The sequence below is a fragment of the Schistocerca nitens genome, chromosome 1 (assembly GCF_023898315.1).
Source record: "Schistocerca nitens isolate TAMUIC-IGC-003100 chromosome 1, iqSchNite1.1, whole genome shotgun sequence".
Taxonomy (NCBI): Eukaryota; Metazoa; Arthropoda; class Insecta; order Orthoptera; family Acrididae; genus Schistocerca; species Schistocerca nitens.
Genome location: NC_064614.1, coordinates 54,458,783 through 54,530,871, shown reverse-complemented (window position 1 = coordinate 54,530,871; position 72,089 = coordinate 54,458,783). Strand labels below are relative to the sequence as shown.

Sequence of the window (72,089 nt, the reverse complement as noted above, 5' to 3'; positions counted from 1 at the left end):
ACAGGCAGGGCTAAGATCATATAGAACAATTGCATTTGCCAGTCGGATACTCCCAAAAAGCGAGAAAAACTATTCAGTCACGGAGCTGGAAGCATTGGCCATTGTATGTGGCTTTCAACGTTTTCGATACTTCCTATTCGGAAGAAAAACAAAACTATACACTGACCACAAAGCATTAGAAGTTCTGTTATCCGCCAAACTAACTCATGGGAGGTTAGCCAGATGGATGTTAATACTACAAGAATTTGACTTCACTATTACACACATACCAGGACCAGCGAATGAATTAGCAGATGCTTTATCACGGTGTCCACAGGGTGCATCCAATAACATATGTTTGGAAGTAGCAGAAGACCAGTTTACAATGTACTATATGAAACAAGTACCTTTAGAAAACTACATTACGACAGCATTGAAAAACATAGGCAAAGAACAGGACAAGGGTCCCGAAATACTAGGAATCAAACACAAGTGGAGAAGTAGGATTTTCCAGACATTCGACAGCACTATCTCGTAAAAAACAATGTTTTATTTTTTAGACGAAATGTTGCAATGAATGAATGGTTAATTCATATCCCAGATGAACTAATTAATAAGTACATATGGTATACACATTTAAGTAATGGCCACTTTGGACCAAAGAAATGCTTTTTAAAAGTAAAACAAACAAGCCATTTTCCTAATATGGAAAGACGAATTAGAACAGTATTAGTCAAATGCAAAAAAATGTATGAGGGCTAAACACGTCACTTTCCAAACCAAACCACCTATGTTTCCAATAATCCCTAAAAAATTAAAACAAATAGCTGCAACAGATTTGATGGGGCCCCTCCCACGCACAAAAAATGGATATACTTTCATATTTGTCGTTTTGGAACTTACTTCTAAATATGTTACCTTGACACCATTAAAACGGGCAACAGGTCTTACTATAAGTAAGGCATTTAGACAAGATTTTCTCAGACAAGTAGGTCGAGTGGAACGAATAATTTCGGATAATGGCCCACAATACAAATCAGTGCAATGGCAGAGCACGTTAAAACAACACAAAATAAAAGCCATCTACATATCTAAGTACAAACCTAGCGTAAATCCAGGAGAACGATCTATGAAGGACATAGGCACTTTATGCCGATCATATGCAGGCAAAAGACACAACACTTGGGATATATACCTTAAAGATTTTCAAGAAGTAATAAATGAAATGCCACACAGCACTACACTACTACCTCCAGTTACTGTACTTAAAAATATTGAACCCCCAAACATAACCAGAGAAAATGTTAGATTTCCTATTGTACCACGTAGACAGCACAAACAAGTCATAGCAACAGCACTCTCCAACATCAGAAAGGCAGCCATTAAAAGAAAAGAAAGAGGAGATAGAACAGCAATTAAAAGAACATTCTCAGTAGGCCAGAAAGTATTTGTAAAAACACACCATCTCTCCAGCAAACAGAAACACAAAATACATAAGTTTTACACTGGATACAAAGGACCTGTCATAATTAGCCGAATTGCTCATGATAATGCTGTGGAACTAATGAACCCAAAAACAGGCAAAACCTTAGGACTTCACCATGTGAGCCATATCAAAAAGTTTGAAGATTAATTTTATTACTGGTAAATAATCAGCACAATATTTCAAGATTATGTTGCAGATAAGATCGTCAGGAGAAAGAAGAATAAAGAGCGAGGAAGGTGGGAAAAAGAAAGTAGTTTCAATAAAAACAAAAAGAAAAATAACACCAATAGTACCATAGATTAAGGTGAAGGGATAAAGCATAGATAGTCTAACAGCATAAAATACTAAAATGCTATACACCACGACACTACACAAAAATAAAAAACGAATTTGAGGATTCTTGTAGAAGTTAAGACTCAAAATATCTTAGAATTGTAACATGGAAAGGGCGCCGAAATTTGTAAAGCTTTTTAAGAAGGCGTAAAACAATGTAGGTACTAGACATATGTTAGATGATTATAAGTAAACCTTTTTGTAAGAACCATTGTAAAAACTCCAGCAAAGACCAGATGCAACGATCCACAAGTTGCAACACGAGAAGTATCAAGAAAGAAAAGGACGTAATTAGCGAGACACGATTCCTACAAGGCAGAAGCGTCTAGAGAAGGGAAAGAACAGCGAGATCAACAGAGGGCTCTTGTAGCAGAAGTGGGCAGTACATCTGCTGAACCACAGGGTGGCGGAACCCTGCTGGGACAGAACACGGAACCACAGAGTGGCGGAACACAGAAGGCCAAGAGGGTCTTGGAACGCCCCAACTCAGCGGAGCGAGCAAAAAACGGCCCAACGAGAAGACCGCTTGGGCACGCCACCACTGGCAAAAAAAAAAAATGTGTAAAAGTCACAATACTGCTATTAAACAGCACGCTGATGCACGAAACTGAAGAAAACTTCCACAAAGTAAAAATGACACGCCCAAACAATTTATCAAACTGTTACTAAGAGGAGAACTTCAAAGCGACTAGTTATCAATAAATATTTCCATATCCTGCCCAGAGAAGAACCAAGAATCAAGTAAGAAGCAGAGCAAAAGCAGGAAGAACAGAAGTTGAAGTTTCGCAAGATTGAGACCAAGAAGATGGGTGAAGAATAGACGACATACCTTCCCAAATCCCTATCCTATTGTAAACAAGTCGTCTGCGAAGTATTACAATGAAAAACGACCGCTTTCAGCGACACATAACGATGACTTTCACGCATACAAAGCCAGTAAACCACGAGATTCTGCACACACAGCTCCATTCCATTATGGGACCTCCACAACAGCAACACACACTTGCAAAGCCAACAAGGAACGACGAACGAAGCTGTACATCAAATACTTGCCCACATCCATCTCGCTCAAGTCCATCACCTTCGTGCAAAAACATTCGCCAACCTCATGCTTAAACATTCATAGGATTGTGTGTATGTGTGAAATCAAATTATGTGATGTAGGAATTGTGCAAAAGAAACGTGTGAAAAACTAAATAAGTTAAGCATGCCAGACAGCTAATAAACTACAAAATAACAGTCATTGACTATGGACTTAAGTAAAAAATAGACTATCGATAAAAATAAGTCATTAGTTCTGAAATGGACAGTATATGAAGAACAAAAGTAAGGCATAATACACACTAAAACTATATGCCACTTATTTTGTCCTCATAAAAATAAAAGAATAACTATATTTTACTTATTTTCTCCTTATAAAAACAAAGAGTAAAAAATTATCTTGTTGGATGTTTTCCCTTTTTTTTAACATTTGTACCATTTCTTAGGATAATATCTCAATACTTGTGTATGTATACTTCTTTGTCAAAGCAATTCTTGGAAATAATTCTTATTTGTTAGTGTAACAATGTTGAAATGAGTGTCTAGAAACAAAAACATTTTACTTGTACATGATATTTAGAAAATGTGTTAGGAATAGATTTTACTTAATTACTACATTTATAAAAAAATATTTCTAAGAAAATCGATGTGAAAGACTCCTCATTTTGGATAGCAACTTCTTGAAAAACAAACTTCACACTTAAATAAAGAAATAAAATAATTAAAAATTAATAATAGCATAAGAATATTCTTCTCTTGTCAATATAAACATATTTTTGAGAATAATGTGGAAGAATATAAAAATATAAATTAGTAATACAAACTAGCATAGAACCGGAATAACGTGGCTGAACAGAAGGCAACAAAATTTAGATAAAGGAATAATTTTTTACTGACTTAGACAACGATTCAATCATTGCCTAACTTCAGTGCAAAAATTAAGTTCGAAGGGTGGTGATATGTAAGGTGTCAGACAAATCCAACACCTTCCATGAAAACCCTGACATGATAAGAAAATCCAATAGTATGTCACATAGCTCCGAATAAATCGTGACATTAAATTAACCAAAGTAATATGTAAATGCATGTCATACCTTCCCACCGTGAGACAGACGCAGTTCCGAGGGGAGAAACGAGAACAGAAGCCGAGAGCAGAACCGTGTTAAGCTAGAAGGCCCTACGATAAGGGACGACACCCACGTCGCCAGCTAACAACCAGGACCACCCCCCCCCCAACCCATGTCAAACGTTAGAGCCCTCCAGAAGACCAGTATAGATCTTACAATAACACTAGAAGGGCCACTACAGCTGCAAGTTTTAGCGTGAAACTTTTTTGCGTCTCTGATACGTTGCAAACTTTAAAAACATTGCCCCACCACGAAAAGTATAACGTTTCTCATTGGATGGACAGAATTTTTGTAGACGGAGCTTAAGGTTAACATTGAGACCCTGATTGGTCAGATGAAAACACAGCCAGATAGTTTTTTTTTAAAACCAACACCGACAAGGTAATGAATGCACGTGGTGCCGCATTTTTCAGCGCATAAGGCTTCACTCAGAACTACAGAAGTCTCATCTGTTACATCCCCTTTTTACGTAATACTAGTGTTGATCGTCAATTGAAGCTCATGGTATTCACATTTGCTACGTAAGTTAAAATCTGAAACGCGATGATTTTTCTGTTATATAATTATTGAGAAGCCACATCAGACACTGTAATTTACGACAAGTTAGATAAGTAATTAAAGATAATTGAGGGTCACTGTAGACCATTTTGATAGTTTTCTCTTTTGTGAAATTTAATTTAAACCTAGATTATAGATGTGATATGGCATAGGTCATCCTTCGATCCATTGTAGAACTTGGAAACTCATTCAGGGAATATTCGTTCACATTTTTGTTGAACACAGTTGGTTTTTATCATCCTGTATTAAAACATTTCCTTTTATCAATAGTGCAATTCATAAACAATGTTTTGTGAGAAGAATAAAATTTCCAATGGTAAACTTAACTGCTTTTTCGACGTTATTTTACCAACTAACTAAAAATAGGAAAGCCTTGAACCCCTTCCACTAAATTTAGTTAGCATTAAGATTCTTTTACAGGGAGTGCAGTGGAGCTGACACAGAAATCATTAAGTATTTGGTTATATCATCGCTAGTCTCACTGAACTCTTTTGAACTCTACATGTCATGTGTGGTCTGGCGTCTTCTTACCAGCAACAAGTCCCAGGTTCAAACTAGTCAATTCCCTAAAAAACACGGTCAGAGCGTCGTTGCGCGAAAGTGGTAGGGAGACACGACATTGAACGACAGACACCACACAGAATGTTAGACGATGTGGATCATGAGGATAGATTTGATTAATTACAGAACACACAGAGGCATTCAAACAATCATTTTCCCACAATCCTTATGTGACTGGAATGGGAGAAAGCCCTAATAACTGATACAAAGCGGTCTCTCTGCCATACACTTCACAGTGGTTCACAGAGTACAGATGTAGATGTAGATGTAGATGAAAATGGAATTCAGTTTTTAATTTTCCTTTGATGCTAATGCGTCTTAACACAGAAGTGGTCTTCAACCCTCCTGCACTGAGATATATTTGTCACTGTAACAATGTATGAAAAAAATTCTCATTAGTACTAAATATCTGTTCATTAAGCTACTCATTACAGCATGAACATCCTTCTTCTGCATTTTGAGGTGTTTCAAAAGCAGATCTGAATTGTAATGGCACTTAGTAGACCTGATGATACACTGGAATTTATAACGCCACTAGCTGTACCTTTTAAACATCTATAACTATGTATCACATTAAAGACAAAATTGAGCTGTAGGCTATATTGTGATAAATAGTTAATCCTGTAAATAAGTATTACAATGTGCTGAGCAATACAGAGGAAGAAAATTTCCGCTGCACTGAATATTGTCCCAACAATGTGTGTGAATGTCATACTAGTTTACGAACTTGTTTCTTGTACTTTTGAAGTACATGAGAATATAACCTTTGTCAGTATGCCAGTAACAAACACTTTTAAACTAGAAAGACAGTTATGTGCTGTGCTGAATATTTCCAGTCGAAAGAAAGAAAGAGAACAAAAATACTCAAGACATTACAATTACAGAACAACTCAGAGGCAACAAGTAATAATATTCAATAAATTCCATTTTGGCTCACACAGTCCAGTGTAATGTCAAATAGAGCATTCTTCCTTACAAATGTTAAAAATTAAACAATAGTTATCTGAACATACTCACAATTTATTAACAGGCACAATAAATTGTAGTAGAGATCAATGCACTAGAACAATCCTCTCACTCCAATGATAGTTTCACAGCAAATAACACACAAGTCTCATATTTTCATCACTGAATGTACTATATTGTTCTTTATAATCAGAGTTTAGTAAATAGAAGAATTCTGTACTGTGGTAATCCATCCACATTACATCATACAATCATGTGCACTTTATGTAGGATAGTTTTGCTATGGTACTTAATAATTGATGGCACAAAAACTGCTTTTCTCTAACTAAGATTACAAAGCATACTCAGTGACAAGAAGCAACACCACACAACGTAAAATTATATACTCATTCCATTGCAAGATTAACAAAGTTGAATAGCAGGCAGGTCAAAAAAGCTGCTAACATGAAATACGAGAAAGACAGGAATCTCAAGAGTCCATCTTAATTTTCATTAAAAACCAAGACTCACACTTGTCTCTTCGTTGCCATGTATAAGAATCTTCGATTCATTTGCTGCCGCTAGCCATGATTGTATGGAAAAACGATTACCATAATTGTCATTGCTGAAAGGACGCTGACATCTGAACATGTGTCATCTAAATACATGAGTTCATAGTACCTGTCTTAGACATAAAGTCGGTGTGATATGGAGATAATGTGAATTCGGAAATGGTTGCATGTCCACCTCGAGACACATACACCATCAATGCTAGGTTTCACATGGTTCTGGCTTAATGGAGCACTATCATCATCACATGTCAGATTACCTAAGCGTTGTCGACTGGAGCGACCAACCATGCCTAAGTCAGGTTTCTGAACCCATTTGGCTAAGGACATGGCTGATTACATTTCCTTGCCAGCTGCTGAAGCATGCAAGATACCAGCACACTTTCCCTTGCCTACTGTCAACTCGTGTTCTGCGTCGTCTATTTAGGTTGCGTTCGATGGAAGTATTTGGGACTGCACGTATTTGCTGCTGGAGAGCATCGAAGTTGCATTGTAGGGTCCTCACATAGTTCTCTAACGGGAGTTGTTGATTTTTATCCTCAAAATCTGCCTCTCTACTCCCTGCGCTGCGCTATTCAATTTGTGTCTGAGAGCTCCAGCGAGTGGTAAAGTAGGTCTGTGATTAAAAGCTGCGAGTTGAGCAAAGACGACGTGCCAGGAATCACTGCACTATTGACTATGAAAGGTAACTGGCCCATCCAAACTTGCCTAAGTGTAGCCTCAGAAACCTCAGTTGCAGAAACAAGTGATCGTAAGTGCTGCCAAAAGACCAAAGGAATCTTGTCTCCCATTGTTTCTCTTGCAAGCACTTGTTAAATGCGAATGTCCACTGGTTTGGGCACTCATTGGAGTACATCAGTTTTGATGTGAGTATATTTCCTTTTCAGAGGAGTGTTGTGCACCTTGTCCAAGAGTAAGAATAGTGTTTGCAAGTCCAATGCTCATGTAGTGATGACAATGTACATGGTATCGTCTACCATTCTGTAGTCTTCGAAAGAGAGGTTGAGAAGTCGATACCAAAGATCTGGCTGCTGTGGCATATACAGGAGCGCAGCGAATTTACTATGCGCTGCTGAACATATGTTGTGACTGTGACTTGGTCTGACGTTAACATTGGTTGCAAAACAGTCTAACATTCTTCATCTGGTCCTGCGTTTCAGAAGTATAAAGCCCGTCCCAATAGGCAAACTGATTTTACTGTTAACTGACGTATCTTCTACCATAGTCGGTCACCACTTGTGGGCACTACACTTCACAATCGATTAAAGATTCTGTAACTTTATTTTCTTTATTTTTATCACTTTCGACATCTTGATAACTCCGAGAAACCAACACACATTAAAAATTTCAAGGAAATTACATACAATCACTGGGTAACACAGTAAGAACATAGACTCTTTTTTGTCTGTCATCTAGGTCAAGACTAATTCTATCACAATACTTGTTTTACATGCAACAGAATGATGAAGGATGTAAACTAGAAATTCCTGTAAGCCCTTGTTTAAGTGTTTAGGTATTCTAAGTTTCGAGTATACTTGTATCATGTAGGCTCTCGATTTCTAAAACTAACGTAATGGACAAGAAACAGCAGACTATTTAAACACTGATAGTTATCATCATAACGCTGTTGTTATCTTCAAACTGAAGACTGGTTTGATGCACCTCTCTGCACAACACTACTGCAATCTATATTATTTTGAACCTGCTTACTGATTTCATTTCTTTAATAGCATAAACTATATAAAAATACAAAAAATTCCAGCAGCAAATATAAAACGAGAAATAAGAAAGAAAGAAAACGAAATGAAAATGAGCAAGTGATAATCGAGGAGGCAAGCGCAGCTACACCTTAGGAGTAACTTTCAGAAAGGTAGAACATGCACAGTGGGGTGTTCTGTGAAACCAGGTGGGTATGGTGACTAGATGGCAGTTTCCCATCCAAAACCTCAGTGCAGCCAGGCGTTTTACTGTCGTGAGACATTCTCTATTCCATATGACTTTTTTCTTTGTCTGTAATCATCTACAAACTTCCTTTGGTGTCAACAGGCATTATTGCACATAAATCGCTCCTCAGTATGACCTCAACACACTACACAATCACACACACATATGCCCCATCTGCCTGTTGTCTGCTAAAAGACGCAAATATTATAACTGAAGGTGCACTTTACACACAGCCCTCGTTTCCAGGAATTTCGCATGCACAAATGTGTTTGTGCGGTTGTGCTACTGGAAATTTATGCTTATGTACAAAGCTGAACACAAAAAAAGCATCGCATGGACGCATCTATTTCATAGGTGCTGTGGATTTGATATAGGCCTTTTGCATTTAATACCAGGAATAAGCTGGGCACATTGTTTTGAGGAGCAAACTAAATGGGCATCAACTAGCAACACAGTCACGTCAGTGTGTATTCACACTATCTGGCACATTATGTCATGTCAGTTCGCTTAGCCCTGTACCAAAGGGTGAAAGTGGGGTTATGTTCTACCATCTGTGATACAATATGTCAGATAATAGTATCGGAATGGAGGAACAAACAACGAAAAAGGCTACAAATAGCCAAACCGAACTTCATAACGTATGTTGTTGATCTAAGATGTTCTGTTAAGTCCTGAGAAGTGAAACGACATTTCAAAACATGAAATTTATATGCTACAGGAAATATATACATACAAACATCAAAAAATACTTATCAAGGAATAAATGGAGCCTGTTTACCTTATCCATTACATTACTCCATACATAACTAATAACGTCATAAACTACACTTTTCCTGAAACTTCCTGGCAGATTAAAACTGTGTGCCCGACCGAGACTCGAACTCAGGACCTTTGCCTTTCGCGGGTAAGTGCTCTACCATGTGAGCTACCGAAGCACGACTCACGCCCGGTCCTCACAGCTTCACTTCTGCCAGTATCTCGTCTCCTACCTTCCAAACTTTACAGAAGCTCTCCTGCGAACCTTGCAGAACTAGCACTCCTGAAAGAATGCGGAGACATGGCTTAGCCACAGCCTGGGGGATGTTTCCAGAATGAGATTTTTCACTCTGCAGCGGAGTGTGCGCTGATATGAAACTTCCTGGCAGATTAAAACTGTGTGCCCGACCTAAACTCGAACTCGGGACCTTTGCCTTTCGCAGGTAAGTGCTCTACCATCTGAGCCACCGAAGCACGACTCACGCCCGGTCCTCACAGCTTCACTTCTGCCAATATCTCGTCTCCTACCTTCCAAACTTTACAGAAGCTCTCCTGTAAACCTTGTGTTTCATTTATGTTGCAAGATATTGTTCCAATTAAACGGCGTCTTGGCATATATAAAGGTTCCTGGGGACTAATGACCTCAGCAGTTGAGTCCCATAGTGCTCAGAGCCATAAAGGTTCCATGGTCCAGCACTAACCAAATATTTGCAATTATTCAATCTACAAAGTCCGATAGAGAATTATTTTCAGAAAAATCACTCACAGGAAAACTTACAATGAACGGGCCTTACGGAAGTAGCCATTATCAAGAGCCCAAAGTTCGTATAAACCGATCACATATTATTATCATTATCTACTATTATTTGTCTGTCCTATGGTATTCTCTAACCAGACAGGAAAAGGCACGATAAATCAAAAACGATCACGTAAGTTCGGTCACGGGTAAAGCTGATGGTAGACATTGCTTTATGGGTAGAGTACTGGGGAAGTGCAAGAAGTGTACAAATTTCTCGTGCGACCAGCTCTAGAATATTTCTCAAGTGTATGAAAACTGGGCCAAGTAGGACTAAGAGAGTATATTGAACGTTTTCAGAGAAGGGAAGCATGAATGGTCACGAGTGCGTTTAATCTGTGGGAAAGTGTCACAGAGGTACTGAGGAAACTGAACTGGAAGACTCTTGAAGATAGACATAAATTATCTCAAGAAAGTTTCCACACAAAGTTTCCAGAACTGGGTCTAAATGATGATTCTAGGAATATTCTACAATCCCCTATTTATAGCTCACATAGGGATCTTGAGGATAAGATTAGAATAATTATTGCACGCACAGAGGCATTCAACCAACCATTCTTCCCGCACTCCATACGTGAATAGAACGGAAAGAAACCCTAATAACTGGTATGTGCATGAACCTTATGGTGGTTTTCAGAGTTTATATGTAGATGTAGTCTTCAGTATGTCAGGGAAGTTGATCTGTTCAAATGATTGATTGTTGAAAACAAAGAGTGTGTTATTTTATCATAGACAGGTTTAATTCATTTGTTAGATATTTGATCCCACTTTGCATCGTTTTTGTTTTCCAAGAGCGAAATAGCGTTCTTTTACATCTGATTTTGGAACTTTATTAAAACTCGCAATGCCATCACTTTTATGGACAAAGCCAAAGAAATTAATATGAGTATTGTGATCACAAATTTAACTTTGATGAAAAATATTATTTAAAGGCAAGAAAACATTTTATTAGCTTTGTAATTACACCCTTTCAAATACCGGAAAATGCGCTTTACTCTATTCCAGTCTTCAGTGGTTGGTTTCTCCATAGCTCGAGCAGCTTTATTGACTGCAAAAGTGATGTCTGGACGAGTTACTGTTGAAAGGTACATGAGACAACCAATTGCTTCACGGTAGGGTACAGATGACGAAACTTCTTCGTTTTGATTATTGTCCTCACGTCCAATAGGAGTTGAGATTGTATTGCATTCTGCCATTCAAAACACGAACAATACGCGCTACCAGTAGTGGTGAATTAATCCACGCGGATGTCAATGGACCAATGAGCAAGAAATCTTTTGGATGTAAGCATTATTATGTGTGTTTCAAAGACGATTTCAGTAAATTTCGTCGAATTTTCTTTTTAAGACACAAAAGTGAAGTGTAAAGGCAAACAATATTTGAAATGAGCTTATGTCTGTAAAGAAACATGACTGCTAGCGGCGATTACAAGGTCAGCATTGATAAGCTTGAAGGACCTGACGACTGGGCCCATAACCTGATGAAAAATATTATTTAAAGGCCAGAAAACATTTTATTAGCTTTGTAATTACACCCTGGATACGAAAAAAACCCACATTTACTGAAAGAAGACACAGAAGTTACACACAAGCCAAGAATAAAGATATTGACAGCAGAGTCATGAGCAGAACATAAATATAGACGTCAAGGATTTTTTCTTTTCTTTTAACAAACTTTTTATCCTTATTATAAAACTTAACTCACCTGTGATTTATAGATTTGTAAAAGAAGGAGAGCAACTGAAGCACATCTGAATGTGTAATGAATTTTCCACCATACTGGGACGGTGGCGTCACAATACTTGTTTTACATGCAACAGAATGATGAAGGATGTAAACTAGAAATTCCTGTAAGCCCTTGTTTAAGTGTTTAGGTATTCTAAGTTTCGAGTATACTTGTATCATGTAGGCTCTCGATTTCTAAAACTAACGTAATGGACAAGAAACAGCAGACTATTTAAACACTGATAGTTATCATCATAACGCTGTTGTTATCTTCAAACTGAAGACTGGTTTGATGCACCTCTCTGCACAACACTACTGCAATCTATATTATTTTGAACCTACTTACTGATTTCATTTCTTTAATAGCATAAACTATATAAAAATACAAAAAATTCCAGCAGCAAATATAAAACGAGAAATAAGAAAGAAAGAAAACGAAATGAAAATGAGCAAGTGATAATCGAGGAGGCAAGCGCAGCTACACCTTAGGAGTAACTTTCAGAAAGGTAGAACATGCACAGTGGGGTGTTCTGTGAAACCAGGTGGGTATGGTGACTAGATGGCAGTTTCCCATCCAAAACCTCAGTGCAGCCAGGCGTTTTACTGTCGTGAGACATTCTCTATTCCATATGACTTTTTTCTTTGTCTGTAATCATCTACAAACTTCCTTTGGTGTCAACAGGCATTATTGCACATAAATCGCTCCTCAGTATGACCTCAACACACTACACAATCACACACACATATGCCCCATCTGCCTGTTGTCTGCTAAAAGACGCAAATATTATAACTGAAGGTGCACTTTACACACAGCCCTCGTTTCCAGGAATTTCGCATGCACAAATGTGTTTGTGCGGTTGTGCTACTGGAAATTTATGCTTATGTACAAAGCTGAACACAAAAAAAGCATCACATGGACGCATCTATTTCATAGGTGCTGTGGATTTGATATAGGCCTTTTGCATTTAATACCAGGAATAAGCTGGGCACATTGTTTTGAGGAGCAAACTAAATGGGCATCAACTAGCAACACAGTCACGTCAGTGTGTATTCACACTATCTGGCACATTATGTCATGTCAGTTCGCTTAGCCCTGTACCAAAGGGTGAAAGTGGGGTTATGTTCTACCATCTGTGATACAATATGTCAGATAATAGTATCGGAATGGAGGAACAAACAACGAAAAAGGCTACAAATAGCCAAACCGAACTTCATAACGTATGTTGTTGATCTAAGATGTTCTGTTAAGTCCTGAGAAGTGAAACGACATTTCAAAACATGAAATTTATATGCTACAGGAAATATATACATACAAACATCAAAAAATACTTATCAAGGAATAAATGGAGCTTGTTTACCTTATCCATTACATTACTCCATACATAACTAATAACGTCATAAACTACACTTTTCCTGAAACTTCCTGGCAGATTAAAACTGTGTGCCCGACCGAGACTCGAACTCAGGACCTTTGCCTTTCGCGGGTAAGTGCTCTACCATGTGAGCTACCGAAGCACGACTCACGCCCGGTCCTCACAGCTTCACTTCTGCCAGTATCTCGTCTCCTACCTTCTAAACTTTACAGAAGCTCTCCTGCGAACCTTGCAGAACTAGCACTCCTGAAAGAATGCGGAGACATGGCTTAGCCACAGCCTGGGGGATGTTTCCAGAATGAGATTTTCACTCTGCAGCGGAGTGTGCGCTGATATGAAACTTCCTGGCAGATTAAAACTGTGTGCCCGACCTAAACTCGAACTCGGGACCTTTGCCTTTCGCAGGTAAGTGCTCTACCATCTGAGCCACCGAAGCACGACTCACGCCCGGTCCTCACAGCTTCACTTCTGCCAATATCTCGTCTCCTACCTTCCAAACTTTACAGAAGCTCTCCTGTAAACCTTGTGTTTCATTTATGTTGCAAGATATTGTTCCAATTAAACGGCGTCTTGGCATATATAAAGGTTCCTGGGGACTAATGACCTCAGCAGTTGAGTCCCATAGTGCTCAGAGCCATAAAGGTTCCATGGTCCAGCACTAACCAAATATTTGCAATTATTCAATCTACAAAGTCCGATAGAGAATTATTTTCAGAAAAATCACTCACAGGAAAACTTACAATGAACGGGCCTTACGGAAGTAGCCATTATCAAGAGCCCAAAGTTCGTATAAACCGATCACATATTATTATCATTATCTACTATTATTTGTCTGTCCTATGGTATTCTCTAACCAGACAGGAAAAGGCACGATAAATCAAAAACGATCACGTAAGTTCGGTCACGGGTAAAGCTGATGGTAGACATTGCTTTATGGGTAGAGTACTGGGGAAGTGCAAGAAGTGTACAAATTTCTCGTGCGACCAGCTCTAGAATATTTCTCAAGTGTATGAAAACTGGGCCAAGTAGGACTAAGAGAGTATATTGAACGTTTTCAGAGAAGGGAAGCATGAATGGTCACGAGTGCGTTTAATCTGTGGGAAAGTGTCACAGAGGTACTGAGGAAACTGAACTGGAAGACTCTTGAAGATAGACATAAATTATCTCAAGAAAGTTTCCACACAAAGTTTCCAGAACTGGGTCTAAATGATGATTCTAGGAATATTCTACAATCCCCTATTTATAGCTCACATAGGGATCTTGAGGATAAGATTAGAATAATTATTGCACGCACAGAGGCATTCAACCAACCATTCTTCCCGCACTCCATACGTGAATAGAACGGAAAGAAACCCTAATAACTGGTATGTGCATGAACCTTATGGTGGTTTTCAGAGTTTATATGTAGATGTAGTCTTCAGTATGTCAGGGAAGTTGATCTGTTCAAATGATTGATTGTTGAAAACAAAGAGTGTGTTATTTTATCATAGACAGGTTTAATTCATTTGTTAGATATTTGATCCCACTTTGCATCGTTTTTGTTTTCCAAGAGCGAAATAGCGTTCTTTTACATCTGATTTTGGAACTTTATTAAAACTCGCAATGCCATCACTTTTATGGACAAAGCCAAAGAAATTAATATGAGTATTGTGATCACAAATTTAACTTTGATGAAAAATATTATTTAAAGGCAAGAAAACATTTTATTAGCTTTGTAATTACACCCTTTCAAATACCGGAAAATGCGCTTTACTCTATTCCAGTCTTCAGTGGTTGGTTTCTCCATAGCTCGAGCAGCTTTATTGACTGCAAAAGTGATGTCTGGACGAGTTACTGTTGAAAGGTACATGAGACAACCAATTGCTTCACGGTAGGGTACAGATGACGAAACTTCTTCGTTTTGATTATTGTCCTCACGTCCAATAGGAGTTGAGATTGTATTGCATTCTGCCATTCAAAACACGAACAATACGCGCTACCAGTAGTGGTGAATTAATCCACGCGGATGTCAATGGACCAATGAGCAAGAAATCTTTTGGATGTAAGCATTATTATGTGTGTTTCAAAGACGATTTCAGTAAATTTCGTCGAATTTTCTTTTTAAGACACAAAAGTGAAGTGTAAAGGCAAACAATATTTGAAATGAGCTTATGTCTGTAAAGAAACATGACTGCTAGCGGCGATTACAAGGTCAGCATTGATAAGCTTGAAGGACCTGACGACTGGGCCCATAACCTGATGAAAAATATTATTTAAAGACCAGAAAACATTTTATTAGCTTTGTAATTACACCCTGGATACGAAAAAAACCCACATTTACTGAAAGAAGACACAGAAGTTACACACAAGCCAAGAATAAAGATATTGACAGCAGAGTCATGAGCAGAACATAAATATAGACGTCAAGGATTTTTTCTTTTCTTTTAACAAACTTTTTATCCTTATTATAAAACTTAACTCACCTGTGATTTATAGATTTGTAAAAGAAGGAGAGCAACCGAAGCACATCTGAATGTGTAATGAATTTTCCACCATACTGGGACGGTGGCGTCACGCCAGTTTAGCTGCTTGCAGGGATCGATCTCTAAACCAAAGATGTAAAGTTCTACCGCTTGCTATGCCAAACACTTGGGTATTGTTTGTGTTAATGTTTTGTGTTGTAGCAGTTAGGATGCTCTGAGTTGCGTGAGTACATAAATTATACAAACATGAGATATGGCCAACTTGTGATGGGCCCTGCTGGCAGCGGGAAGGTAATGTGATTTTTTCTCCGATTGTGATTACATTTATCGAATTGTGAGTGATCGTTCATAAATTACAAGTCCTCCGTTTACAGTCCACATACTGTTCTACGTTAGTGAAACATGCAGCGGATGAGAAGAAAGTAATCAACGTTGTGAATCTGGATCCAGCAGCAGAATTTTTTGACTATGATCCAGTCGTTGATATTCGACAACTTATTCACGTTGATGATGCAATGGAAGACGAAGAATTGAAGTTTGGACCAAATGGTGGTTTGGTATTTTGTATGGAGTAAGTTCATATGTTACATGCATGAATATCAAATATGAATCCAGAATATATTTTATGTTTGAAACTTACTTAGATAGTTAGACACTTTCTGTGTTAGATGCTGTGTGTGCTGTTTGACTGTGAGCGGTGTCAGTTGTAAAGCAGTGAAGCATTTCGTTGAAACTGTGTGTTTTAAATCGTGTAGTATTCGACAGATGCTACCTTACAGCTTTTTCGTTTTGCTGCCACGAGAAGGATATCATCAGCTTCATTGTTTGTGTTTATAATTGGAGATACATCACTTCGATAGAGATTATGAGGTACCTGGCAGGGTTAGTTCCTTTTGTTCTTCTGTATATTAAAATAATTTGAAGCAGTAATGATGTTCGTCATGTCTCTAATTCTATACAATCTTGACACTCCACTCATTCTGAATAAATCCCTTTTCATTCTCATTGACGATTATTTTACATATCATTGTGGTATTTCTGATTTTACTGGTGCTGTTTTTTACTGTAGTTTATGCCAACCATTTGTGTGGTTCTTATGTTCACGTCAGTGCTCAAGAGGGTGATATCTGGAGATATATTACTTACCATAGCTTTGTTTGATACGAAAAATTGGAGGGGAATGACATGAGTAGAAGAATGAACCATGATGAGTGCTACAAGACAGGTAGGGTTGCAAAAGAGGTTGTGAGAGACTGTTTATAGGTATCAGGTGTTGCATGTCAATGGAAACAACAGTTGTAACTTGTATTAAACAATACACACTGCACATTGTGGGATCTTGCTTTGAAGGCGTTTTCCAAAATTCGCACAGGAGAACTGAGTTCCTTCCTGGTAGATGACTGTAATGTATCCAGAGCCCCCTACTGGGAACCAAGCTGCAGCCTTCGACACATACATTGGTCCACAGGTATTGTTTCTGAGCATCACTGTCAGGGAGCCAACCCAAATTTGGTAACTAGGTGTATCCTGCATTACACTGCACTGGAGATGTTACTGGAAACCCTTGTTTTCCTGTATATCTAATGGCAGTACGTGTTGGTATTTTCCAAGGTGTAGTTAGTTGTAAATATGAGTTTCTGTTTATAAGGTTATCTGATGTGCAAATATGTATCACCTCCTGCATCAAACGCTACCAGACAGATGAAACTGAACTTAATAATCTTCGACTTCTCATTTGTCATGCACTGTTGTGTGCTTAAGACAGTGCTTTGATATTGACTGTTTACCTCAGTGGCTCAGGTGTTTATGCCTGTATAATGAATGGTATTCATCATATTGTTCTGATACCATAAGTAGATTTCATCCTGTAACTTAATAATGATGTGACATGTGATATCATGATGTCATACTATACAATACTTTTTTTGTACCTTTAATACATTTTAGAAGTCAGGATATGGTGACATACTGATCAGTAGCATGGCCCAAAGTCAGCCAACAGATGTGAATGTGAAATCTTACACGTAATGACTTACCTTATCTGTAGCGTAGCTTGAGGTATAGCTTAGGTTGAAAGGTGACAATGTCATTATGTGTTGGCAAAGCAATATCAAATGCTTTAGTTAATCCCAATTCTTGCACTTATGCCATGGCAATTTACAGAATTGAACAAATACTGGACACATTACCATCATGCACTTGGAAACAACTAGGTCACATGTGCGACATTTTTACGAGACCTCCATATTAATACCAGCTCTCAGTGTGGACACCAGCAATTGCTACTCATCAGCAGTAACCATCTAAGACTGATGACCTCAGAAGTTAAGTCCCATAGTGCTCAGAGTCAGTAACCATCTAATGATGTTGAGGAGTTGCGTCGACAAAGAACTGTGGAATTTACACAACATAATCTAGCCACTGGTGTGAGAGACACATACATTCAATAGATCTACCAGGAAAGCCTGAAGAGCGACGAATGACACTCATTTTAATCCTGGGGGAATTGGTAAAGTAGCTGGCTTAGGAAGGGTCCGTGTTGTAGTTCTCTAAAAGACAAGTCATTGCTCCAGGCAGATGCTGGCATAATTTATTCAGGGGAATCCTTCACCAGATCCTATGGTGTAACTATAGGTGCCTACTCATTCAGCAAATAGAGGGAAACATAATTTTTTTTTTTTAGGTTCGTGAAAAGATTGCTATCTTTTGTATTCTAAGTTAAAAGGAACATTAATTTTCACTAAGAGGTATGCAGTGACCCCTTCCCCATAATTATTGAGATATAATACGTGTACATAGTATGCACCAAAATACTCATTGCACATTTGTCTAGTATGTAATACAGATGTTTTGAATTTACATTGTACCTTTAATTGCTATGACAGAAATTACATTAAATCTGGATTGGTCCTCCCCCCCCCCCCCGGCGCCCCCCCCCCCAAAAAAAAAGAAAAAAATGGGTAACAGAAGTGATCCTGAAAACTACTATCCAGTATCATTGACATCCATTTGTTGTAGAGTCGTAGAACATATTCCAAGTACAAACTTAAGGAAATACGGTACATGTATCTTAAACACAATTCCATGCCAACAGTCATCGATTCTTATAACATCACTCATGCGAAATACAGTCTGCCCTTTTCTCATATGACATCCTGAAAGCCATAAATCAAGGCAGTCAGGTAGATGCAGTATTTTGTGAGATCTGATGATGATTTGACTCAGTAATGAACCAACACTTAGTGCCAAAAATAGTTGTATGGGCTACAAAAGAAATTTGTGACATACTCATTGTTAGCTGCAACGGGCAGAAGACTTGCTTTGTTGGTGCTGCACATTTTAGAGGTTTTGATTGAAATAGACATTTGCAAGTGCCGCGATAAACTTAATATTGTTATCGTCAGTTGTAGGCTTGAACTAAATTGTGGTCTTTTAAAGTTTTTAAGGACAGTATGCCTGCTACAGAAGAATGCTGAAGATAAGGTGGGTAGATCACGTAACTAATAAGGAGGTATTGAATAGGATTGGGGAGAAGAGAAGTTTGTGGCACAACTTGACTAGAAGAAGGGATCGGTTGGTAGGACATGTTTTGAGGCATCAAGGAATCACAAATTTAGCATTGGAGAGCAGCGTGGAGGGTAAAAATCGTAGAGGGAGACCAAGAGATGAATACACTAAGCAGATTCAGAAGGATGTAGGTTGCAGTAAGTATTGGGAGATGAAGAAGCTTGCACAGGATAGAGTAGCATGGAGAGCGGCATCAAACCAGTCTCAGGACTGAAGACCACAATAACAACAACAACAGGCCTATCCTCATTGAAAACAATCTTTCTCTAATTTCATTGTGCAATTACACGATAAACAGGTTTGTTTCAGAATTTTCAGGTGTTTATGAAACTATATTTTCGTAAATTACTAGTGCGGATGTTTTGGGTACTTTATTTAATTTGTATAAAATTGGTTGTGGTTCACAGTTCAGCCGAAGTGGACATCACCCATGAATTTCATTGTATATCAGTGCAAATAAACATGCGTTTTTCAGAATTTTTGGAAGCTACCATTGTTCTTTGCTCAACAGAATGGGGTTTATGATTTAGTTACTGTAGCAGTTTCCTAAAATACAGTCTTACATCCAGTTTTCCCTTAAAGATGAGTAGCCCTATATATTATCTGCATTTATCGTAAATTAACTTGGTTTTCAAGTGTGCTGACAACTATAATTAACATCAAAATCGTTTAGGAGACTAGTAATGTTTACCACAGGTTTTTATGTTGCCTAGAAAACTCATTTTGTGAATCTCCTTCAATTCTTATTGGGGATTAGCAACTTTTTAGCTCAACTGATAAAAATATAATCAGCAGGCTTAATTTAATGTTATTTTTTCTCTGCCTTGAAATATATTGCACCAGCCAAAATGCAGACCCACTGTGAATGCTGTTCTCAACTATGGAATGAGTTGGTTGACATTTGTAAGCATCTGGAAATAGCCCTAACTGCTGTCAAATGATTGACAGCTGCTGCGAATTGGTGTGTTGGATGAGCTCCTGAGAGTCATGTACCTGTGATACCTGTACCATAGGTACCTCAAATACTAACCTTTCCTGTGGATCATGTCTCTCCTGCAGAAAATACAAGATCTGCCAACACACGCCCACTTGACTGCGAGTGGTGTGTCAGTGGGGAGATCTAGGCATCCTGTACAGGGTGGACGAGGACTAGGGAGGACTCAGTGTGTTGTACCAATCTCCCTAACCAACAAGTCTGAGGTGCTATCTTTTACTGAAACTGAGCCTTTGGGACTCACTTCACCTGTTTTGGGGAATCGTGTTTTGTCTCATGTCAGCAGGAGGCAAACGCAAAAGGGTAGGTATCTATTAATCGTCGGCAGTTCACATGTACGGCGGATGGTGATACCCCTTAGGGAAATGGCAGCAAGGGGCAGGAAAGGACACTAGTGCACTCAGTTTGTATTCATGGAGGCTTCATTAAACATGTTGAGGAGGCTATTCTGGCAGCCATGGAGGGAACAGGGTGCAGTCAACTGCAGATTTTGGCATATGTTGGAACAAATGGTGCCTGTCTTCTGGGCTCCGAGGTCATTGTTGGGTCATTCCAGCGATTGGCAGGGAAGGTTGAGAAGACTAGCTTTGTGCATGGAGTTTCAACGAAGCTCACAATTTGCAGTATAGTTCTCAGAACTGATCGTGGCCCTTTGGTTCTGAGTCGAGTGGAAGGACTGAACCAGAGTCTTCGAAAGTTCTGTGATAAGCTAGGCTGTGACTTCCTGGACTTGCGCCACAGGGTTGAGAAACTAGGTCATATGTTCACTACACATCAGAAGCTGCTGCTCAGGTAGGTGACTGTGTCGGGTGCATTCGATGGTTTTTTAGATTAGGCGACTCTCCTTCCAATACAGATAATGATACCTGAAGGAAACCCAGAAGTATCAGCATAACATTGAAAGAAATGCCTCCCAAAGGTGAGAGTGTTAAAATCCTAATGGTAAACTGCTAAAGCATTTGCAACAAAGTGATAGGGTTTGAAGCACTTGTGAAAAGCAGTGAAGCTCGCATAATACTAGGTACAGAGAGCTGGTTGAAACCTGAAATTGTTACCATTGAGATTTTTGGGGAAAATTTAAGTGTATGTCGAAAGGATAGGCAAATGGGAAATGGAGGTGGTGTATTTGTCACAGTAGACAAAAAAACTCAAATCCACTGAAATAGAAATTGAAGCTGCATGTGAGTGTGTTTGGGCAAGACTCAGTATCAGGGTGGGCATAAAATGATAATTGGATTCTTCTGTCTCCCACCAGACTCATCTCCTAATGTAACCGAAAACTTCAGAGAAAACCTCAGTTCACTTATGCGTAAGTTCCCCAGTCATACTGTAATCACCAGTGGAGACTTAATCATCCTACAATTAATTGGAAAAATTAGTTTTGTTAGTCGTGGGCATGATAACACATTCTGTGAAACTATACTAAATGCCTTCTCTGAAAACTACAACAGATAGTTAGGAACTCCACTCATGATGGAAACAAATTGGATCTAATGGCAACAAATAGACCTGACCTTTCTGAGGATGTCCACATTGAAACTTGTATCAGTGACCATGATGCAATCATGGCAACAATGATTACCAAAGTACAAAGGACAGCTAAAACAAGCAGAAAGATATCTATCTTCAGCAAACTAGATAAAAAATCAGTAGTGTCATATCTCAGTGAGGAACTTGAAACTTTCTACACAGGTCAGAAGCAACTAGAGGAACTCCAGCTCAAGTGTAAAAGAGTAGTTGACCAAGCACTGGATGGGTATGTACCTAGTACAACAGTTCATAACGGAAGGGAACCTTAATGGTATACAGTAATTCTAAAGAAACAGAGATTACTACATAATATTTATAAAACGAAGCATAGGGCTATAGATAGAGAGATGCTGAATGAAACATGTTTGGCTGTCAAGAGAGCAATGCATGATGCCTTCAGAGACTACCATAGTAGAATACCATTAAATGATCTTTCACAGAACCCAAAGGAATTCTGGTCATGTGCAAAGGCTGTTAGTGGCACCAAAGTTAGTGTCCAGTCCCTAGCGATGAGACAGGAATGGAAATTGAGGGTAGCAATGCAGAGGCTGAAATGCTGAACACCATTTTTAAATATTCCTTTACAAAGGAAAACCCAGGAGAATTTCTCCAATTTAACCATCGTACCACTGAAAAGATGAGTCAGTCCACAAAAGAGATTGCTTACAAATTACTCATGCAATCCATCCTAGAATATTGCTCAAGTGTGTGGGACTTGTACCAGATAGGACAAACAGGAGTATTGAACTTATACAGAGAAGGGCAGCACGAACGGTCACAGGTTGGTTTAACCTATGGGAGAGTGTCACCGTGATACTGAAGGAACTGAACTGGCAGTCACTTGAAGACAGACATCAACTTTACAGTGAAAGCCCACTCACCTACATGATAGCTTGCAGTTCTCAATTAAGTGCCTGGCAGAGGTCTCATCAAACCATCTTTAGGATATTTCTCTACCTTTCCACTCTTGAACAGCACCCGGGAAAACGAAAACTTAAATCTTTCTATGTAAGCTCTGATTTATCTTATTTTTGTTATGATGATCATAGTGGGTGCCAACAAAATATTTTTGCGTTTGGAGGAGAAAGTTGATGGTTGAAATTTCATTAGAAAATCCTGCTGCAACAAAAAATGCCTCTGTTTTGGTGACTGCGATCTCAATTCACGTATCATATTTGTGACACTCTATACCCTATTTCATGATAATACAAAACACGTTGCCCTTCTCTGAACTTTTTTGAGTCCTCCATCAATCATATCTGATGCGGATCCTACACCATGCAGCAATACTAGAGAAGAGGATGGACAAGCATAGTGTAGGCAGTCTCTTTAGCACACACTGTTGGAATTTCTAAGTGTTTTGCCAATAAATAGCAGCCTTTGGTTAACTCTCCACACAACATTTTCTATGTGATAATTCTTGTTTAAGTTGTTGATAGTTGTAATGCCGAAGTATTTAGTTGAATTAAGAGCCTTTAAATTTGTAAGCTTTCATGTGTAACCAAAATTTAGTGAATTTCTTTTAATACTCTTAGAGGACTTCATATTTTTCATTATTTTGAGCCAGTTGCCAGTTTTCACAACAAACACAGTTTTAAGAACCAGTATTATGTGGGGATCCTAGGACTATACTGCAGCTCCCTACATATCACTCCTGTAGAGACCTATGATTATAGTTTGTCGGTTTCATGTTCCCTTTGTTCAATAAACTGTAATAATGTGGAACGAGTAATTTTACATTCACATCACACATTAATTTGTAAGTATAATGACATGCTGAACATATATAAGTTGTTGTTGTTCATTATATTTATTTAATTTAAATATACAGATGTGAGTTAGTAATTCCTACCCAGCACCTTTTACAGATTAAAATAATAGAAATTATTATATGGAATAGGAGGAGTTGTCAAGGAGAAACTTTCTCAGTTTATTTTCAAATTTTGCTTTTCTGTCTGTCCGGTGTTTTACATCACTGGGTAGGTGTTCAAAAATTTTAGTTGTAGCATTGTGCACCCATTTTTGTGCTAAAGACAATGTTAATGAGGAGTAATGAATGTCATTTTTTCTTGTCATATTGTAATTATGTACATCATTGTTCCTTTTGAACTGCAGTGGTTTATTTACAACAAACTTCATGATGGAATACTATACAACTATCAACAGTAATCAAAATACCCAACTCCTTAAAAATATATGTACAAGATGAGCATGGGTGGTCTCCACATAATATTCTTACAGCGCATTTTTGAGCAATGAAGACTTTTCTAAGCCGTGCTTTTTTCCAGCTTAAATTCTTGACACCTGATAATTTTGAAGTTTGCGCCCTATTTATTATTTCCTCTGTGGTGTCACCGCTAGACACCACACATGCTAGGTGGTAGCTTAAATCGGCCGCGGTCCATTAGTACATGTCGGACCTGCGTGTCGCCACTGTGTGATCGTAGACCGAGCGCCACCACACGGCAGGTCTCGAGAGACGGACCAGCACTCGCCCCAGTTGTACGACGACGTTGCTAGCGACTACAGTGACGAAGCCTTTCTCTCATTTGCCGAGAGACAGTTAGAATAGCCTTCAGCTAAGTTAATGGCTACGACCTAGCAAGGCGCCATTTGTACCATTGCATGTATCTCAAGATAGTCTCACTTGTATCATCAAGAATGCTGTATACCAAAGGACGATATAAAAGTTAAGTGTTCTAGTAGCTACGTTCTTTTCTTTATCACATTCATTACGAATCCTGTTCCAGACTTCGCGCCAGTCGGCGTGTGTGTACGTGTGCCCTTTCGGCTACCCGTCACTGTGGACTGGCTGCCTTGTCAGTCCACTACATCCTCTCCATGCATTACACTTATCATTGGTGTTGTATGTGTAGATCTGAATATATTGTGTCCATTTAAAATTGAGAGTTAGGCTGTTCACAAAAAAACAGTCAGTGACACTTTTAAGAACCTTGTTTACTGTTTCTTCTGTTCCTGTATGTAGGCTTGGATTGATTACAAAACTAGTCTCATTGACAAATATAACTAACTCTGCTTGTTTTATATTAGACAGAAGATCATTTACACATATGAAGAACAACTCTTGGGGAACCCCATATGTGGTTTCTCCGTAGTCACAAGAATCTTCCCTAATTACATTGACTGAATTACTAAGTACAAATTTCTCCATTCTTTTGGTTATGTATGCCATTTTTTCATTGTGTAACTATAGCATCAATTCCATAAAACCTCAGTTTATGTAGGAGAATATTGTGATACACACAGTGCCTTAGAAAGATCACAGAAAATACCAACCAGTGCTATTTTCATACATAATGCTTGTAAAGTGTGGTGAGTGAATATGTCAATGGCATTGTCAGTAGAGCAACTAATTGCAGCATGCACAAATGCCTGTATGATTGAAGCCAGTCTTCCTACACGTCTTACATGAGTGGCATGGAAAGAAACCGTAATATGTGGTACTATGCAGAATTTCTCATTGTGCAGTTCACAGCTGTTTGCAGAATTTTGATGTGGAGGAGGTGGATAAAAATGTGGTAACACCAAATAGGAAACACATTATCATGGGTAGTAGAGAGTAACAAACCTGCTGGCATCCAAAACAGCATCCAATCATCTTGGAATTGTAGTACACCTCCTGTATGGTTTTCAGGAGAATCTTTTACCATTGTTCGTGCAAAATAGAGACAAGTTCAGTTAACAATGATGGAGTTGGATAGTGATCATGTACCCTTCTCTTCAAAGTAGACCACAAAGACTAATAATGAGATCTGGGGACTCTGGTGGCCATGGGTCAATCTCATGCTCACAAAATCCATCTTAGATGAAGCAAACTGTGTGAGCAGGGGCCCTGCAGCCTTGGAACACATCATCACTGTTGGGGAACAAACATTTTAGTATAGGATGGACCTGATCAATCAAAATAGTCATATAATTCTAGGCAGTAGGGGTGACCATGCAGAGTAACTATGGAGCCATCAAATACCAAGATATGGCTCCCCCAATCTTCACTGAACTCCTACCATTTTTTGCTCTTGGGGTGTAAACTTGGCAAGAAGTTGGAAACAGTGGGAAACAGGACTCTTCCATTGCTTCACAGTCCACACTTTTTGGCTTTGGCACCTCATTTTCCTGTTTTGGGCATTTGCATGATTGATGAGTGGTTTCGGAATTCCAACTCACCCAGCAATCCCATGCTTATGTAGCTCCACTTGTATTGTTTTGATACTGACAGGATTCATGATTGAGACATTCAGCTCTGCAGTGACCTTTGCAGCTGTTGTCCTCTTTATATTTCATCACAATCTTCTTCATTGAATCACTCAACATACACTTTCAGCTGCTTTGTGATAGCAGATGATATTTTTCCACTTTCTCTGTGTGCGGTACGGTTATGGAAGCACCCACCATATGAGCACCAACTGTCTACCCATGTTCAAATACTCTTAGTTCTGACGTAATGCTCTCTAATTACACCAAACACTATTCTGACCACTACTGTCACTTGCGAATGTGTTGAGGACATTGCACAGGTACTGTTCATGATCATATACAACAGCAAAACCTGCAGGCTTGTGTAGCATCTGCATTTATATTAAAGCCTGCATTTCTCGTGGCATTTCCTTATTTTTGTTCAACCTCTGTAGAAAAGCCCGTTGACTCACATGAACTTGGGCATCATGTGTTGGCAGCAGGATAAGAGGTACAATGAGAACAGTGCCATTATCTTTTTTGTGGGGGAATGTTGGCAGGACTTACTGTGAAGTGTGATGGGAAGGCGAGATGGCGTGTTGAATACACAATGAGAGAACAGTTGGTGGGTGATTTGTTTCATAGCAAAGATTGAAAGTAATTGTGCCAAATCCAAATATGAATATAATTACAGCAGTTGTGATTCTAAAGTTTGCAACATATTTGCTGTTAAAAAAATGAAAAAAATTAAATGTGCTGCATAATCTGTTCATTGCCTTTACTTTTTCTCATGACATCACACCGACCTGGTCATCTCATAACCAAACTATCTCCTTTCAACCTAATGTATACCTGAGGCTGTGCTACAGTTACATCTATTATCACAACCTGCATCCAAAATCTAGAAGAAAATATTGGAACTGTGGAAGGGGCAATTTAAGACAACCTTCTATGACTCAACATAAGTATGAATTATTTACAAATAATACTGAATAAATTCAATGCTTGAATATATTGTAGCTTTTCTTGCCTCTCATTGGTTACCAATTACTATCATCATTAGATACATGAAACAGACACATGACAAAGGTATTTACCACAAGGGTGGTTTGAAAAGTTCTCAGAATCAGGTCAGCGCTAGTGCAACGAGTTATTCAATTGACTGCTGCATGTAAACATGTGCCACATGAGTGCTCTTTTGAAGAGAGCTGTGGCTGTGAAATGGCTCTGTTGTTCCTGCATAATAATTTGCGAAGATGGAAAAAATCAAGGTTCGAGCAGTGATTAAGTACTTCATAAAGAAAGGTATGAAAGCAAAGGACATACAGGCTGATTTCCAGAATATATTTGGGGATTCTGCTCATTCATATTCAACTGTTGCCAAGTGGACAAATGAATTTAAATTTGGTCGGGAGCACTTAGATGAACCACGCAGTGGTTGGCCAAGATGTGTCACTACTCCGGAAATCATTCCAATAGTGCACAAAATGGTCATGGAGGATCGCCAATTGAAAGTGAGTGAAATTGCTCACGCTTGCCAGATATCATCTGAAAGGGCATTTCACATTTTAACTGAAGAATTAGAAATGAAAAAATTATCTGCAGGATAGGTGCCGCGACTCTTGACGCTGGATCAAAAATGCATGAGAATGGACATAATTTAACAATGTTTGCCCCATTTTAGGAGAAATGAACAAGATTTTTTGTGCCGGTTTGTGACCACAGATGAAACTTGGGTGCACTACTATACCCCAGAGACAAAAAAAAAAAAAAAACAGTCAAAGCAGTAGAAACATGCTGATTCTCCACCAACAAAGAAAGCAAAGATAATTCCTTCTGCGGGAAAGGTCATGGCATCAGTGTTCTGGGATACGAAGGGGATTCTGTTTGTAGATTATGTCCCCACTTGGCAAACAATTACTGGAGAATACCATGCTAACCTCTTGGACAAATTGCAACAAAAGATACGCGAAAAAATGCCAGGTTTAGCAACGAAGAAAGTCATCTTCCATCGAGACAATGCATGCCCGCACACATGTGCCATTGCCTTGGCTAAATTACACAAACTAAGGTATGAATTTTTGCCACACCGGCCTTATTCACCTGATATGGCTCTGTCAGACATCCATCTCTTCCCGAAACTGAAAATTTTTCTTGGTGGATGAAGATTCACATCAAACGAAGAATTGATAGCTGGAGTTGACAACTATTTTGCAGACCTGGAGGAAACTCATTTTTGAGATGGGATCAAGGCACTGGAACATCATTGGACCAAGTGTATTAATTTACAAGCAGACTACATTGAAAAATAAAAAAAAAGTTTTGTGATACAAGTACTTTTTTCTATTCCATTCTGAGAACTTTTCAAACCACCCCTGTACACAGGAAAAGTGCCCTGGCTAGTCCTGCCTGTATATTAGACTTGAGCCTTGAGCCAGTCTGTCAGTGCACAGCTATTGCTGTCATAGCCATACTGTGTGTGGGAGTAATGATGAAGTAACAATATCATTATTTTGTATTTTCAGCTGCACACAACTTTCAAGCAATTTCTTGTTCCCATCTAGATGTAAATCTGAAACTTTTCCACCATATTATCACCTGTATGTGGAGAGGCCTTAGCAGTGTCATCCAGTCCTTACAAAGGGAGAGTATTTAATTATTTGAACAATAATATTTCTAATCTCTGATTCAAACAAGAGGCAAAATTCAAATCCAATGACCTCAGTCACATGCTGATTGCATGAATATTTAACAAGATGGAAAACTTGATAAGTAAATTTCTATTGTAATATCAATTTTTCTCGGTCATCAGGACCCATCGATGTGTTGCCTAGATGAAAAACTACTGGATGTGGTGGTAAAGTAGTTTTAATATCAGCCAAACAGATAGTTGAAGAAAGTCGCAAGATATCGTCAGTCGGTAAAGAGCGGAGACATTGTGCTCAAACTGAAGCTGCAGACATGTCACCATGAAAGGACACTTCTTTTTGTCAGGGCACACCCTCACACCCTCCTGGCACCTCCATTGAATGACCAACCTAAATGACAGGAAGTGTTCCCCACCAATCCCCCCCCCCCGCCCTCCTGCGGGTCCGGGGGTAAGAATAGGCCCTAGGTATTCCTGCTTGTTGTAAGAGGCGACTAAAAAAAGTTTCATATGTTTCAGCCTTCATGTGATGGTCCCCTGTAGGGTTTGACCTCCATTCTTCAAAATTTTCCCGAAGAGTGAGCCAATTGGGGAAAGGCGCCTTACATGGTGCATCGTGTCCGTTGTGCATTGAGATCTTTAGCCCACTTTCTCGTTGTCGCATTTCAGTCCTGCTCATTCTCCATCTCTTCGACGAGGACACTTTCTTAGGTGCGTTTTCCACCATGCACTATGCAGTGTCGCATTCTGCGTCGACGATGACCATGGACTTCTTTGCACCTGATATCCAGCACAGTAGCCAGTCCGTTGTGGTGGGGCCACCATGTACCCAGTTGGTTGTAGCCCCCTGACTACACAGGGATTGCCCTTCTGATGCCTGCGCCGTTAACTCCCCACTTATGCCAAGGGGTAGATGCCCATCCCCCTGGGGCATCGGGACTCCTGGCAGTGGCCATCCTACCAGGTGTCCTTTGCTGTGGCTGGGTGGTGCCCGTGGAGAGGGCCCTGGTTGGAGTGGGTGGCATTAGGGCAGATGACATGCAAAGAAACGTAGTCCATCATCTCTTGCTGGTGGTGAAACACCAGCAGTCTCTAAGCATTCACAAGCTCAATTCAACGCACAGAAGTATGACCCCAAATCGTTCCTCTCCCTGGCCACACCATGGGAGGAACATCAGGCTAAGGATGCCAGCAGATCTTATTCGCCCCGGTACTTTGTATGTTCGAGAGCTGATGGGGAATCTTTCATGATGACGAAGCCTCACTTTTTTGTTGAGCATTTAGAGGACAAGTTTGGGGGGTGGAGGGATTGTCCAAAATGAGATCTAGGTCAGTCTTGATCAAAACAGCATCCCCTGCCCAGTCACGGACGTTACTTGCTTGTGACAACTGGGGGATGTTTCTGTAACCATCATGCCCCATAAGAGCTTAAATATGGTCCAGGGTATCATGTTTCACAGGGGCCTTCTTTTGCAGTCTGACGATGAGCTGTGTGCCATTTTAGTTCGGCAAGGTGTACATTTCGTCCGGTGTGTCCACCAGGGTCCGAGGGATAATCAGGTTGCCATTGGTGCCTTCATCTTGGCCTTCAGGGGTGATACATTGCCTGAGAAGGTCAAGGTGATGGTTTACCGCTGTGATGCAAAGCCCTATATCCCTCCCCCGATGTGGTGCTTGAAGTGCTGGAAGTTCAGCCATGTGTCTTCCCACTGTAATTCCAGCGTTACATGTCGAGTTTGCGGACGCCCATCACATCCAATTACTCCATGTGCCCCGCCTCCTATCTGTGTCATCTGCGGAGAGCACCATTCACCTTGCTCGCCAGACTGCAGGATTCTCCAGAAACAAAGGAAAATTATGGAGTACAAGACCCTGGACCGACTGACCTACACTGAGGCCAAGAGAAAATTTGAACACCTGCATCCTGTACATATGACATTGTCTTATGCCACCGCTACAATAGTTCTGGCACCATCAGCTCCACAGACCCCAGTCACCTCTCTGAGCCGGAAGACTACACTTGCCCCCTTGATGGTGGAGGGCACTTCTAAGCTGGAGAAGCATAAGTCTTCTTCGGCTTCTCTCGCTAGGAAGGGGTCCCCTGGGTCACTCCCTTCCCAGGTTTCTGCTAGTGGGAATGATGACACCCACCAGTGGCTGAAGAGCTCAAAAGCAGCTGGTCGTAGGTCTTCACGCTCATCCTCAGTCCCCGAGACTGAGCCAGTGAAGTCCTCCCAGCCAGGGAAACCCAAGGAGCAGCAAGAGAAATAAAAAAAAAGACCAAGGAAATTGCTATGGCACCCACACCACTGCTACCTACAAGCTCTGTGTCTGAGGATGGGGTGGAGATTCTGGCGTCCACTGAGGACCTAGATCTCGCCAGACCCTCAGACACAATGGATATAGACTGCTCAGGCAAAAAGTGGGTGGCAGCAGGTGACCCTGAGGCATAAAATGCCTCATTGAATGTTGCATGCCTTCCCAGTCTCACGATGACGTCATCGTCCAGTGGAATTGCAGCGGTTTTTTTCACCGCCTGGCTGAGCTACGGCAACTGTTAAGCTTTACACCTGTCATCTGCATTGCCCACCAGGAAACCTGGTTCCCGGTAATGCGGACCCCTGCCCTCCGTGGCTATAAGTGATATTAGATGAACCATAGTGACTATAATCGAGTGTCAGGTGGAGTTTGCGTTTATGTCCTAAACTTAGTCTGTAGTGACACTGTGCCCCTTCAAACCCATCTTGAAGCTGTGGCTGTCAGACTAAGGACAACGCAGGAAATAACTGTATGCAATGTATATCTTCCTCCATATGGTGCAGTACCCCCGAATGTATTAGCTGCACTGATCGATCAACTCCCTAAACCTTTCCTACTTTTGGGAGATTTTAACACCCATAACCCCCTTGTGGGTTGGCACCGTGCTTACTGGCCGAGGCAGAGATGTCGAAACTTTATTGTCTCAGTTTGACCTCTGCCTCTTTAGTACTGGGGCCGCCACACATTTCAGTGTGGCTCATGGTAGTTACTCGGGCATTGTTTTATCAATTTGCAGCCTAGGATTTCTCCCATCTATCCACTGGAGAGCACTTGACGACCTGTGTAGTAGTGACCACTTCCCCATCTTCCTGTCAGGCCCACGGACGCCTGCCCAGGTGGGCTTTAAACAGTGCGGACTGGGAAACTTTCACCTCTGCTGTCACCATTGAATCTCCTCCACACTGTAATATCGATGTGATGGTTGAGCAGGTGACTACAACAATTGTTTCTGTGGCAGAAAATGCGATCCCTTGCTCTTTAAGGTGGCCCCGGTGTAAGGCAGTCCCTTGGTGATTGCCGGAAGTTACTGAAGCAATTAAGGTGCGTCGGCGAGCTCTACAGCAACATAAGCGGCACCCTTCCCTGGAGCACCTAATAGCCTTTAGGCTCCATGCCCACATCACCAACTTATCAAACAACGGAAGCAGGAGTGTTGGGAGAGATACGTCTCGACCATTGGATGCCATACGTCGCCTTCCCAAGTCAGGGCCCCCCCTGCGGGTCCGGGGTAAGAATAGGCCCGAGGTATTCCTGCCTGTCGTAAGAGGCGACTAAAAGGAGTTTCAACCGTTTCGGCCTTCCATGTGATGGTCCCCCTTGGGGTTTCACCTCCATTTTTCAAAATTCTACAGAAGTACGAGCCTTTTGGGGAAGGACACTTTACGTGGTGTACCACTGGTCCTAAGTGCACTAAGACCTTGGCACTCAGCATTGCACCGGCGTTGTAACCATACCCACTATTCCTCAAATTGGGCCTAAACGCCTGATGGGTTGTCCAAGTTACGCCCATAGTGCATCTCCATCTGCACCAGCGATCATGATGGACTTTCCATGGCACCAGAAATCCAGCACGGTAGCCAGCCCGTTGTGGTGGGGTCGTCATGTACCCTCTAGGTTGTAGCCCCCTGACAACACAGGGATCGTACTGCCGATACCTGAGCTGCACCCTCCCCACGTCGGCCAAGGAGTAGATGCCCATCTCCTTGGGGCATCAGGACTCCCGGCAATGGTCATCCTGCCAGGTGGCCCTTGCTGCGGCTGGGTGGCGCCCGTGGGGAGAGCCCCTGGTCGGAGTGGGTGGTATCGGGGCGGACGTTTCGCAGATGAAACGTCAACACGTATCAGGTCGCTCTGCGGCCGAGTCTTTCAAAAGAAAAGGTACCGTTTCTAGTTCTGGTTCTCCTGCCCTTTCCCCCTTGGCCACTCCATGGGAGGAGGGACAGGCCCGCCGGCTTGGGGCGAAGTACTTCCCCCGCTATTTGGTCTGTTCTCGAACCGATGGGGGGACATTCGCCACCTCCAAGCCCATGTTCTTTGTTCAGCACATTGAGGACATCTTCGGGGAAATCGAGGCTCTCAGCAAGATGCGTTCAGGGTCCGTTCTTATCAAGACCACCTCCGCCACACAGTCGGCGGCGCTCCAGGCGTGCGACCGCCTAGGGGACATCCCAGTATCCATTGTCCCACATCTGGCACTAAATAGAACGCAGGGGGTTATTTTTCATCGTGACCTCCTGCTACAATCTGATGAGGAGCTCAGGGCCAACCTGGAGCACCGAGGCGTGCATTTCGTCCGGCGAGTCCAGCGCGGCCCCAAAGACCGTCGCATCGACACTGGGGCCTTTATCCTCACCTTCGAGGGGGACGTTCTCCCGGAGAAGGTAAAGGTGATGTGCTACCGGTGTGACGTGCGACCTTACGTCCCGCCTCCTATGCGCTGTTTTAGGTGTTTGCGCTTTGGGCACATGTCGTCACGGTGTGAGGCTGAGCCCCTTTGTGACGATTGTGGACGTCCTCTTCGTGAGGAACATACATGCACCCCACCACCTCGGTGCATTAATTGTCCTGGCGTCCACTCGCCTAGATCCTCAGACTGCCACGCATATCAGAAGGAGAAGAAGATACAAGAAATCAAAACTTTGGATCGGCTCTCTTATTCTGAGGCCAGGAAGAAGTATGACCGCCTCCATCCCATGCCATTGACCACTTCGTTTGCCTCAGTTGTGTCCACTCCTTCCGCGGTATCCTCACCCCTATCCTGTCCCCCCTCCGCCTCCTCCGCCCATCAGGGGGCTCTGCCTCCGCCTCCCAAATCCCTCCCTTCCAAATCCTCCTCCCCCGTGGCCCCCACCCCCTCTGCCCCAGAGGCCACCCTTCCTCCTCCTCCTCCTGCCCCCACGCCACCTGAGAAGCGATCCTCTTCTCAGGCGTCCATCGGGGAAACGTTCCGGACCCCAGCTTCCGAGGTCCGGCGTTCCAAAATGGACCCCGCGCGTGAGGACCTTCTTCGGGTCCAGCCCACCATCCCTGTGCCTCCTCGGCCTTCCAAGAAGGCCTCCAAGAAGAAGTCTCTATCCCCCTCTCCACCCCGGCGCGTTTCGTCTGACGCTCCATCCGTGAGTCGCTGCTCCCGGCCGTCCTCAGTTTCGCCGGGACGCTCTGCTGCCAGGCGCTCAGCTGGCCTTTCGTCGGCAAACGATGCTGCCCCTCCTACACAACCAGGGACAGCGGCCGCAGCTGGCGACGAGTCGATGGAACCGGATCCGCCTCCCGTCAGTTGTAGCGTTGTTCCCTTGCAACCTGGCCCTCCGCGGCCGTCGAGGTGACCAGCTCTTCCCCCATCTCGTTCCCCCAACTTTTTGACTAGCAATGGCGTTGTTTCATTGGAACATAAGAGGTATTCGATCTAATCGGGAGGAATTACAATTGCTCCTCCGCCTGCACTGTCCGCTCGTCCTTGGTCTCCAGGAAACCAAGTTGCGCCCGACTGACCGTATTGCCTTTACCCACTATACCTCGGAGCGGTATGACCTCACCCCTGTGGACGGTGTCCCAGCTCATGGTGGGGTCATGTTGCTCGTTCGGGACGATGTCTATTACCATCCCATCCCATTGACCACCCCACTCCAAGCAATAGCTGTCCGCATTACTCTTTCTGCTTTTACTTTTTCAGTTTGTACCATCTACACTCCACTGTCATCTGCTGTTAGTCGGGCTGACATGATGCACCTGATCGTTCAGCTTCCCCCGCCGTTTTTATTGTTTGGCGACTTCAATGCCCATCATCCCCTTTGGGGCTCTCCTGCATCCTGTCAAAGAGGCTCACTCTTGGCGGATGTCTTCAACCATCTCAATCTTGTCTGCCTCAATACTGACACCCCGACTTTCCTCTCGGACTCTACTCATACCTACTCCCACTTGGACCTCTCGATCTGTTCTACCACTCTTGCCCGTCGGTTCGAGTGGCATGTCCTTTCTGACACCTATTCGAGCGACCACTTCCCCTGTGTCGTTCGTCTCCTGCACCACACCCCATCCCCACGTCCTTCGAGCTGGAACATACTGAAAGCTGACTGGGGACTTTACTCCTCCCTGGCGACCTTTCCGGACCACGATTTTCCCAGTTGTGACAGTCAGGTCGAATACCTCACGGCTGTTATCATCAATGCTGCCGAACGTTCCATTCCTCGTACTACTTCTTCTTCACGTCGCGTTTCCGTCCCCTGGTGGAACGAGGCTTGTAGGGACGCTATCCGTGCTCGACGACGTGCTTTACGCACCTTTCGCCGCCATCCTACGTTGGCGAATTGTATTGAATACAATCGACTCCGAGCGCAATGCCGTAGAGTCATCAAAGATAGCAAAAAAGCTTGTTGGGCCTCTTTCACCAGCTCCTTTAACAGTTTTACTCCCTCTTCCGTCGTTTGGGGTAGCCTGCGCCGGCTGTCGGGCATTAAGGCCCACTCCTCGGTACCTGGCCTGACCTCAGGTAATGAGGTCCTTGTTGATCCTGTGGCTGTCTCCAACGCCTTTGGCCGCTTTTTCGCGGAGGTTTCAAGCTCCGCCCATTACCATCCTGCCTTCCTTCCCAGGAAAGAGGCAGAAGAGGCTCGGCGACCTTCCTTCCACTCGCTGAATCTGGAAACTTATAATGCCCCCTTTACTATGCGGGAACTCGAACGTGCGCTTGCACTGTCCCGGTCCTCTGCTCCGGGGCCAGATGCCATTCACGTTCAGATGCTGGCACACCTTTCTCCGACGGGCAAAAGCTTCCTTCTTCGTACCTACAATCGCGTCTGGACCGAAGGTAAAGTCCCCATGCGTTGGCGTGACGCCGTTGTTGTTCCTATACCCAAACCCGGGAAGGATAGACACCTTCCTTCTAATTACCGCCCCATTTCTCTTACAAGCTGTGTCTGTAAGGTGATGGAGCGCATGGTTAATGCTCGGTTAGTCTGGATTCTTGAATCTCGACGGCTACTTACTAATGTCCAATGCGGCTTTCGTCGCCGCCGCTCCGCTGTTGACCACCTTGTGACCTTGTCGACATTCATCATGAACAACTTTTTGCGAAGGCGCCAAACGGTAGCCGTGTTCTTCGACTTGGAGAAGGCTTATGATACCTGTTGGAGAGGAGGTATCCTCCGCACTATGCACAGGTGGGGCCTACGCGGTCGCCTGCCCCTTTTTATTGATTCCTTTTTAACGGATCAAAAGTTTAGGGTATGTGTGGGTTCCGTATTGTCCGACGTCTTCCTCCAGGAGAACGGAGTGCCTCAGGGCTCTGTCTTGAGCGTAGCCCTTTTTGCCATCGCGATCAATCCAATTATGGATTGCATTCCACCTAATGTCTCAGGCTCTCTCTTTGTCGATGACTTCGCGATCTACTGCAGTGCCCAGAGAACATGCCTCCTGGAGCGCTGCCTTCAGCGTTGTCTAGACAGCCTCTACTCATGGAGCGTGGCAAATGGCTTCCGGTTCTCTGAAGAGAAGACGGTTTGTATCAACTTTTGGCGATATAAAGCGTTCCTTCCGCCATCCTTACATCTCGGTCCCGTTGTTCTCCCATTCGTGGACACAACTAAGTTTCTAGGGCTCACGTTGGACAGGAAACTGTGTTGGTCTCCACATGTCTCGTATTTGGCGGCCCGTTGTACACGTTCTCTTAATGTCCTCAGAGTTCTTAGCGGTTCATCTTGGGGAGCGGATCGCACTGTCCTGCTTCGCTTGTATCGGTCCATAGTCCGATCAAAGCTGGATTATGGGAGCTTTGTCTACTCGCCCGCTTGGCCATCCCTCTTACGCCGGCTCAACTCCATCCACCATCGGGGGATACGTCTTGCGACCGGAGCCTTCTACAAGTCTTTATGCTGAAGCTGCCGAGTTACCATTGACCTACCGGCGCGACGTACTGCTGTGTCGGTATGCCTGCCGGCTGTTGTCTATGCCCGACCACCCTTCTTACGAGTCCTTCGCCGATTCTCTCGACCGTCAGTACGGGTTGTATGTGTCTGCCCTGCTGCCCCCCGGAGTCCGCTTCCGTCGCCTGCTTCGACAATTGGATTTTGCCCTCCCTACCACCTACAGAGAGGGTGAGAGCCCGACACCACCTTGGCTCCAGGCTCCGGTTCATATTTATCTCGACCTCAGCTCACTCCCGAAGGAGGGTACTCCGGCTGCAGTGTATTGCTCACGGTTTGTCGAACTTCGTGCTCGACTTGGCGGTCACACCTTTATTTACACCGATGGCTCCAAAACTGACGATGGTGTCGGCTGTGCCTTTGTCGTCGGGGCCGCCACCTTTAAATACTGGCTCCTCGACCAATGTTCCAGCTTTACGGCCGAGCTTTTTGCTCTCCATCAGGCCGTTCAGTATGCCCGCCGCCACCGCCATTCATCGTATGTACTCTGCTCTGACTCACTCAGTGCTCTTCAGAGCCTTGGAGCTCCCTATCTGGTCCATCCCTTGATTCAACGGATACAGCAGTCCCTCCATTCTTTCGCTGATAATGGTGGTTCTGTCAGCTTTCTGTGGGTTCCCGGACATGTAGGAGTGCCTGGGAATGAGGCTGCGGATGCTGCAGCCAAGGCTGCAGTCCTCCTGCCTCGGCCAGCCTCCCATTATGTCCCGTCATCTGACGTTTGTGGGGATGTATGTAAGAGGCTTGTGTCGTTGTGGTGGGATGCTTGGTCATCCCTCCAAGGAAACAAGCTCCGGGCAGTAAAACCGCTCCCAACTGCTTGGACAACATCCTCCCGACCATCTCGGCGCGAGGAGGTCCTTCTGACCAGGTTGCGGATTGGGCATTGCCGGTTTAGCCACCGCTACCTGCTCTCCGGTGACCCAGCCCCGCAGTGCCCTTGTGGTCAGGCATTAACAGTGCGCCATGTTTTATTGTCGTGTCCCCGTTTTAGTCAATTTCGTGCTGTCCTGTCCCTGCCATCTACTTTACCGGATGTTTTAGCTGATGACGCTCGAGCAGCTGCTCGTATTCTGCGTTTTATAACTTTAACTGGCTTGTCCAAAGACATTTAACCTTTTTACTTATTTTATCTGCATCTTTGTCAGGTCCTTCTGGTGTCCCCCCCATCCCCTTGAGTTTTACCAGATTCCATGTGCTCTCACAACAGTGACTGGGCGCTAATGACCTCAGCAGTTGAGCGCCTTAAAAAAAAAACAAACAACAACAACAACCAAGTCAGGGCAAAGATCAAACGTATTTTCGGGTACCAGACCCCAACAGGTGTTCACGGTGTTACCATAAATGGTGTATTATCTTTGCTCGAGCCTCTGCGTCGGAGAATTACCCCCCCCCCCCCCCCCCCCAGCCTTTCGCACTCTCAAACAGCAGCTGGAAGGGAAAGCCTCTCATTCACTGCACGCCACAGTGAATCCTATAATGCCCCATTTACAGAGTGGGAGCTCCTCAGTGCCCTTTCACATTGCCCCGACACAGCTCCTGGGCCTGATCGCATCCACAGCCAGATGATTAAACATCTCTCATCTGATTACAAGTGACATCTTCTCGTCATCTTCATCCTGATCTGGTGCAATGGCGTCTTTCCATCGCAATGGCTGGAGAGCAACATTATTCCAGTGCTCAAACCCGGTAAAAACCCGCTTGATGTGGATAGCTATCGGCCCATCAGCCTCAGCAACGTTCTTTGTAAGCTGCTGGAATGTATGGTATGTTGGTGGTTGGGTTGGGTCCTGGAGTCACGTGGCTTGCTGGCTCCATGTCAGGGCAGCTTCCGCCAGGGTCGCTTTACCACTGATAATCTTGTATCCATCGAGTCTGCCATCTGAACATCCTTTTCCAGATGGCAACACCTGATTGCCGTCTTTTTTGACCTACGTAAAGCATACGAAACGACTTGGTGACATCATATCCTTGCCACATTGTATGAGTGGGGTCTCCGGGGACCACTCTCGATTTTTATCCAAAACTTCCTGTCGCTCCATACTTTCCATGTCCAAGTTGGTGACTCCCATAGTTTCATCCATATCCAGGAGAATGGAGTCCCTACAGGGAGCCATCCACAAGGTGCAGTCATGGGCTCTAGCCCATGGCTTCCAGTTTTCTGTCATGAAGACGTGTCATGCATTTCTGTTGGCATCATACCGTTCATCTGGAACCAGCACTTTACCTTGATGACGATCCACTCACTGTAGTGGGGACATATCGATTCGTAGGTCTGGTTTTCGGCGCTAGTTTTACTTGGCTTCGTCAGCTTAAACGGAAGTGTTGGCAGCACTTCAGCGCCCTCCGCTGCCTGAGCAACACCAACTTGGGTGCAGATTACTCCACGCTGCTGCAACTCTACAGAGCCCTTGTTCAATCCCGCCTTGACTATGGGAGTGTTATTTATGGTTTGGTGATGCCCTCAGCATTGCGTTTGCTCGACCCATTGCTCCATTGCAGAGTTCGACTACCAGGAGCTTTTAGGACAAGTCTGGTGATAACCGTACCGGTGGAGGCTGGAGTCCCTCCATTGAATAACAGATGTGCACAACTGCTCACCAGTTATGTTGCACACACACTCATAGCTCTCCTGAACATCCTAATTACTGTCTTCTTTTCCCAACCACGGCGGTTCACCTCCCGCATAGGCGGCCCAGGTCAGGGTTAACGATTTCAGTTCATGTGTGATTGCTTCTGTCTGAACTGGAGTCCTTGCCTGTACCACCTCTCCTTGAGGCCCATTCACGTACACCTCTGTGGTGTAGCTGTAGGCCGAAGCTTGGCCTGGAGCTTTTGCATGCCACTAAGGCCTCCGTTAACCCTGCGGCTCACCGCTGTCACTTCCTCTCGATTCTTGAAGTGTTCTGGGGCTCTGAAGTGGTTTACACCGACAGCTTGACGGCTGACGGTAATGTTAGCTACGCCTTTGACCACAGAGTCCATATTGAACAGCATTCCTTTCCCAATGGCTGCAGTGTATTCACTGCAGAGCTGGTGGCCATATGTTGTGCACTTCAATATATCTGTTCATGCCCTGAGGAATTGTTTCTTCTGTGTACTGATTCCTTGAGCAGCCTAAAAGCTATTGACCGGTGCTACCTTCGCCATCCTTTGGTGGTGTCCATCCAGGAGTCATCTATGCCCTGGACCAGTCCCGGTCATTCAGTGGTGTTTGTGTGGACTGCAGGACACGTCAGATTCCCAGGCAACGAAATTGCCGGCAGGCTGGCCAAACAGGCTACGCGGAAACCGCTTCTGGAGATAGGCAAATCTGAACCTGACCTGCATTCTGACTTACGCCGCAGGGTTTTTCAACTTTGGGAGACAGAATGGCATAACAGTACGCACAGAAAACTGTGTGTCATTAAGGAGACTATGAATGTGTGAAAGTCTTCCATGTGGGCCTCTCGCAGGGTCAGTTGTCCTCTGCCGGCTCCGCATTGGCCGTGCTTGGGCCACCCACAGTTATCTCCTGCGCCGTGAAGACCCACCTCAGTGTCGGTGCGGCGCCCAGTTGACAGTGGCCCATATTCTGGTGCACTGTCCCGCTTTAACTGTCCAGCGATGAAATCTTTGAATACCAGACTCGTTGCCACTCATTTTATCTGACTGTGCCTCATTGGCTGATTTAATTTTAAGTTTTATTCATGAGGTTGGGTTTTATCATTTGATCTAAGTTTTAGTGCATGTCCTTTGTTCCTCTGTGTCCTCCACCCTAGCACTTTTAGGGTGGAGGTTTTAAGGTGTTGCAGAGTGGCTGGCATTTCCTTTTTATTCTCGAGGTCGGCCAGCCACTGTAATCTGTTTTCATGTTTTACTCTCTTCTGTTTCTAGAGTCTCTCTGTTGTTTTCTTGTCCTCTTTGGTCCTTTTAGTGTTCGTTGCCTTTCCTTCGTTCTTTTGGTTTTTCCTTTCTTTCCATTTTGTATTATTTGTCTTGTCTGTTTTATTCTCACACTTGTGGCATTGTTTTATTTTTTTTAGTTTTGTCTCTTCTCCCCTCTTTTAAACAAACCAACCAACCCACCACTCTGGCAACTCTGGCCAAAAAAAGCCACAGGAATGAACAGCACTGCCTTCCCCTCCCCCTCCTCCCCCTCCCCAATTCTCTCTCCTGCCTTGGTAAGGCTGAATAAAGGATTTACTACGCTTCCTTTGAAAACACTGTAGTTGATTTCCACTATCTCTTATCCAAGCCTTGAATGATACTCTTGTCCCTAACTACTTCATTCTAAACAGTATGTTCAACATCTTCATTGCTTTCTTTAAGTATAGTTTGAAACAAAAGTAAAACCTGGAGTATTTCAAGTAATATTTTGTTCAAAGTGATTATGTAGACATCTTTCATGTATGGTTATGTGGTGTAGCCTAATTTATTTGACATAGTTATGTATACAGGAATATGCACAAAACAGTTTTCTCAGGTGCACGCACAGTTGTTTGCTTGGTTGCAGATGTGTGTAATTACTAGCCTTTGATTGTAGCTGCCATATAGCTAACACAGATATTCAGTCCATAGAAAGTAGATCATCTGGTAACATGTGGCAGGAGGAGCTGACCCTGCGTGAACCTCAACTTTATTTTGAATTCGTTGGGATTTACAGTTTATTGCCTTATGTCCGACTGGGAGCTTGTTGAAGACCTCTGCACCAGCATAAGGAACATTACTCTGAAGTCTGCATAAGGAGTCTATTTGTAAAGGAAAATGTTAGTGATCTCCCCCCCCCCTCCCCCTACCCCCCCCCCACCCCACACACACACACAAAAATAATCATCATGTTTTCTCTCGTATAGGTACCTGGTGGAAAATATCGACTGGTTGGAAGAGCAGCTAGGCGAGGATGAGGATGACTACACTCTGTTTGACTGTCCTGGGCAGATAGAGCTGTACACACACATGACAGTTATGAGACAGCTTGTTGAACATCTGCAGCGTCAGGACTTTCGCCTTTGTGCGGTGTTCCTCATAGACTCTCAGTTTATGGTAGATCCTGCCAAGTTTCTGTCTGGCACAATGGCAGCATTAAGTGTTATGACAAATTTAGAACTTCCACACATAAATGTCTTGAGCAAGATGGACCTATTAAGCAAGACTGCACGATCACGCCTTGACAGGTAAAGCTTCTGTCCTGTATCTTGTGTAGAATAATGATTTTTTGCCACTTTTCTGAAAACTCTTCCCCATTTTTCAAACTTTGATTATTTAAATAATCCTAAATTGCTTATGTCCTTTGTTGTCTGTTCAACCCCTTTCACCACCTTGAGAAACTATTTTATAGTTGCAAAAATTAACAGTTTATCTTGGGATTCTGATTAATTATAAAAGCTGTTTTCCAGTAGTCATTGTTTCAGGAACTGCTATGCAAACACTAACTTCCCATCTCAAATACGAGTGTGGTTTGATAAATCTGGTAAATTTCCATAAAAAAAGGAACATTTTTCTTGCACCTTCGTGGATGGTAATCTTGATTATTTCAAGGATTGTGTAAAGAATTTTAACAATGTACTGCATTCAATTTATTTTTAACAACCATATGAATTAAATTATGACTAACTGAAACCCTCAGCTGCCGACAGGTGTTGTTGATATACCTCGATGTGGGCAGCTGAAATATGAATTGTTCAGTGTCTTGACTGTGATTGAAAATGGGGAAAATTGAGTTTTGTGCTGTTATCATTTGAAGGGTGGACTGCCATACAGATCAAAACAGAATTGGATGAAGTTCATGCAAATGCTGCAACAACTTTGAAAGCCATTTACTTTTGGATTAATGACTTTAAACATGCTTGGGCAAGCATCGAAGATGATATGCCCTCTGAATGTCCAGTTGAGGTTACCACAAAGGGAACCATTGAGAGAAGCCATTATATGGTAATGCAAGGCCACCAACTAGAAATAAGTGAGATTGCTGAGACCGTAGGTATCTCAACTGACTGAGTGCATAATATCCTGCAGGAAGAATTGGCTATGAAGAGGCTGTATATGAGGTGGGTACCACGATTGGTCACAATCTATCAAAAGTGCATCTGGTGATACATTTCAACACAATATCTGGTGATATTTAATCACAATCTGCAAGACTTTTTGTGTTTATTTGTGACTCATCACTTAACATTTCCAGGCTGAGATGCCGTGGTCCATACGTGAGACTCCCCTGATGTTTCGCCTTCAACTGTGGAAGGCATCCTCCGAGGACAATCGGCGAACTGCAATGAGAGCACTAGTGAGCACCATATATACAAGCCATCCAGAGGGCACCGCTGTCAATCGCATAATGTCGGCTGTGCTGTGATCTCTGATATTGCCAACTTTCTCAATTGAAACTAAGGTGATCTTGAAATAAAGTTTAGTGAGACGACCGTCATAGCAAAGACGTCTCATTATTATGCGCAAATGTACAGAGAGGCCATTGAGATTGCCAATCACTGCAATAATTTTAATAGAAAAGATGAAGGAATTAAGCTGGACAAGATATGGATGTCAACGTTGCAGCAACAGCGTGACAATCGATTAGTTTCAATTGAGAAAGTTGGCAATATCAGAGATCACAGCACAGCCAACATCACATGATTGACAGCGGCGCCCTCTGGATGGCTTGTATATACGGTGCTCACTAGTGCTCTCATTGCAGTTCGCCGATTGTCCTTGGAGGATGCCTTCCGCAGTCGAAGGCGAAATGTAAGGGGAGAGCATCTCAGCCTGGAAATGTTAAGTGATGACAACACCTGCCATGGAAGCCTTCATTCTATGATTATTTGTGACTGTTGATGAAACCTGGATCCATCATTTCATGCCATTGTCAAAACGACATTCAAAACAATATATAAAGTCTGGTGAAAATGCATCGATGAAGGCAAAGTTCACTCTTTTAGCTGATGGCCAATGTTTTCTGGGATTCCCAAGGAATAATTCTCATAGATTACTTGGAAAAGCATAGAACCATTGTTCAATAGTTTGGAACTTGCAGTGCCTGAAAAAAGACAAAGGTTGGCATGCAGAAAAGTTCTCTTTCACCAGGATAATGCACCTTCTCACACGTCAGTGACAACAATAGCAGAAGTGCATGAACTGAGCTTTGAATCAGTTCCTTATCCACCCTGTTCACCAGGCTTGGCCTCGAGTGATATCTTCTATTTCCCCAACATGAAACTTTGGCTTGCTGGGAAGAAATTTTCATCAAATGAGGAACGAATTGTTGCAGTCAATGAGTATTTTGTAGACTTTGACAGAACCTCTTTCTCCAAGGGGATGAAGAAGCTGGGGGATTGCTGGACCAGATGTATATCTGTCAAAGGAGACTACGTCGAGAAGTAAGGTGAGTTGTGTACAGAACAGATATTTCTTTCTTGTTTTTTTACCAGACTTATCAAACCACCCTTGTAGACCAGTATGTTTTTTCAGTATTTCTTCATACTACAACTTTCCTTTGTATGGTGTTGATTTCAGCTAGCTTATGAATAACAGACCTGATAAAATAATGCAATTACCTGTTTGCAGTGTACATTTATTTGAAAGAAATAACTATTTTCCTGCATTGAGCACATATTTTGAAATTTTGTCACCGTGGGCACATGACAGATTTGGCCCCCATGGATCTTGTGTACAGTACAATGCCAGAAAAAAGAACACCAATTGAGAGTTTTACAATACACTACACATTTATTACAGAAACAGTAAATGTAGAGTACATGAAATTATTACATTTATGTTTCAGTAGCTCAAGTAGTTCTGAGATATCATGTAAGGGCCATTGCTGAAACATTCATATTAGTGCACAGTTTAGCAAGCACTAACTCTCTTCCTGAAGAGGGGCAGCAGCCTTTTCAGTAGTTGCAGGGGCAACAGTCTCGATGATTGACTGACCTGGCCTTGCAACATTAACCAAAACGGCCTTGCTGTGCTGGTACTGCGAACGGCTGAAAGCAAGGGGAAACTACAGCTGTAATTTTTCCTGATGGCATGCAGCTTTACTGTATGGATAAATGATGATGGCGTCCTCTTGGGTAAAATATTCCGGAGATAAAATTGTCCCCCATTCGGAACTACTCAAGAGGACGTCATTATCAGGAAAAAGAAAACTGGCGTTCTACAGATCGGAGCGTGGAATGTCAGATCCCTTAACCGGGCAGGTAGATTGGAAAATTTAAAAAGGGAAATGGATAGGTTAACGTTGGATATAGTGGGAATTAGTGAAGTTCGATGGCAGGAGGAACAAGACTTTTGGTCAGGTGAATACAGGGTTATAAACACAAAATCAAATAGGGGTAATGCAGGAATAGGTTGAATAAAAAAATAGGTGTGCAGGTAAGCTACTACAAACAGCATAGTGAACGCATTATTGTGGCCAAGGTAGACACGAAGCCCACGCCTACTACAGTAGTACAAGTTTATGTGCCAACTAGCTCTGCAGATGAAGAAATTGATGAAATGTATGACGAGATAAAAGAAATTATTCAGGTAGTGAAGGGAGACGAAAATTTAATAGTCATGAGTGACTGGAATTCATCAGTGGGAAAAGGGAGATAAGGAAACATAGTAGGTGAATATGGATTGGGGGGAAGAAATGAAAGAGGAAGCCGCCTTGTAGAATTTTGCACAGAGCATAACCTAATCATAGCTAACACTTGGTTCAAGAATCATAAAAGAAGGTTGTATACCTGGAAGAATCCTGGAGATACTAAAAGGTATCAGATAGATTATATAATGGTAAGACAGAGATTTAGGAACCAGGTGTGGACTCTGACCACAATCTATTGGTTATGAACTGTAGATTAAAACTGAAGAAACTGCAAAAAGGTGGGAATTTAAGGAGATGGGACCTGGATAAACTGAAAGAACCAGAGGTTGTACAGAGTGTCAGGGAGAGCATAAGGGAACAGTTGACAGGAATGGGGGAAAGAAGTATAGTAGAAGAAGAATAAGAATGGGTAGCTTTGAGGGAAGAAGTAGTGAAGGCAGCAGAGGATCAAGACGAGGGCTAGTAGAACTCCTTGCGTAACAGAAGAAATATTGAACTTAATTGACGAAAGGAGAAAATATAAAAATGCAGTAAATGAAGCAGGCAAAAAGGAATTCAGATGTCTCAAAAATGAGATCAACAGGAAGTGCAAAATGGCTAAGCAGTAATGGCTACAGGACAAATGTAAGGATGTAGAGGCTTATCTCACTAGGGGTAAGATAGATACTGCCTACAGGAAAATTAAAGAGACCTTTGGAGAAAAGAGAACCACTTGTATGAATATCAAGAGCTCAGATGGAAACCCAGTTCTAAGCAAAGAAGGGAAAGCAGAAAGGTGGAAGGAGTATATAGAGGGTCTATACAAGGGCGATGTACTTGAGGGCAATATTATGGAAATGGAAGGGGATGTAGATGAAGATGAAATGGGAGATACGATACTGCGTGAAGAGTTTGACAGAGCACTGAAAGACCTGAGTCGAAAGAAGGCCCCGGGAGTAGACAACATTCCATTAGAACTACTGATGGCCTTGGGAGAGCCAGTCCTGACAAAACTCTACCATCTGGTGAGCAAGATGTATGACACAGGTGAAATACCCTCAGACTTCAAGAAGAATATAATAATTCCAATGCCAAAGAAAGCAGGTGTTGACAGATGTGAAAATTACCAAACTATCAGTTTAATAAGTCACAGCTGCAAAATAGTAACGCGAATTCTTTACAGACGAATGGACAAACTAGTAGAAGCCGACCTTGGGGAAGATCAGTTTGGATTCCATAGAAATATTGGAACACTTGAGGCAATACTGACCTTACGACTTATCTTAGAAGAAGATGAAGGAAAGGCAAACCTACGTTTCTAGCATTTGTAGACTTAGAGACAGCTTTTGACAATGTTGACTGGAATACTCTCTTTCAAATTCTAAAGGTGGCAGGGGTAAAATACAGGGAGCGAAAGGCTATTTACAATTTGTACAGAAACCAGATGACAATTATAAGAGTCAAGGAACATGAAAGAGAAGCAGTGGTTGGGAAGGGAGTGAGACAGGGTTGTAGCCTTTCACCAATGTTATTCAATCTGTATATTGAGCAAGCAGTAAAGGAAACAAAAGAAAAATTTGGAGTAGGTATTAAAATCCATGGAGAAGAAATAAAAACTTTGAGGTTTGCCGGTGACATTGTAATTCTATCAGAGACAGCAAAGGACTTGGAAGAGCAGTTGAACGGAATGGACAGTGTCTTGAAAGGAGGATATAAGATGAACAGCAACAAAAGCAAAACGAGGATAATGGAATGTAGTCAAATTAAATCGGGTGATGCTGAGGGAATTAGACTAGGAAATGAGACACTTAAAGTAGTAAAGGAGTTTTGCTATTTGGGGAGCAAAATAACTGATAATGGTCAAAGTAGAGAAGATATAAAATGTAGACTGGCAATCGCAAGGAAAGCGTTTCTGAAGAAGAGAAATTTGTTAACATCAAGTATAGATTTAAGTGTCAGGAAGTCATTTCTGAAAGTATTTGTATGGAGTGTAGCCATGTATGGAAGTGAAACATGGACGATAAATAGTTTGGACAAGAAGAGAATAGAAGCTTTCGAAATGTGGTGCTACAGAAGAATGCTGAAGATTAGATGGGTAGAACACACAACTAATGATGAAGTATTGAATAGAATTGGGGAGAAGAGGAGTATGTGGCACAACTTGACAAAAAGAAGGGACCGGTTAGTAGGACATGTTCTGAGGCATCAAGGGATCACAAATTTAGCATTGGAGGGCAGCGTGGAGGGTAAAAATCGTAGAGGGAGACCAAGAGATGAATACACTAAGCAGATTCAGAAGGATGTGGGTTGCAGTAAGATGAAGAAGCTTGCCCAGGATAGGGTAGCATGGAGAGCTGCATCAAACCAGTCTCAGGACTGAAGACCACAACAACAACAACTCTGCCATGTGGACAATCCTACAGGTGGCAAATACTAGCATGAAATATGTTAGTCTATGCGTGCTCCACCTGTTTGGATAGCTCTGTTGTCTTGGCAGATGAGTTTCATGAATTACTTGTCATTCCTTCACGCTTCCCACTTGCCCAATTGGAGACAAATCCCAAGTTTGTGTGGGCTGAACATTTTGTACAGTTTATTAAGTTTCATGGGAAGAATGTTAGTGAGAATTATTATGTTGGAACAGCCTATCGTCACCTGCTGCCAGAACAGCATGAAAACTGGCGAATAACATTCTGCATGTACCGACCACTGTCAGGATTCTCTCCACAAACAAGAAATCGGAAGAAGAGTGGTAACTTACTACATCCCAGTCCATATGGCGTACGGTGGAATCAGCATATCATTGACGAATACGCTCTTCGAGATACCACTCGTGAGGTTTACCTCTTAAACACAAATGCCTGTAATTGTGTGCAGGCAGACTTTGTTTTCATTGCTGAATACTGCAGCAGACATGACTTGGACTACACATCAGTGAGCTAATTTAAGCAAGACAATGGCAAAACAGGCCAATAAATTTCATCACCTTAACCGTGAACCATGAACAAGGAACTCCTAGGACCAGTGATGTTCACCATACTGTTGTCAAATTCTCCGATAAGGAACTTGTCGAAGCCTCCATCTCAATTCTCAGTAAAGATATGAACTTTGCTCACGTTTCACAATTGCTACCAGTTACTGAATGGAATAGAACAAGCAGTGTAGCAATTCCTGAAGAAGCAGCAAATGAGGTAAGCCTTGCTACTAGCTGGATTTTACTGACAGCCAATCCCTGTAAGTCCAATATTATTAGGGTGAAATCATTCAGGGAAGGATGAAGAATTAATTGTCTTATTGCCTGGCAAGCATAATGCTACAGTTGTCCTCAGTGCTACATATTATCATAAGAAATGTGGTCTGTTATTGAAAGACAGGGCATATCAAATTCTCAATAGGGTCCCACTTTGCACTTACCAGGAAGACAGGGGAGCTACTAAAGAACTGGTTTCTCTGAGTAACTTTTGAAGAATTTAAGACTGAGAGCACCTAGACTACCCAGGACGTAAAGTCTGCTTAAAATACACAGACACGGTGTACTGCTGAGATCAAGTGTTAGTGCTATGAATTCTACTACCCAAAGGCTAGCAAAGTTCTTAACCGAATTATTGGTTCCTTAAGAAATCATATATGTTTGTTGTTATCGTAAAGCAGATGAGGATAGTCCCAAGTAAAGTCATGGTCAGCCTCAATGTTGTCTCCTTTTTTATGAAGGCACCAGTGGAAGCAACATTGAAACTATTGGCTGCTCATTTCTATGCTGAAAATTTAAAATTATTTCGGCCCATCTTGATGACCATTTATTTTTTGTACAGTGGAAATTATTATGAAATAACTGATGGAACAGGTATGGGTTCCCCACTGTCACCAGCCATAACTAATTTTTTTTCCTGGAGGAATGAGAAGAACGAGCATTGAACAGTGATCCCTTCTATCCACCCTGCTTCTTCAGATATGTTGACAATACATTTTTAATCCAGTTGCATGTCAGTGAGGTGCCACAGCAGTTCATCAACTGTATATGTGGTGTGCGTTGTAACATACGATTTACAGTGTAAATGGAGTTGCCTTTTGTAAATGTGTTGGTTGAAAGTAACTCAGATGGGCGACTTGGCCTTTCTGTTTATAGAAAAGCGATGCTTACAGAGCTAATAGAGAGCATCATGATTAATACAGGGATTAGTGATCACAAGGTCGTTGTAGCTAGGCTCAATACCGTTTCTTCCAAATCCACCAGAAACAAACGCAAAATAATTTTGTTTAAAAAAACGGATAAAGTGTCACTAGAAGCCTCCCTAAGAGACAATCTCCATTCCTTCCGAACTGACTATGCAAATGTAGACGAGATGTGGCTCAAATTCAAAGATATAGTAACAACAGCAATTGAGAGATTCATACTGCATAAATTGGTAAGAGATGGAATTGATCCCCCATGGTACACAAAATAGGTCCGAACGCTGTTGCAGAGGCAACGGAAAAAGCATGCGAAGTTCAGAAGAATGCGAAATCCCGAAGATTGGCTAAAATTTACAGACGCGTGAAATTTGTCACGGACTTCAATGCGAGATGCCTTTAATAGGTTCCACAACGAAACATTGTCTCGAAATTTGGTAGAAAATCCAAATAAATTCTGGTCGCATGTAAAGTACACAAGCGGCAAGATGCAGTCAATACCTTCGCTGCGCAGTGCTGATGGTACTGTTACCGACGACTGTGCCACTAAAGCGGAGTTATTGAACGCAGTTTTCCGAAATTCCTTCACAAGGGAAGACGAATGGAATATTCCAGAATTTGAAACACGAACAGCTGCTAGCATGAGTTTCTTAGAAGTAGATACCTTAGGGGTTGCGAAGCAACTCAAATCGCTTGATATGGGCAAGTCTTCAGGTCCAGATTGTATACCGATTAGGTTCCTTTCAGATTACGCTGATAGAATAGCTCCCTATTTAGCAATCATATACGACCGCTCGCTCACCGATAGATCTGTACCTACAGATTGGAAAATTGTGCGGATCGCACCAGTGTTTAAGAAGGGTAGTAGGAGTAATCCATCGAACTACAGACCTATATCGTTGACATCGGTTTGCAGTAGGGTTTTGGAGCATATACTGTATTCAAACATTATGAATCACCTCGAAGGGAACGATCTATTGATACGTAATCAGCATGGTTTCAGAAAACATTGTTCTTGTGCAACGCAGCTAGCTCTTTATTCGCACAAAGTAATGGCCGCTATTGACAGGGAATCTCAAGTTGATTCCGTATTTCTAGATTTCCGGAAAGCTTTTGACACCATTCCTCATAAGCGACTTCTAATCAAGCTGCGGGCCTATGGGGTATCATCTCAGTTGCGCGACTGGATTTGTGATTTCCTGTCAGGAAGGTCGCAGTTAGTAGTAATAGACGGCAAATCATCGAGTAAAACTGAAGTGATATCAGGTGTTCCCCAGGGAAGTGTCCTGGGACCTCTGCTGTTCCTGATCTGTATAAATGACTTGGGTGACAATCTGAGCAGTTCTCTTAGGTTGTTCGCAGATGATGCTGTGATTTACTGTCTAGTAAGGTCATCCAAAGACCAGTATCAGGTGCAAAGCGATTTAGAAAAGATTGCTGTATGGTGTGGCAGGTGGCAGTTGACGCTAAATAACGAAAAGTGTGAGGTGATCCACATGAGTTCCAAAAGAAATCCATTGGAATTCGACTACTCGATAAATAGTACAATTCTCAAGGCTGTCAATTCAACTAAGTACCTGGGTGTTAAAATTACGAACAACTTCAGTTGGAAAGACCACATAGATAATATTGTGTGGAAGGCGAGCCAAAGGTTGCCTTTCATTGGCAGGACACTTAGAAGATGCAACAAGTCCACCAAAGAGACAGCTTACACTACACTCGTTCGTCCTCTGTTAGAATATTGCTGCGCGGTGTGGGATCCTTACCAGGTGGGATTGACGGAGGACATCGAAAGGGTGCAAAAAAGGGCAGCTCGTTTTGTATTATCACGTAATAGGGGAGAGAGTGTGGTAGATATGATACGCGAGTTGGGATGGAAGTCATTAAAGCAAAGACGTTTTTCGTCGCGGCGAGATCTATTTACGAAATTTCAGTCACCAACTTTCTCTTGCGAATGCGAAAATATTTTGTTCAGCCCAACCTACATAGGTAGGAATGATCTTCAAAATAAAATAAGAGAAATCAGAGCTCGAACAGAAAGGTTTAGGTGTTCGTTTTTCCCGCGCGCTGTTCGGGAGTGGAATGGTAGGGAGATAGTATGATTGTGGTTCGATGAACCCTCTGCCAAGCACTTAAATGTGAATTGCAGAGTAGTCATGTAGATGTAGACGTGTATCTCAGCAGGAGTGACTTTCACCACCCAGCTCAGAAGGGATCTACACAGAGCCAGGACTATTTTGGTCCAGGGCCATCTCGGCTCGGAGATTAATCACCTGATGATGGTTGTAAGAAGGAACAGGTATTCTGTCCGTGATATCAGTTCAACACTGTCACGAAAACAAGGTTGTGACACTTTTCCACAAGGGCAGGAGGACCGCCATGTAGCATGACTTCCATTCTGCAGTGCAGCATCTAGTAAGGAGGGTAGAGTCTTAAACAGAGAAGGAACCTGACCAGTCTGCCAGCCAGCCAGGGAAATTAAATAAATATCGTGACACATTAAATATAATCTTGGCCTGAGAGCACCAAGGGATTTATAAATTTAGTTGAGAGTGTGGTAAAAGTTATGTGCGCCAGTCTGTATGGACTGTTGCCTATCACTGTGTTGAGCACCAGCGTCACCTTATATACATGAATTTTGAAAAATCATCAGAGGCCGACACAGCCTGTTAAATAAAAACAAGATTTTGTTGAAACACACAAGAATTCTTGCCCACACATCAAAGTATTGGGAATCTGTGGTCAGAGAAGTACTTGATAGCAAAACGATGTGAGTATAGTTTTAATAGGCACACCGTCTATGCACTTAGCAATGTATGGAAGCATGTACTGGATAATGAAAGAGCATGGAGGAAGACTTCTTGTTGTGAGTGATGATGCTGCAAGCAACGCCAGATAAAGAACGCAAACATAATCGGTGGATCTAAGGAGTCCCACCACCTCAGTTCGCACCATTTCCATAATGTCACTAAGATGTAATCCAGCCAATCACGTGCAGTCCTCCAGAATATAAAAGACAGAATCCTTTCCAGTTTCATGATGGTCAGGCGGCCGCGCAGGATTAGCCGAGCGGTCTAGGGCGCTACCGTCGTGGACTGTGCGGCTGGTCCCGGCGGAGGTTCGAGTCCTCCCTCAGGCATGGGTGTGTGTGTTTGTCCTTAGGATAATTTACGTTAAGTAGTGTGTAAGCTTAGGGACTGATGACCTTAGCAGTTGAGTCCCATAAGATTTCACACACATTTGAACATTTTTGATGGTCAGGCTTAGCACCTGAAGACGATGATGGAGGTTGTCATCAAAAACTTCGCATTTTAACTTTATTTGATATAGCAAGTAAACCAACATCTTAGCCATGGCCTCTGTTGTGAAAAACTTTGTAGCCATTAGTATTACATGTCCTACAGCCATAGGTCGTTCCTCGTACAGTCTTGGAGGCAGCAGTCTGTCAGTCAGAACAGGCCTAAGGCCTAATCTGTGAGTTGGTTTACGTATGTATACTGATCCTGGAAACATAACTTCAATGAAGTTTGTGATCTCAGCAGTATGTAAACTTGAAAACATAAAACTGACAATAGAACAGAAAAAAATCTAGAAATTTCCCTGACGTTATACGCCATTATACCTAACTCAAGAAATAAAAAGTACATTCCTGTGAGAGCAACAGGCACATGTAGCATAACCATAGAAGTTTGCTTAACTCTGATGTCCATAACCTTGCTGCTTGTTCAGTAACAAATAATTGCAATGCTTGAATCATCTCGTGAAAATTTAGTCAATGAAAAGGAAGTAATTAACATATTTGAGGGGTGATCATAAAATTTTAATTATCACCACCAAAAAGTTAAATTTGTGTGTTTAATATTTTGTTTTTTCTCACTCACCAAAATCTCGGTATTAAATATGCACCACTGTCAAAGATGAAAACTGTAGCCTTGCTTTTGTATGTTGCTTTTAAGTTATTTTATTGTAACTCAAACTGCTAATAAAACGGATATTACTATACTGCAAATAGCTTTGCTTTCTGCTCTCATCTTAATCTTTTTGGAAACAAAATATTGGATGTCATTGGAGTTTCTCGGTGCTTGAGGATCTAGGTAGGGTACCGATTTCAACTACTTTTATTGTATATTTTCTCGAATTCTCATATTGCTGTGATTGCATTTTCAGTTACTTGGAACCAGATCCTCATGCACTGTTAGGAGAAATGGAGACTACTTCAAAGTGGAATCAAAAGTACAACAAATTAACGGAAGCAATTGGACGCTTAATTGAAGATTACAGCTTAGTGAGATTCTACCCATTTGATGTAAGAGACGAGGAGAACATAGCAGACATTATGTTGACAATAGATAACATGATTCAGTTTGGCGAGGACTCAGATGTAAAGACCAGAGACTTTGAATATGAAGATGCAGAGGATGATGATGATTGATATTATAAATATTACTTTGTGTACAGTGTAAAATATGATTATTTTTTATATGAAATACAAACTTATTATAAAAAAATGTTTCTGTCAACTTTGTGAAGTATGTTTCATCATGTACCTCAAATTGTTTCTTGCCAACATGAATTACAAAACTGTAATCACAAATTTCATTTTATTGTAATATTAATCAAATGTCTAACACTGAATGAATTGTAAAGAATTAGTCTGAGCTGTTTGTCATAGGAATCAGTGCAACCTAAATTTGTGTCCAGTTAGCACTAGCTTACAAGAAGACTCTGATGGATGTACATTATGATGAAATTACATATTCAGTGTAAATAATTTTGGACAAGAGTAGTGCACATGCTACTTTTGTGTCTAGACTGTTGAATGTTAATTTCAATCATAGATTGTTGAATGACTGTAATGAATGGATTGAGTCATCTGGTAAATTTGAACAGTGCGCCAGACATGCGTCTTCAGTATGTTTTGTGTAGTCATGTACTTTTGTATTTTAAAATTTTGAAAAATAATTTTTAATGAATTCTTCTATCAGATTCTACAGTTGTTTTAAATTTATCAGTTAAACTTAATCAAAAAATTTAAGACTGTTGAGGTGGTCATATAATTTCCATCATTTAGTAGTAGAATTGGTTTGTCATTATTTAGAGACAGTTGCCACTTTTCTTGTGTAAATATAATTTTGCAATTGGTTTTGATCTTAACTGATGACTTTACTAGACGATAAGTGACAGAATCACCTGTGAGCAATCTTAAGAGGCCTACTCAGATTGTCTCCTAAATCATTGGGCCTATAACATTCCATAAGGGACGCCAGATATCACTTATGTTTTATTTAACGACTTTATGTCGGTTATCATAAACTGTGATCTTTCTGATGGGAAACCATGAATTTAGTCACACAATAGAAATAAAACTCCACAGGCACACAATATGGCTAGAAATCTCTTATGCGGAACAGTATCGAAAACCTTCTGGTAATCCAGAACATGTAGTCCGTATGTGATCCCTTGTTAATAGCACTCATGACTTTGTGTGTGATTAAAGAAATAGCTGTGTTTTACAAGAATGAAATTTTCTGAATTTGTACTGACTGTGCGTCAATATAGCATTTTCATTGAAGTAATTCATAATACTTAAACACAATATATGTTCCAAAACACTACCGCAAATCGAAATTGATGGTACAAGCCTGTAATTCAGCGCATTACTCCTATTTCCTATATTGAGTATTAGTGTGACATGTTCCTGTTCCCAGTCCTTAGATAAGAATTTTTCTTTTAATGAGCATTTGTGTATAATTGCTAAGTAAGGAGCTGTCATATTAGCATACCCTGAAAGCCGAAGTTCCTGATGAGGGGTATCAGCTTTTTCAGTAGTTGAAAGGGCACCAATTTGGATGATCAACTAATCCGGCCTTGTAGCATCAACCAAAACAGCTTTGCTGTGATGGTATTGTGAACAGCTGGAAGTAAGGGGACACTACAGCTGTAATTTTTCCAGAGGCCATGCATCTCTACTACATGGCTAAGTGATGGTATCATATTGTGTGAAATAATCTGGAAGTAAAATAGTTCCATATGGAGTTCTCTGGGTGGCAACTACTCAGTGGTGTTCTACATATCAGAGCAAGGAATGTTTTCCCTTAGTCAGACAGGTAGGTTAGAAAATTTAAAAAGGGAAATGGGTAGGTTGAAGTTATAGTGGGAATTAGAGAAGTTTGGTGGCAGAAGGAATGGGACTTGGTTATAAATACAAAATCAAGTAGGGTAATGCAAGGATTGATTTAATAAAAGAAAACAGGAAGGCGGGTAAGGTACCAGGAAGAGCATATCATAGCCAAGGTAGACACAAAGCCCACAGTAACCAAAGCTTATGTGCCAGTTATCTCCTCAGATGATGAAGACACTGGAGAAATGTGTGGTGAGATAAAAGAAACTGTTCAGATAGATGGGAGATGAAAATTTAATTATGATGGGAGACTGGAATTTGATAATAGGAAAAGGAAGAAAGGAAAACTAGTAGGTGAATATGGAAGGGGTAAAAGAACTGAAAGAGGAAACTGTCTGGTTGAATTTTACACATAATATAATTTAATCATCGCTTGCACTTGGTTAAGTGTTGTGAAAGAAGGTTCTATATGTGGAGACACTAGGTGGTTTAGGATTGATTGTAAAATAGCTTTTTGGATTTAGATTTTAAATTGTAAGACATTTCCAGGGGCAGACTCTAATCACGACTTATTGGCAATGAACTGTAGATTAAAAGTGAAGAAACTGCAAAAAGGTAGGAAATCAAGGAGATGGGAGCTGAATAAGTTGAAAGAACAAGCGGTTGTTGAGAGTTTCAGAGGGAGCATCAGGCAATGAGTGACTAGAACAGGGGAAAGGAATACAGTAAATGATGAATGGGTAGCTGTCAGTGATGAATTACTGAAAGCAGCAGAGGATCAAACAGCTAACAAGACAAGGCAGAAATCCTTGGATAACACAGGATATACTGAATTCAGTTGATGAAAGGAGAAAATATAAAAATGTAGCAAATGAAGCAGGGGAAAGGGATCGCAAACCTTTAAAAAATCAGATTGATATGAAGTGCAAAATGGCTAAGCAGGAATGGCTGGAGGACAAATGTAAGGATTTAGAAGCATGTATCACTAGGTTATAGATCAATACCTTCTGCAGGAAAATGAAAGAGGTTGTTGGAGGAACTAAAGCAGCTGTATAAATATCAAGAGCTCAGATGGAAAACCAGTCTGAAGCAAGGAAGGACAAACTGAAAGGTGGACTGTATAGAGGGTCTGCACAAGAGAGATGAACTTGAAGGCCACTTTATAAATTGGAAGAGGGTTTAGATGAAGATGAGGTGGGAAATATAATACTGTGAGAAGAATTTGATAGAGTAGTGAATGACCTAAGCTGTTAAAAGGCCTTGGGAGTGGACAACATTCTGTCAGCACTACTGATAGTCAGGAAAGCCAGCCATGACAAAACTCTTCCATTTGGTGTGCAAGATATATGAGACAGGAAAAATATTCTCAGACTTCAAAAAGAATATAGTAATTTAAATACCAAAGAAAACAGGTACCGAGAGGTGTGAATATAACCGAACTGTCAGTTCAACAAGTAATGGTTGGAAAATACAAACATACAGAAGAATGGAAAAGCTGGTAGAATCCAACTTTGGGGAAGATCATTTTCGATTCAGAAGCAATGTAGGAACACACGAGACAAAATTACCCTATGACTTACCTTAGAAGATAGGCTAAGGAAATGCAAACATATGCTTGTAGCATTTGAAATTGTGATGGTAGCAGGAATAACATATAGGCACAGAAATGCTATTTACAATTTGTACAGAAACCAGCTGGCCGTTATAAGAGTCAAAGGGGCATGAAAGGGAAGCAGTGGTTGAGAAGGGAGTGAGACAGGGTTGTAGAACTTCCCTGATGTTATTCAATGTGTACATTGAGCAAGTAGTAAAGGAAATGAAAGAAAAATCTGGAGTAGGAATTAAAGTTTAGGCAGAAGAAATAAAAACTTTGAGATATACTGATGACATAGTAGTTCTGTCCATGACAGCATAGTACTTGTAAGAGCAGTTGAAAGGAAGGGACAGTGTTTTTAAAAGGAGGATATGCTGAACATCAACAAAAGCAAAACAAGGATAATAGAATATAGTCAAACTAAATCAGATGACGCTCAGGGAATTACATTAGGAAATGAGAGACTTATTTAATGAGTTTTGTTATTTGGACTGCAAACTGACATGATGCTGAAGTAGATGGGATATAAGATGTAGACTGGCTATTGTAAGGAAAGCATTTGTGAAGAAGAGAAATTTTTAACACTGATAATAGATGTAAGTGTTAGGAAATCTTTTCTGAAAATATTTGTATGGAGTGTAGCCTTGTATGGAAGTGAGACACCGATGAATAACAGTTTCAACATGAAGAGAACAGAAGCTTTTGAAGTGTGGTGCTACAGAAGAATGCTGAAGATAAGATGAGTAGATGATGTAACTAATGAGGAGGTACTGAATAGAATTTGTGAGACAAGTAATTTATGGCACAACTTGACCAAAAGAAAGGGTCAGTTGATAGGACACATTCTGAAACATTGAGGGATCACTGATTCAGTACTAGAGGGAAGTTGACAGTTATTGTTGAATTGTCATTCCACTGCAGGTGTCCCTTTAAGGTCTTCATGAAAGAAAAACCTGAAAAGTATGTTATATGCATGCTTACAGACTCTAAAAAAATATAACACTATCAGCACGGAACCATTTGCAGGAAAGAAAAACGATGGCACACAACAATCAAATTCAGCTGCAGCTGTAGTGAAATGCATGGTGATTCCCATACAAAATTCAGGGCACAGTATCACAACAGACAGATATAATACTTCAATTGATTTGAACAAAGATCCGGGGAGCAATTGCTAGCTACTGTGACTGTTCTGGGAACTTTGCAAGTCAATAAGAAACATATACCTCAAGAACTGAAAGGTGTTTCAAGAGAGGATATAGTCTAGTAAATTTTCTTCAGTGATTCTAGCACTTGAAATATTTGTCACAGCTGTATGTTATATCCCCTGCTGAAAAACCAAAAAATAAACCTGTTTGGAACAAAATGGGCTAGAACCATTCCACACTATTGTTGCACTCCTATTAATAGTTAAATGTTTTCTCTTCTTTTTTTTCATTATGAGGCTAGTTATCCATTTTGTGCATATGTAGTGCATTCCTAAATCTGTCAGGATTTTATTCGGACCATATTTCATGTAAATGAATTATTAAGATGATAATTTGCAGTATGCTAAATTCAGTAATGTGTTTAGTTTTTCTAGAAAACTTAGTGATCAAAAGTAATGAATAATTGAATAATTGAAATTACCATAACACCATGTAATGATAGATTCTGACTAAGCTAATCAATACAACAACCATTAGGAAGCTAGGGGTCCAGACTTTACAATACCAGGTTAATTGTCAGAAGCTAATTTAATACATAATTGGTGTCAAAGTTCGGACACACACACAATTATTGTTGCCTTTGTGCATTACACCTGTTTAATTCTCAGGTTCAGCATCACACTTTTGTTATCCCAATTTTTCTGGACCAAATGACACTCATCCTTAAACAAATACATCATTAATTAAGAATTACCAGAAATTATTATAATTTCAAATATGGTAGTCGTACGTGGAAATAGGTAATTCCCAGTGTGCATATACAAAATATTTCTGTAACCTTTGCACTTTACTACTACTGAAGGGTTATTAATATGCTCCACTACATACACAATCTCTTACCCGACTGCAAGTGTGTGCCAACTGTACCTTACAAATAATTTTCTGTCACCATTCTGGAAGTTAATTGCATGAGTGGACCTTCTATGCAGTGCAACTAGACAGTGCCATGTTACTTCTATGCTTTTTGTAGTTGGACGGGTGCCAAAAGAGAGCTCCAATCCATCCATGCTACTAAAAGATGTAGATATTTTACAATATCTATCCTGTATTATAATCACAAAGTCTTCTCTCTACTGTGGCGCCGATGAGGTCGACACCAGTATCGAACTAAGTATTGTCTTTGAACTAAGCTAAACATTATCTTTGTGCAGTTCCGCCATTCAGATCTGTGTAAGCCTTGCTTGTGTGAAGAGGTGAATAAATGAGCTATTGCAAAATGGGAGTGTTGTTTGGTGAAACCGACCCGAACTTCCTCCTCACTGGTGACCCCGAGTTGTAACGTCTTCAGTTTTCGACCTTTTAATGTGTCCGCGGCCTCTGCGTTGGTTATGTTCGCATGTATTACTTCGACACAGCTTTCAAACAGTGACTTTGGCCCAACGCCTAATGCCAGATTTTGTGATCGACATGCATCGTGTTGCGGGCGATGTACACCTGCAAGGACTGCAACATGAAGCCTCTCACTCGACGATTACGCCGATTTCGATGGACGTTTTCTAGCCTGCAACAATGTGAGGTTAGGAGTGTGCATGACTCCGGCTATCTGACACCTTTGTTGCCACCACATGTGCCCTCCCTCATCGACGGTGCAGTTACCTCTTACGGATCTCCGTGCAGTGCGGGACCAATGCCGATTTCTGCAAATGCTTTGTTGGACAACCTACCACCGCCAGGACAATGATTTGCCACGCTGCAATCCGTGCAGTACCACGCGATTCCTGCCATGTGGCCGGAACTGCTTTGTTCACAGGTCAACCTCCTCAGCATTCGACCACACCCGCACCTGCCTCAGTTAAGCATCAGCACATGCCTTTCTGCTTCGATACCTCGGCCTGCAACAGGAACAATAACTTGTTATCTGTGCCTGACCTCCATCTCTGTCCCACTGCTATGCCTCAGTGTTTTGTGCCATGACATTCACCTTATCCGCACACCGTTTTGAGTGGAGTGACTACGAACAGTGAACAATTCACACATTCCGTCCGATATTTGACATTTTCCACACTGTGCTTCTGGACAGCTGGCACCAGTCGAGCTTCCGCTATCGTTCTCGGTACATCCCGGTGCCTCATCCGCGCCGGTCTTCCGCGACACATCAATACGAAAACAAACGCAACGTGTTGAGCTTCCGCAACCGCAATCGGCACATTACGGTGTCTCACCCGCGTTGGCATTCTGCGTCGCGACGGATCGCGCTCAACCACAATGCATAACCTTCACGCTGCCACCCGACCAGCCGTCATCGCCACATACCCGGGAGGCACACTCTCCTGGAATACTACAGCAACAACAGTTTGTTTCAGTCAGTTCCCTGACGTATTCAACTCAACCTGTTCTTCTGAACATTCTACAATGCTTACCGATGCTGCTGCAGTTTAATCCCGACAGAGCAACAACCTGGTTCAAAATTGTGGATGAAGTGTTCAACCATTACAAACTCGACGAGTCAGCCGGGTTTCTGTGCCTCATCACCCACCTGCACGACCAGGAGGACTTGATTGCTGACCTGGTTGATGCCCCGGAGTCATCTACCCAGTACACTCTACCCAAAGAGACAGTTCTACGTCAGCTTGCACGCTCAACTGAGGCAGCAATATGGCAAGTGCTCCACGTCAGGCAACTAGGCAACGACAAACCTTCCCAACTCTGGAGACAGCTACGCACCCTGGTCAGTGCCGATCTACTCTCTGACACAGCTCTCCTCGCCATCTGGTCAGATAAACTATCTCCTCAGATCCGCTTTGCTCTGGCTCAGAGGCCTCCCGAACCAGTCAAGCAAACAGTGACAATTGCTGAAAAGCTGCACAATGCGTCACTGCTCTATTTCGCCAGCCACTGCCTACCTCACAAGGCTCAGGTTCAGGCTCATCGTCCTGTGGCCGGACACAGCCGGGGCCGCACTGTGCCGACTGTGACACTCGCTCCGGAAACAAGCTACTGGGACGTCACCGGCTCTGCCCACGGTCACCCCCTCTCCTGTAACTGAGCCTGCTGCGACCACCAAACCTCGGCCACTGCCACTGGCAATGAACGTTCTGCAGGAAATGCAACTGCACCACCTGTACTGTTACTTCCACACACAATTTGGTGAGGCAGCACGGAACTGCAGACCACCTTGCTACTTCCCAAACGCCTCCTGTGCACAACATGACAGGCACCCCCCAGTGCTACATTCTGTCTGGGAACGACCGGATAATTGTGGACGACTTTACATTAAAGACATTTCGTCGGGATACCTTTTCCTAGTGGACACAGGCGCCGATGTTTCACTGCTGCCCATGTCCTTAGCGTCGTCGAACATCCGCCCTCATCATACTTCACTGCAAGCCGTGAATTCAACTAAACTACAATGCTCGGGTTCAACTTCATGTCATCTCACTCTCCGCAAACTGCAAACTCGAGTGAACTCTTTTAGTGTGCGAAATTGACGAACCTATACCAGGCATTGACTTCTTGTGACACCACAAACATTCTCCGGACCTAGTGCGAAACACTGTGTTTCATCACTCAACCAAGACTGACTTCCCCTGTGCTCTGTTGTGCAAACCACCCCATGATAAATCGATCTGGGCTCATCTCATCCATACATACTCGTCTCTGTCGACGACGTTACAAGAAACCATGCATAAGTGCCTTGTCGAGCTCGAAAACGTCACTCACCTACACAAGGAAAACATCGGGCTATCCCTCCGGCTCCACGAAACTCAGCTCCAGCTCTCCGACACAGCAAAGGAATTACAGACACTGCAGCAAGGACAAAGCAAGGTCAGTAAGTGCTCCGAATCTGCTTGCAGTCCCAGCAATCAAGCCTCCGTGTGCTTACCTACCGCTACCCCTCGCAACTGTGCTGTCAAGTCTACCATAATGTATACTGACAGTTCCACAGGACCACACCCCTCTAACACGGCAGCATTTGACACTCGGCCGGACACGAGTGCGCATGTGCGACGAACGTCACGTGTTCCCGAACTGACATTTCCTACCCTTCCCCTCGCGGACAGCACCTCAAACTATGCAACTTCAGCTCCTACGTGCTGCCGTGCAACCGTCACTGACAACACAAACAGTGCACTCGCACTTAGCGCTTCGCCTGTGATTGTGCTGCCACAGGCCGCGCCCTTGGACAACGGACTCACTAACGCTTCATGAGCTCTACCGAGCTCACCCAACCATGGTGAGACTGCTTCGGGCTGGCGGCCATCTTGGCACATTGATTCATGGTACACTTCGCCACCTCAGCTCCCGTTAGATCCGCCGAGTGGGTCTGAACACCACAACCACGTCTCGCCTGCCCCGCCCACCACACATTGTAAACAAACCGCCTCCCATGCCGCCAGCAACATTTCCGTCGTCACCAATGGCACGGTTCACAAGCTTCGCCTCACGCCAGGCCCCCCGATCTCCAGTAAACCACGTTGACTTTGACCCAAGCCCCTCTCCAACCTTAAAAAACAGATTTCTGAACTACTAAGCTCCGGCGTCATTGAACCTTCTGCCAGTAGCTGGTCTACGCCCATACATATGACACTCAAGAAAGACGGGTCGTGGCGCATGTGCGGAGACTACCGTCAACTAAACGCATGAACAGTTATGGACACCTACCCCATACCCAACATTTCCGACTTTACCAGTTCCCTCACAGATGCGACCACATTCTGTCATTGATTGCAAATGGGCCTACCACCAGATCCCCATGACACCTGAAGACATCGAGAAGACAGCAATCACCACCCCGATTGGGTTATTTCAGTTTCGATTCATGCCCTTAGGTCTGAAAAATGGAACCCAGACCTGGCAACGCTTCATCAGGGAAGTGCTATTCGAACTAAAATTCTGCTTTGCATATCTTGATGACATTCTTGTGTTCACCTCCTCCATCAAGGACAACATTCGACTTGGGCAAACTGTTAGGAACACTCTTGTGGCAGCAGGCATCGAGACCAACCAGGACAAATTGCAGCTACATCAACCCGCTGTCACTTTTCTCGATTTTCGGGTCTCTGCCGACAGCATTTCACCGCCCCCTGAGAAAGTACTAACAATACTAAACCTCCCCAGACCTTTGTCATTCAAAGAGCTCTGGCACTTTCTGGGGACTGTTAATTATTATCGCCGACATCTACCTCGGGCTGCGGAGATTCAGGCTCTACTGACAGATGCCTTGCCAGGCACCAAGACTTCTGGATCTTGGCCCATTCCATGGACCCCTCCTATGAATGCCTCTTTAACTGCCCTCAAAAATCTTCTTGCCGGGGCCTGCATCATCACGCATCCTCATCTCAATGCGCAGCTTTTCATCACCACGGACACAAGCGATACTGCCATCGGTGCTGTCCTTAGCCAGACAGTCGACGGTCAAACTTCGCCTCTGTAATTCTTCTCGCGCAAGCTCACCAATGCACAACGGATGTTCCGCTTTTGACAGGGAGTTGCTCACAGTCTACGAAGCGATCAAGCTTTTTAAGACTGTCGTTGAGGGACGCCCTTTCTATGTTTTAACAGACCACAAACCCCTGGCTGCTGCCATTACAAACCCGCCAGCTGACCCGCCTCCTCGCCGCTTCAGATACATGGACTTCATGTCTCATTTCATCACCAGTGTCAGACACATAAAGGGTGCTGACAATATAGTTGCTGATTTCCTTTCACGAGTCGACGCCATTCATTTGGTGTTACACCTCTCTGAACTGCCTAACCTCCAACCCGCTGATGAGGGCACAAAAACCTGATTTCAGACTCTACCTCTTCACTACACTTCGTCCGCATCACCTTCCCTGGCATTTCTGGTGAGATCTGGTGTGACGACACTGCGGGCACGTTACGCCCCCTCAGCCCAACCACGCTCCATCGAGCTGTCTTCAATGCTCTGCATAATTTAGCCCATACCGGTGTTCATGTGTCCGCCCACCTCGTAGATGAGCGCTTTGTGTGGAGAAATGTCAACAAGGACTGCCAGCAATTGGCACACCCCTGTGTTGCATGCCGACGCTGCAAAGTACACAAGCAAACTTCATCCGTCCTCAGCGTCTTTTTGATCCCTCCTGGGCGTTTCCAGCATATTCATATTGACATTGTCGGCCCTCCCCCCCTCTAACTGCTTTCGTTACATTCTCTTGTCTATTGACCGAACAACTCGCTGGGTCGAGGCAGTCCCCCCCCCCCCCCCCCCCCCCAATATCACAGCAGAAACTGTTGCTCGAGCTTTCGTCGAATCATGGGTATTGCGTTTTGGATGTCCAGCTATCATCACGACTGACCAGGGCAGACAATTTAAGTCAGCCCTGTTCAACGAGATTTGTAACATTTCCGGCATCCAGCGCATCTATACCACAGCATATCACCCACAAAGTAACGGGCTAGTCGAGCACTGGCACCACACTTTCAAGGCAGTTCTTCGTTGCCACGACTCTATGGACAGAGGCCCTTCCCCTTGTGCTACTCGGCATTCGTGCGATCTATAAGGAAGAGCTCAATGGCACAATAGCCGAGTTCATATACGGCCAGAACATTGTCCTCCCGGGCGAACATGTGAGCCTTTCCACTTCTCTCGCTCAGTCTGACTTACCTTCCTTCGTGGACTGCGTCAGACGCCACTTCATCAACCTCCACATCTCTCTGCCCACCAGCCATTCCCGCCCTAAGGTTCACATCCCGAAATCTTTGGACAATTGCGAGTATGTCATGCTCTGAGATGACACTGTCTGTGCTCCCCTCCAACCTCCATATTCCAGCCCGTACCGAGTTCTCCAGCGCTCAGCCGATACCTATGACATCCAGATAAAAGATTCAGCTGTTACAGTCTCTCTCAACAGACTTAAGCCTGCTCGTGTCGAGCCCGCTTCTACCTCCCTTCAGGCCACTACAACGCCACTCACTGTCGTGGCTCACAACACTTCGACCACTCCCTCCACGTCGGGCTTACACACTCAGTCGAGTGACTTCCAGCTCCATTCATTGAGCCCTTCTCTGACCTCACCCTCTACTCCGGTCTCACGCACTCCGTCGAGTGACCACAAGCTCCCCATGTAGAGCTTACCTACAATCACGCCCTCGCCACCTGGCCCCTCGGTGGTCCCTTCGACCTCTCCCCCTTCGCCTGCCTCGCCCTGTCGAGGTTTCTCCCCCCCATCCCCCCCATCTTGAATGTGCCCTCGCTCGAGGTGTTTGTGCCTGTTCCCTCGGACATAATCCACGACATCTCTATAATACTACGCGATGATGCGCTGCTCATCGTGTGTTTCCCTTCATCTGGTGCTCATGAAACAACCTCCCCATTCCCTGCCACCTGGTGAAATGTGTTCCCCTCTCGCCTGACGTCGACCTGGACATGCTTCGTGTGTTCGCCACGCCCACCGGAGCCGTTGTCGTTGCTCCGTTCCTCCTGCAAATCACTGGCCTACCTGTCGCCGCTCGACCAGCATGCCCAGTACGACGCCTGGTGTGCTTCAACTACTTCCAGGTTCGGTGGCCAGACCTTCCGTCACGACTCCTACCCACTCAGCTCCCCAACGATGCTGTCGAGCTGACCATAGTCCGGCTCCCGCGGACCACCTTTGTCCTCTGCCGACGCCATAGTCACCGCCCCCCCCCCCCCCAGCCTCTCAAGAGTACTCCATACTGCGGTGAGGGGGGGGCGCTATGTTGAGGTCGACACCAGTATCGATCTAAGTGTCGTCTTTCAACTAAGCTAAACATTATCTTTGCACAGTTCCGCCATTCAGTTCTGTGTAAGCCTTGCTTGTGTAAAGAGGTGAATAAATGAACTATTGCAAAATGGAAGTGTTGTTTGGTGAAACCAACCCGAACTTCCTCCTCAATACCATTACTTTAACAGTTTTGGGTGATACAGATTGCTAATGTATCATCTCTCACAATAGATCATAATGTGTAGCGCTGTACTGGTTTGACATTAGATACTTGAATGACAGTTCTCATTTCTTTGTCATTTGTTTGTGTAATTGTATACACCCTTTCTCCATGACTTCAGAGACACTGTCAAGCTGCAACACCAAAGCGTAAGTCGGCCTCCACAGTGAGAGTGATGCTCATTCGCCATCATGCCGTGTTCGTATGCTGAGATGACTTCCTTTTTGCATCCATTTGCACGTATATCATACCAGGGTATGCACTGTGAGAGGTTCCACACTTAACAATTACCTAAATGGCATTTTCAGTTCCCATGAACGTCTTTCGTCAGCCTAAGTGGTTAAAAGTGAAACATTATTCCATAGAATTAACGTGCTACACCACTTTACTCATTATAAATACCAAGTCATTGTTAAGACGCATAGGTTGTCTAAACTAGTAAATTGTCACCTAGTAGTTTCATAAACAAATATATTGTTTCCAAAATCCTAAAATACCTTTATGCCAATTTATAAATACCCCTTCCAACCCAAAAATTCTTCATTTGTGGCTAGCTATTACCATGTTAACATCTACGTAATGAGTCCACATACCACAGTCACTGCACTAACATCTCTATGTCTGTATCCTCAATCATGTACATGTGAAATGTCTGCAGTAACTTCTTTGGTCGTTGCAAGGATAAACTGTGTTTACTAGACTGCACTTCTCATTGTTTTCAGTTTGTCCCACACTGAAAACACATAGTGACATTGACAATGAACTGTGCTCAGCTAACTGCACAGTATAAACTGTGTTTTTCAGAAAAAGGAATTTCATGATGAGTGTTGGTCGCTGAAATTGCCCCTTAATGTCCAGACTAGCCTTGTCGTTGTGCTGTGTAATCAGCACAGTTAAGAAACTGGTGACTGTGTCAAAGTCAGTCCCATTTTAATAAATGTGTGAAATACATGAATCTAAAAACAGTACTGTTGCATCCATTATGAACACTATTCAGTGCCCTAAAAAGGTTTCTGTTTCAAGACTACAAACTTGTGTGCTACTGAGAAGAAGAAATAGGAGAGACTGTAACCAGGCTAGTACCAACATATGTTGCTGTCATCTCAACATTATGATGCTGCAGTTGGTTCACCTACTGACTTTAAGAAGGAAACTGTTATAAATTTATATTAGAATGAGACCAAAGATGATGATGAGACAATAAATGAAATGGTGAGCAAATATTCAACTACGAGGATTACAAGAAGATGGTTGCTCTTCTGAACATAGCAGTGGTAAATGTTTATACAAAGTGACCCAAAAGCCCACAAACATTAGAAAATGTATTAATTCAAGGAATAACATAGGTAGAGAGGTAAAACTTGACAAACATACTTAAAATAACATGGGAATTTATTGAAACCAGAAATGAGTGCAAAAACTGGCCGGCAGATAGCACTGGACACTGACATGTCAGTGACGCCACAAGAGAATCATGTATAAAATGAGATGCAGTGAGAGAGAGAGTCAGGTCCTCTGACTTAATCTTTGTTATTATTGGTAGTGCAGTTCCATGGAGTCTCAGGTCTACCACGATTGTCCAAACTCATTAGCAGTGCTAAAGACAACATCCGATGACGGTTTCTCACCATATGTACCAATATGCTGTACAATTCTGTTCACATTGTCTCTTGACTACAGGTATTGTTGATAAATGATGGCCAGTATGGTAGGCATTGTTATAAAGAACATTGTCTTTGCGAAAAACAATTGTAATCCTAGTTATTGCTTCTGTATCAAAGGCAGTGTCGTCTATCGATAATTTTTTGGTTTCAATAAAACTCCATATCACTTCAAGCATGTGTGTCATTCTTTCCTGTATACCTACATTATTCCCAGAAGTATTGACTTCTCAAATATTAATGGGTCTTTGGGTTGCCCTGTACATCGTCTCTGCTCAGCTTCCCTGACTCGAATAAGAAGAAATCTAGTAAGTGGTAACTTTCTCTTCAGAAATTGAGACCACTGCTCACAAAACCACTCATTGAACAAAAAGCTACAAATGTTGCAGGGCTGCAGAAGTCTGTGGTTTCGGCCATGAAGGGATATTACAAGACTGACAAGCAAGCAAAACTTCAGAGCAAAAGAAGCTTGTCTAGATGAAGGTAGGTGTTATTTGTGTACAAGTGAAAGTCTGTCAAAAGCAGAAAATTATAACAAAGTGAACAAAACAAAAATTGTCTGCAATGACTAAGGGAAACACATGCAGGAAATGTAGTATATAAACTGTTATATGTTGATAGTTTGAAGTATATTTTAAAGGAAGTACTGACTAAATTTTTTCACGACCTGTGTTACGTGAACTATTTGAATTTTACCTCAAAATGTTTACAATATTTTTGAATTGTGATAACATTTTCTTCAAGAATTCTATAACAATGTTTACTACTAATTTAAATAGGTATTGCTCAAGATAAAAAGAGTAAATAAACTTGTAGGGTATAAGTAGGTACTATAATACGGAATAATACACCCATTACTAGAAACACTGATTTATTGTACTTGATGGCACAATGTATACAGCACAAAAGACAAAGAAAATGGCACCAAGATGTGGATCTCTGCTTGATGCTCCAAAGAACACGGCAAAGAGAAAAAGAGAAATCAAACCTTTGTAGCTGGTGACGGTCGATGTTTAACTATTTCTGTGAACATTGCTACGTACCCCCCCCCCCCCCCCCTTTCAGCATGGAGTACTCGTCAGTGCGCGGGGGCAGTGGGCCAACAGGCAGATTTGTGATTGGTAACACCTCAGTGTCGTCTGGGATTGGTGACGATGGTTGTGCTCGCAGTTCGAGGGGGGGCCACTGGACGGCGTAGTTGTCGAATCTCTGAGTGTGGCGAAGGCGTTGGCTGACCATGGAGTGTGGGTGTGGTGAGGAGATCTGTGATGCACACGGCACACGCAGGAACACGAACCCATTAGGGCACACGAATGCTCTGATTGCGTCGACGGATGTGGAGGACGGGAGTGGGAATCGTCGCACTACTGAAGTGGCTGGTGTGGAAGTAGGGGGCGACACACTCGATTTTACCAACAGTTTGTAAGCAGAATCACCTCGGATGGTGATATAGAGGTTTGTGATGTCCTCCGGGGATATGTCCACCCGCAGTTCAATCATACAGGTCTCCGATGGAAGTCCCTGGTCAGTTCTGGGTAGGGGTGCTGAGAAACCTCAGAATGGGGAGCCGGGAGGGGTCAGGGGTTTATGCCGACCTGCCTTGGGGGGCACGGGAGTTTGGGGATAATATGTGCTTGGTTTGGAGTACCTTGATGTTCCCGGCAGGGGGGGGGGGAGAGGTCTGAGAGGGGGGTAAAGTGCTTGACGGAGAGCTGTTGGTGTCACTGGACTCGGCTCAGGATGAATTGGATAGTGAAGGTTGGGCAAGAAACCTTGGAAGGGCGAGCTGGGAGTGCTGCAAGTTGCAGGGGGCCTAGAAGTGGGAGCGGCTGGGGGCGAAATAAGGGAGCTCGATTGTGAGCTGTGAATGTGATTAGAGGAATTTGTGTCCTCGACAGGAGGGGGCGGGGATGTCGGTTCCACGTATGCTGTTTTGCTGTTTTTACTCGGTGAAGTGATACAGTGACTGGGTTGCCTTTGACCTCGATGTCTAACGTCTGGTCTGTGTGTTTAATAATTTTATGTGGGCCAGTATAGGGAGGCTTTAGGGGAGTCTGCACTGTGTTGTCACAGAGCATTACATGTGTGCAGGTTTCCAATGTTCACGGGATGTATGTGTGTGGGGGAGTGTGGTTGGAGGGGGAGGGGGGGTGGTAGGAGTTTAGAGCAATGCAGTTTGAGTAAGGTGTGTAGCTCGGAGAGGATGGGTTCAGGTGAGGGATGACCAGTTCACCAGGTATGATGAGTGTCTGTCCATACACAAACTTGGCAGTTGTGCCCTTCAAGTCTTCCTTGTAGGTAGTGTGGAGGCCAAGCAATACAAATGGCAGTGCCTCTGTCCATAGCTTTCCATGGCATCGAATCACAGTCTTTAGTGTCCTGTCCCATCGCTCAACTAATCCATTGTATTGGGGGTGGTAGGCTGTGGTGTGAACACAGGCAATGCCGCAAAGAGCACGGAGCGAGTTGAACAATGTGGACTCGAACTGGCGACCTTGGTCGGTGGTGACGGTGGCAGGGGAACCAAAATGAGCGATCCGCACAGAGAAGAATTCTCGTGCTACAGTCTCTGCGGTAATGTTCAGCAGGGGCGCTGCATCCACCCACCGACCCTGTCAATTACTAAAAGGATGTACCTGTTGCCATAGGAGAGGGGAGGCGGCCCACTAAGTCTATGTGGACATGTTGAAACCGGCTTGTGGGTGTGGGGAAGCTATGCAGGTGGGGTATGGTGTGGCATGATATTTTGTTCTGTTGGCATGGTGTACAGTTGTGGCCCCACTCTTGGCAGTTACACTTCATGTTGTGCCAAACAAAACATTCCGTCACGAGTCTTGTGGATGAGCGGATGCCAGGGTGTGCTAAATTGTGGAGCTTGAGAGAGACTTCACGCTGTAAGGCACGCGGGATGAACGGTTGTAGGGTCCCAGTGGATTCGTCGCACCAAATCTCGCCAACTACGCCCAGGTAAGTAGTGTGTACTGGTTTGAGTGACGAGTTTTGGTCGGAAATCAGTGTCAAGAGTTCCTCGTCCGCTACATGCAAGGTAGTGAGGTGCGGTATACCGAAAAGTGACGTCACCACGTCCACTCACGATAGGAAGTCTGCGACGACGTTGTCGGCGCCCCTAATATACCGCACATCAGTGGTAAACTGTGATATGAAGTCGAAATCTCGAAAACGGCGTGGGGGCGGGTCTTTCAGGGGGGGGGGGGGGTTCTGTATGGCAGTGGCTAACGGCTTGAGGTCCATGAGTACATATAGTCCTCGGCCCTTGATCTCTGGACGAAAATGCTTGATGGCCTCGTAGACTGCTAATAGTTCACGATCGAAGGCAGAGTACTTCTACTGCGCGTTGTTCAATTTCTTCGAGAAGAAACTCAGTGGGAAGGTAGAGTCGCTGACGGTTTGTCTCAGGACAGTGCCTACCTCGTTTTCGCTAGCGTCTGTAGTTATGAATAGTTCTGACTCTGGGTGAGAGTGTGCTATGGTAACTGCTGAGGCCAAAAGGTTTTTTAATTTCTCGAAAGCAGAGTTCATTTCTTCTGTCCAAGGGACGGGTCGTGTGCCTGAAGTTAACCGTCCTGCGAGTGCATCCATAAGCGGAGCCTGGACTTCTGCTGCGGCAGGTAGATGCTTCCTGTAATAGTTTATTATTCCTAAGAAACAGCGCAATTCCTTGTAAGTAGTTGGGCGCTGCATCTCTAACACTGGTTGCACTTCAGCGGGCGGGGGGGGGGGGGGGGGGGCGGGGGGGTAATGCCCACTGATGACACCACGAACACTAGGAAGTCGACAGAGGTCCGGTGTAACTGCAGCTTCTTATTGTTTGTTTCGATACCTGCTCCCTGCAAGGTATCGAGTACAGTTTGTACATGGGTATTGTTGTCCTCTAGTGAAGGGCTGAACACGAGGATGTCGTCTAAATAAGCGAAACAGAAATCGAGGTGAAAGCGAACCTCATTTATGAGTAGCTGCCAAGTCTGGGCTGCTTTACGAAGACTGAAAGGCCTGTAACAGTATGCAAAGAGGCCAAAAGGTGTGGTAATGGCTGTCTTTTCCACGTCGTCGGGTGTCATAGGTATCTAATGATACACACGTTTG

At 43.0% G+C, this 72,089-nt stretch overlaps 1 protein-coding gene across 1 annotated transcript; it reads left to right on the top strand.

Moving 5' to 3' along the window:
• Positions 1 to 15,803: 15,803 nt before the first annotated feature.
• LOC126241067 (GPN-loop GTPase 3) lies at positions 15,804 to 55,057 on the top strand. Its single transcript, XM_049947975.1, has 4 exons — positions 15,804 to 15,945; positions 16,029 to 16,225; positions 41,662 to 41,982; positions 53,703 to 55,057. Exons 1-4 carry the CDS (start codon positions 15,901 to 15,903, stop codon positions 53,965 to 53,967), a joined length of 828 nt encoding a protein of 275 aa, XP_049803932.1. The 5' UTR covers positions 15,804 to 15,900; the 3' UTR covers positions 53,968 to 55,057.
• The last annotated feature ends 17,032 nt before the right edge of the window (positions 55,058 to 72,089 follow it).

Bases quoted from the DNA above. Each gene is read 5' to 3' on its own strand.
- LOC126241067 (XM_049947975.1), top strand. From the start codon at position 15,901: ATGAGATATGGCCAACTTGTGATGGGCCCTGCTGGCAGCGGGAAG. The intron at 15,946-16,028 runs GTAATGTGATTT...CTCCGTTTACAG, and splicing joins GCCCTGCTGGCAGCGGGAAG to TCCACATACTGTTCTACGTT. The intron at 41,983-53,702 runs GTAAAGCTTCTG...TTGCATTTTCAG, and splicing joins GCACGATCACGCCTTGACAG to TTACTTGGAACCAGATCCTC.